Genomic DNA, 72089 nt, shown 5'->3' on the forward strand with positions numbered 1-72089 from the left:
TCCTGTTGCCTTTCACTTAGCTGATGTTGTCATTTTGGCGGATGCTCATAATTTCGCTCTTTCTGCTTGAGTTACGCATTAAAGTAGTTGCATGCATGATTAACTAGAGTGGTGGCATTAATTGAAAGTCGTCAAAAGCATGATCTGCAACAACATTTTTACATATACATATGTTTATGTATATAAGGGTGGGTAAAAAAAAGCCAATGACTCTAAGAAAGGTTGTCCCAGTAAGTGTCTTACTTGCAACGAGAAAGACCTCCGCGTTACGTTTTTCTATTTGTTTCTTATTATCAGATTTGGAATTTAATTATTTATAATACAGAAGAGATTGCATAATAAAATATGTGCACTAAAATATTGGTTAACACATTAAATTAAGAAAAATATGTGTTGCTAATTGAAAATATGTAATATTTATCCATGATTGAAATCATTTCAAAACACTTTTTTTTTATTCGTTTTATAAACTGTATTAAAATAGCTGGAAACTTAGGAATTGTTCTATCATCTTAGTACATATCAAAGATAAACTAATGAATTTGATGTCTATAGAACCTTATATTAAACTCCTAATATCCTACCCACTATTTCCATCTGTACATTACTTCAAACTCTGCTTGTTTATTGTTGCGTAATGTCCTTTATAATTAACGGCACTTTATATTTTATAGTGTCCTTAGGCTTACCTAATAATTAAAGGCTGCGTGGAAGGATTCAGTTAAACTTTATACACGGTGTTCATGTAAGTTTACCGTTACATAATAAAGTTTGTAATGTAAAAATTGACAACATTCAACAATTCGCAAGAGCAACGCAAAGCGTACGATTGGATGTAAGTTGTACTGAGCCTGAAGCAACCAGCGAAGTAAATGCAAGTTGTAAGCCTTCCACTACCGCGAAGCCCATCAAATCAGTTTTATGGCCCATCTTTGTTGCTTTGACGACCAAAGTTAGAAAACGGCACTGCTACACACCGTTTGCTGGTCTCACATAAACTTTAATAAGTGCGCATTGCACTTATTCTTCATTGTTGGCATTTTGTCAGAGAACCTTTTAAATTTTTTGGTGCTTACAATTTTTGTGACCCGTATCTTTAACCTTTCAATCTGTCATGTTACCGGCAATTCTTGGTTTGATATGGATGTCTTTGTTGGCATTTTATTTAATTTTGTTGCTTTCTCTTACCGTTGGAAATATTACCAGTTGTTGCAAGTGGTGATTTTATATTTAATTTTACGCTGCTTTTGCAGTGAGTTTTTGTGTAATAGATGGGCAACAAATTGTGACATTTTTGCATTTTTGACTTAAAAAAAAAAATATATATATTTATATTGTGTAATATCCTTAACAAGATTTTGCAAAATAATCTGAGCGTAAACGAAATGAGGAAGCTTTCTACATATGTACAGTTATATCCGCGGTGTACCTCATTAATTTGTATATTTGTAGTTTTTTGGTGTAAATTACATTAATAATAATGTACATTTTCTTCTTCATGAGTGCAACGGAGCAACAGGAAAAAGTACAAACAAGGAATTGTTTTTGACCGATCATTTTATATGGCAGCTATATCTTATAGGGGTCCGATAACGACGATTCCAAGTAATGAGCAGTTTCTTGGAAAAAAAGAAGAAAGCAATTTGTTTATATCAATGACTCCTTTGTTTACATTTTATGAGGTCAATGACCTTTTGTTTATATTTAGTCAAGTCCACAACCTTTCTTTACATATAGCCAAGTCAACAACCTTTGTTTACATTTTATGAGGTCAATGACCCTTTTGCAGGGTGCACATTTAGCTATGTAAAAAACCTTCGTTTTCATTTGAATGATCCTTTTGTAGAAAGAAAAAGTAGTAAACATTTTAGTGGAATAAATATTTTTCTAATTTTTTAAGTTGCACAATAATCTCCTCGTGACTTTAAGCTAAGCACAGCTAGAAGTGACGAAATTTTCCACTTACACATATAAGCTGTAGATCACAGGTTTTCTATCTTCACTTATTCTATTAAAAAGTAGCATAGAATATACATTTAGTTTTGAAAAAAATGCAAGCAACTAGTTTGTACTTTTAACCGTTGCTTAGTTTTCTTAAACTCGAAGACACTACTGTATCCAAACTTATCACAGAAAACAGGCCACGCCTCAGATGTTTCAAACATTACAACATGGTTGCTCTAAAATTGCTTACAACATAAACTTGCTCTAAAAATCATGACGCACAAGGTTTCTTTTAGAAAGAAAACGCAACGTTATTAACACTGTTAAAGCCTAAATGCACAAGCAAATTATTACCATTTTCACAAAAGTGCAAGCACAGCCACATAATTTAAACGAGATTCATGTTGTCGGCACAGTAAGAAAAACTCACCAAAGGATTGTTCTTTAGGACATCAAAGCATCTGGTTCTTCTATATTTGGATACTTTGTTGTACAGCGACTTAACAACTTTTGGGTCACATGAAAGGTTACACGTATTTAATCCCAAAACACAATTTGTACCAGACTCTAAATGAATCATTATTACTCATTTCCTGTCGCCTCAAGATTCCTTTTGATAAGCTTCTGCAAAAATCATTAAATCTTCAGTTGTGGCCTGCTTACTTTATTAACTTTGTTTGCTAGTTCATTTTATCGAAGCTTAATTTTTAATATCGTCGCCTTTGGCTGGCCAACTTTTGGTTCTCACTTCTTTACTTTTTTTTATTCTTTTGCTATTCACGACCGCAAAGTAAATGAATTGGAATAAGTAGTCGATGGAAAAAATTGTTGGAAATATAAGGATAGAAGCAGCACTAGTTGATAAAAAGCGTTCACGCATAAAAAAGTAGATTGAATGGCATGAGTAGGGACTACTTACCATACCTTGCCTTACTATTATAAAGCGTGCGTTTGTATTTATTCAAATTAAAGTCGGCATATTTTCATATTCTTAAAAACCATAAAAAAATATTCTAGCCCTTTTTAATACTTTAAAGCTTTTAGAACTTAACTTTGAACTTGTATTTTATTCAAAACGCTCTCTTTGGCTTATTGTGTTAAGAACCACCGTTCCCATTACATCGCCTGTTTGTAGTTTAATTGTCACCTTATTTATTATTATCTCTCACGCTTGTTTTATGGCAGTGCGTATATTAAACGCTTAGTTTTTGTTTACCTTCCATTCACGTTTTGTTCATTATGCGACCATTTTATTATACTTATCTGTTGTTCTTATATTTTATGCTTCGTTTTAATGTTGCGTATATGTCTAGTGGCCACCCCTCGTTAATGTCTTGCAGCTGAACTTATCTAAATAGTAATAGCAACGAGAACGAGGGGAGATTAGCAAGACAAATGCGCAAGTATTAAGGTTACTCAAGGAAAATTTACAAACCGTTAGCATATCGGAAGAACATTAGAGGAAATCAGTATGGCCTTCTAATTAATCAAACCAACTATTGCTTTAACTGACGCGATATTTACTGAGTCCCTCCTTTCATCGCGGTTAAAAATGAATGGAAAAAGTGCAACGTGAAATTTGAACTTATCAGATTGGATTTAACGGCTAGACATACACAAACAAGAACACACATGAAAACATATATTTTATCTTTGTAACTTAAAGTATATGTCTGTACTAAATATTTGTATGTATGTCTCAAGTACGTACAGCTCAACACTCAAATTGCTTTGAGCGACAAGACAACCACTGCCTATGAACAACACACACCATTAACTCTCTTTTATAGAAAAGATAAGTGCATACGTTTATTAGTTGTCGTCAGTACGAAGAACTCATCTGTAAACCCCCTTTTTCCTTATTTTAATATTGTTGTTTAATAATTCTTTTGTTTTATGTTTATGCTGTTTTCATCTTCTGATTTTCGCTATATTGTTTTATTATTGTTATTGTACTTCAAAGATGCTTTTCTGAGCGGCAAAGCAACATTTTTCATCCCACATATTTAAAAATTTAATTTTGGCGATTATTTACAAGTAAAATAGGGTTTTTGTTTTTTATTCTTTATTAACACCGTTTGATTTTAATTTCGTATCTGTAATGCTATGATAGCTGGCAGTGCTATTGTTTTTTCTACTTTTTCTGCTATGATTGCTGTTGTTGTTGTCACGCGACCAGCTGCACTGTTTGCCGTTTGAGTATTGGCTGTATGATGAATGATGCGGTAAATTTGCTCCCAGCTGTAAACAAAACAACAATAAAGGTAGTTCGAAAGTCGGTAAATATTCTATAGAGTATATATATATGTAAACACATTTTCAGACATACGCTTTTATGTAGTTATGTATGTGAGTAGTATTCACAAGTATAAACGTTAGATAACCCTCTAAAGTATTTATCTAATATAATATTTATTAAATATTTGCTCAATAATATTTTTTTTTTTTAATTTGGAGACGAATTAAATTAATTGCGGACGTTTTGTAGACCCAAAAATTTATAGACATATTGAAGAAAAGAAACTAAATATAAGACTTTAAAATGTTTTCAAAAGTTGATCTTTGTTCGAACAATTTTCCAGGCAGGCACAAAATCTTGTAGCCTTTCTAGTAAAAACTATAAAGAATATTAATTAGCAGCCATGACTGACATGAAGTTAAATGGGTGTCGTCGAACAATAAACGCCCTATTTTCAATAATTTTTTTTTCGTATAAAAAATGAAATATTTTATTCAAACTTTTTATTTTACATTCAAAACTCGGTCATTACGACGTCATTGCCGACAGTCCCTCGAGAAAAGGTTGATTCCATGTTGACAACAGAATCATCAAAAGTAAAAAGAAAAAAATACATTTTTAGAATTAAGACCATTAACTAGGTTTTGGAATGGGAAAAACCAAATAAAGTGAAAATTGTATTTTTTGCAGAAACTTACAAATTTTGGTGAAAATTTCTTGACTTTTTTTGTTTTTTAAATAGTTATAATTGAACAAAAAAAAGGAAATTCTCCGGTAAGACCTTGTAAATTATATCTCAAAAACCCGTGTAAAAATTCATTAAGATCTGTTGAGTAGTTCGAGAGAAATCTTGACAACAGAAAACGCTTTTAAAGTTTTAATTGAATATATAGCTGATATCGAGGCGCAGCATTTCAAAGCTGTATCTCCAAAACTATTACCGGTACCAACTTGAATTTAGGTCACAATTCTAGAGATGTTATAGAATAAAATATGACATAGAATTTTTTTTTGAAGTCGTGAAACCTATTAGGGGTTACCTTAGGAAATATAAAAAACTTTCTACCCCACCTCTTAATGTTTCATGAAATTCCAACAATTTTCCGTGTATTGAATTGAATGAAATTTTCTTCCTACATTTTAAGCAATAATATTTTCATTATGTTAATAAAATTTGAGTAATTACTAGGCTGATTCAAAAAAAAAAATTTAATTTTTTTTCGAAATCCTCACGTAAAAATTTTTGTGGAGATGTAAAAAGACGCCTGTGAAAATCAGAGAACTTAATATTAATATTAAGAGGTCGCGCAGCGCAGATTTCTATTTTCCATTTAAATAACACGGAAAACATTTTTCTTTAATTTTGAAATTTTGCAACTCTGAACCGGTTTAATGGATTGTTAAACCAAATTATATTCTTATAGGAAATTTGACGGTGTACAGAAAAGTCTTTAGATAAATTATTATTTTTATTAAATTATATTTTTTTTATTTCCCATTAAAAAAAATTGTATCGTAAATCAATTGCGATAGCAACTATGCAATAGCTTCAAAATTATTTTCACCCATTATATGGGTGTTGTATAATCACACCAAGCCTTTACCTACAATTTATTGTTTGATTTCCATTATACATGCACATTGGAGGCGGCCTTTACCTACTTACCTGCCTCTCTGACTGCTTGTAACAGTAAACACTGTACCACCAACAACAATGTTTTACACGCAGTAGGTACAGACAATGTCCGGTGAACAGAAATAATTTGGAGCTTTTCCGGGAATTGTGTTGGAATTTCAGTAATGGGAGTGTTAAGGACGCGTTTGATAAAAATGTATTATACACAAATTAGTGTGTGTGTGTTGTCTATTAACTGAGAGCTTCTGTTGGCTTTAATATTCGTGTCAGCAGCAGTTGTCAAATTAGTAGTCCTACAAGCTTTACTACAATGTTAGATACATTATAAATAATTTTCAATTAATTGCTCTAAAATATTCTAAAGAATTCTGCTTAACATTTATTGTGCATACTTGTTAGTATTGCAATACAATACAATACAAAAACTATTTATGTGACTCAACGGTATACTTTTCCGGCATTTGATATGACCATAAGTCCACGGATCTTACGAATTGTTAGCAATTTATCATTTCTATTTAAAGTTTTATTTTCTCATTCTCTAATTATTTTTAGCATTTTAATTTCAGGTTTTGTTTCTTGAACCGTTCATGAGCGGATGGTTATGTCAATTGCCTTCGACAATTTTGATTTCGGATACATATATGCATACACGTACTCTACTTTCCTTTTTAAAATATTTTGAGCTCAAAATTAGTAACTTTATTTTCATTCAGGTAATTGCTGTAATACAATATTTTTAGTGAGTTTCAGACCTTTTTATAACCTTAATTAAAATATACATAAATAGCTGAAAAAGGGAAAGTACACAATCGATTTTTCTTCGCTAGATTTAAGCAGGACAGGAAAGTACAACGCAAGCTGAACGATTCTAAGAATTCTAAATATAAATTTTCTAGAGCAGTCATGAAGGCACAGTACATATTTTTGCGGTTTCCTTATAATAATCATGGGTACAAAACTAAACACGTCCTTGCACAACTTATTGTAATGCATTGACATGTTTTAGCAAGAAGCCAGTCTATCGCTGACATTCCGAGGCAAGTAAATTAATGAAGAAAAAATGGAATGGTTGATTGAGTTAAGAATCTTCTTGAGTAATTTTAGCTTATGTGCGTATAAAATAGTGTATAAACTCATTGCATTTTTGCTTACTTTGATTCTGTCGATGCTTGGAACCGGAACACTCTTCTATAGTGGAAGGTTCAAGTTCTTATGAAGATAAGACCAAATTTAGAAGTGAAACGAGGCATATATAATATCGTATGTTAACTATAGTAAGTTCCAGGAATTTATCGGCTTGAACATTGTGAAGTTTACGAACATATATGCATTTATATATATGCATAAATAATACCACATATTTCCATGAAGAACTCTGATCACTCACAGCTTAACGATTGGGTGCAGTGGAGCTCAAATAATTTACTTTATTAAGTGTTGCAATCGTTTTCGACAAAAACTAACTGCAATGAGAACGTTTATACTTTTACTTGCCTCACTGCTGGCAGATAAGCTATAGATAAATTTTCTGTGAATTGCGCCATCAGCACAAAATTTTGCGAATAATGTGTGAATAATAAAACGATGTTATCAGTAAGCTCAATTCACAAAAGTAAATATACGTACATATGTAGCTAAATACTTATATGCTGTGCTTTCAAATGGTATTTGTCCAAATGTTCTTGAATAAGTTGAGAGTGCTCATAAAATGTTTTTGCCAGAGAACATCCAATGCTCGAAGTAGCCAATTGAGCAAATATACTTATTTCCAATGAAGAATTTAGTAAAAAGAAGAATATTTATTTTCGTATTTTTTGGTGCTGTCAGTTAAAGTGTGTAAGAATTAATAAAGCATTTCTTCCTTCTTCCTTTTTTACAAAAATCTCTTTAAGTATTTATCAATACGTTCGACTTAAGAGCACCGAGAAGTAGTATAAGCGAAGCGGGGAGTCTGTGCTCGATCATGGTTCTGCGCAACAGCAACATGTGGTTTTATATCGGTTGTCATTAGTCGGTAACTATTCTACTATAAAATATAAATTGAAAATAAAACGTTCGATATTTCTTTAGGTGAGAGTAAAATAAATGATATAGAATATACTAAATATATATATAATATAGTATTCTTATTTAATTATTAAGCTGTACCTAAAGGAAAAATGCGGAGAAACGCAATAGAAATTTAACAGCCATAACACTGATGAGGCTTAATATTTAAAATGCATAATAACGATCGTGTGGCATCCGAAACTCCTTAACCCAAAAACCTTCATATTTTATGTTCAATTATAAGAAAATAAATAAATACCTATATAATATTTCCAAAAAAAAAAAGAAAAAATAAAACAACTTAATATGGAACATACATATATATATAAGTAAAATAGCCGTAATAAATATAAAATTGAAATAAATATGCAGTACTAAATAAGAAAATTGGGTAAAAGGAGAGTATTGTTAACAACGGAGAAATGTGGAAATAAAAATCACAAACACCAAAAATTGTTTCGATTAAAATCGATTATGTTTATATTACTGGTAGGGTTTTTCATTTATAAGTATATACAATACTTGTATTAATATTAATTTTATTATAAATATTAAACTTTAAATTCTGGCCTTACAAACAATATCTCTAGAAGTTTTAAATAAAAAGAAAAGCTCAACAGCATTTTGCGAAAGTTAAGTAAAAATTTAATCTGGTCACCCCAGACGCAGTGAGGCGCTCTTTCGCTGTAGTAAAAATGAACTATTCCTACTAAGCGCAAAAAGCTGGCCACCGCGAAAAAATTAATTTTTCTGTTGGCTATCCCAAAGGCGCAAATTAAATGAAAACTGTTTTATCGACCGGCGCAGGATAACCGGAAGTATATGCAACTAACACGTTTACAGGTATTACTTTGTTAAAATATAACCGATTTCAATGTGTCAATGTCAATTACAACTGTTGATTCCCGGGCGCAAATTTTAAGGAGACCATTAGCCACGTAGTTTAGTTATATATTATCATAAGTGTAATAAAAATGCAACTTAAATATAAATTCTTTAAGCCCTCAGAATATCGTGCGCTGAGCAAAAAAATCCTGTAGGTATAAGATTATACTAATATAAATCTTGGAAGCTCTTCGTACTGTATATAACACCTACATAATCAGTTTGAAAACTAGCAAGTGTATTTGACAGGAATATTCAATGAAATATTTTCCCACCACTTTAAAGTTCACTAAATAGTCGAATATTATTTATTTTTACGCACTTCGACAACCAAATTGCATTTACACGCGTGGTATTTTATCAACGACCTTTATCCGCTGTATGATAAATATATTTTCCATTGAACTTTTTATAGCCAATTTACGTCAAAATTTATTAATTGAGATATGTACATTAACCAGAACTCCAGAACAGGAGACAATCCTATATAACGAGATAAAATGTAAAATAAATAAAATAAATTTTAATAATATATACATATGTAGATACGAGATACAAGAATAATATAAAGCATTTGATTATTAGTTACTGATATGAGCAATATCAACATAAACTGAGGCTGTAAATAAATTAAATCAACAAAATGAATAAAGTAAATTGTTTGCAAATGAACACACAAAATTTAATAAGTAATATTCGCCAATACTAAATTTATGAGAACGGGTTTGCTGGTGTTTTTTTGAATTACCTGAAATCGAGTGTCGCTCGATGGCAATATGAAATTGAACCATTCGAATTGAGGGTTAATTTTTGCTATATTCTACTACCATGTTTCTTGCCCTACTATGTGTTAACCTTGTACGAGTATTTTAATTGTCCAAATACCATCACCGTGTGGTTGCACAATTTCTGTGTATTTTTGCTTAAGCTTCTCAGTTTTGTAAGCAGTAAAACTTTATTTTTCAATTTTATGATATTAATTATGAAAGAAGAAACTTTAATTACATTTCCTTGTTTTGGAGAAATTCCAAAATGTTAAAAAAAAAAATGTTTTTACTTATGAAGTTGAAATTGAGTTTTATTGAGAAAATATTTATTTATATGAACTAAACATTTTTATACAAAAGTAAACTAAAAACTTCAAACTTAGTAAATCTCATAAGTTTATTTGAGCTTGTGGAGAAAAATACAAGCAGTATACATGTACAAAAATTCCATCTTCATATACACACACATCTAAATTTTAGAACTGCTAGAAATCAAACTAGTTAAGTTTTTTCCTTACATATACTTGTACATGTATTTACTTAGAAACAGTATTGACTTTTTTCGGAAGCATCAAAACTGCATAAAAATACGGAAAACATATAAATATATACCGACTATGCATACATACCAAACATCTTGTTTGTGAACAAAATATTCATGTTTTCGTTGCATAGTATAAATATTTGCAAGCATACATCTGTACTGACACGATATTTTTAATATGCAACCTCATAAATGAACCCTGTGCAAAAATACAGTATATATGCTAGAATAAGATTGTCTATCTAAACTTTTTTTTTAGTTTTTAAAATCATGGTATCATGTTTTGCTAATGTGTCACTTTCGTCAAGAATTTTTAGAATTTTTGAGAACAATTTCATAAAGTTAGCTAAAGTTTAACCTATTGGATCAGTATAGATTGGATTTCGTAATATTCCAATGAACGTCTTACTTTAAAAATGGTTAAATGAAACAAAAAACAAGAAAAACTGTTAACTTTGGTTGCATCAAAGCTATAATAACCTTCATAAATACAAAGGCTGCTTACAAGAACTTGATTCCGATCGTTCAATTTGTATGGCTGCTATATGCTATAGTGGTCCGATATCAGCCGTTCCGACAAATGAGCAGACTGTTAGTGAGAAAAAGACAGTTGCAAAATTTCAGATCGCTTGCTGAAAAACTGAGGGACTAGTTTGTATATATACAGACAGACGGACATGGCTAAATCAACTCAGCTCATCATGCTGATCATTTATGTATATATTTTATAGGGTATTCGAAGTTTCCTTATGTGTGTTACAAACTTCATTGCAAACTTAATATATCCTGTTTAGGGTATAATAAATCTGTAACCAAAACCTCTCTTAAATATTGGAGCACGACTTCCAATTAAATGCAGGTTTTGTTGCTTAGCTGTTCAATACAACGGGTTTTGTAGCCTATATGGCGGGTTGTGTGCTCATCGATGACATATGTCTAATAAAAATGTTTTATTGAAGCCAGGAAGCATATGCGAAGTTTCGAAAATAGTATTTTACGACATTTCCTTAACACGTACTGCCTTGAAATTCTCGGTAAAAAGATATATTATGGTATTAATATAGAATATAATATAGAACATCGACTTATATTAGAAGAACACAAATGTATCTACAGCGTTATGTAATAATATACCTGTGGTTATTGGATCTATTGATAGTTTTTGTTCAGTTCGAGCAGTTTTGGGTAGCAGATGTCAGATGGTTCGTTGATTAGGCAACACAAATATTTCAACCGTACGTATATTTATTCCTTTGTGGTCTAGATTAAGTTTTCGCAGCAGAACTTTCATTGACGACTGTGAATCAAATAAAGAATTTTTCTGTGGCAGAGAGACTTGGGCCTTCAATTTTGTTCACCTCACTTCCTTTGTCAACTTCCGGTAACATTTTGGTGACTTTCAATTGTTTTAATTAAAGAAAAATGTAATATATGGTCTCTTTTGAACCTTGAGTTTAGTAAGAAGCAGAGTTTTAGAAAATTCCCCCACACACGCAAACACCCGTACAAGGTTTTCGTACTGTTATGTTGGCATTAATATCACTCATACGCCATGTCGAGCTGCTAGCCACATGCGCTACATATGTGATTTTATTCAATTTCATTGTATGTTCCTTCTCCTGAGTTAAATCTAAGCTCGAAGTAATATTGCGTTTGAAACGAGGACAAGTCAAACGAAACTTCGGAAAATTTTCATATTTATTATGAGCACTTTTTGAGGGTTTTGCACTATGTATTTACATAAGGGCCCAAGTAGTTATACATCTTTTTGTGTCCTTGAAAGTCTTTTGCTACAACTAGCCATTGTTGAATTGTACCATATACATGTATATATGTATTCGTGCACATGGCTTTTTCTCTTTCTGTAAGTCAATATCTCGTTCCAGTTCTTTGTTGTGTTCTACACGTTTTTTAGTTAGAGTCATATTTCAATTGTATCATCATCTGGTTTATTTGATCTTATTATTAAAATTGATACAAATGTTTTATAAAAATAGCTTATGTCTATAGCAAAGATGTGCGTATTAATATAAATTGAGTATTCTAATATCCTAACATAGGTTAGTTATCGTATATACTTGTATACTGCTATACTAAATATTAAGGTGCAACTAGTACAAAATTGTATGCAAATGTAAGTAAAAATTAAATGCAAGATGATAGCTTTTATTATGATTAGGTTAACAACCCTGGCCATATTTAAAAGTACACTAGACACGATAAAAATAGTGAGGTCATGGTAGGTGAATTTACTCTGAACATTGTCTTGTAAGTATATTTTATTCTAGGGAAAAAATTTTTATCTTCCTACACCGACTCATACCATGCATGTGAACTCCTATTGGCCAAAGTTTCAGTTACTATCTAATTGTAAACTGTTTGGCAAAAAATTTTCCTCAAGGTGTTCTGTAAAAATATATTTGTGTTTTGAACTTATACGGATCTAAGATATATTGGTAGCTAACATATGTCAAACGCTAACATAACCATTCGTATCACACTCCTTCTTTAAAAGATAGAGAGAAAATAATATTTACTTAATAGGAATAGCTGAACAAGTTTTGAGATCTAGAAGACTTAGAGAAAATAAAAGGACACTAAGTAGATTTATTGTGCTGGGCTCAAGCCAATTATTGGTGTAGTCGGAAGTCATTAAAAGCTGGTCTGGAGACCGTAAAGCATTTATTAGGGGACTACTTCAAATTAAGATAAATATGGACTGGAGTTATTGTAGTTGGTTATGAGATATATTCAAGTCCTTCCAAAGTGGCGTTAACTAAAGTGAGTCAGCTAAATGCAAAATTGTAAATGGCCACGTGTTCAACAACAACTTGTTCAAGATTTAAGTACATTGCAGTCCTGCGCATAATTAGCACGGACACAAAGCATTACCAGTCCGCTGATTGCTGAATGCTGAATGATCAGCATAATTGTGTCCTCCTTTTAGCATTGCTTGCATTCCACGCTAGCGTAGGGAATGTAAATGTAAAATTGAAACATCCAAATTATCCATATATGTATGTATATATGTATCATATGGCGTAATGCTAAATGCCGTTGACCAATTCAATAAAGAAGCGACCTATTCCGTGACAGACTGGTGTAAGATCAAGATGACCCCTGTTATTTGGTGGAAATTAACACAACTTTTATACAATATTAAAAACGTTTTTTATACACATTTTAATTGTCTAAGCATTAAGTATTTATTTTGTTTTTTCCAACCCTTTTGTCGTTATTCTCATTATTTCACATTTAATATTTTTTCTACAATACTTTTTTCATTCCGTTAACTATTGTTTTTTTATCACTGCTTTCCACATTCCTTTACTGTAATCCTTTGTGTTTTATATTGCTACTTTTATTTCTTTTTACTAGATATGTCTTTGTTTCTTCATTGTTTTCATTGCAATTCTGTTATTTTTTCGTTGCTTTTTTTTTCTTCAGTTCGTTTGTGTTTTTCTTTTCGTTCAATCTGATTTCCCTTTGTATACCTTTTAAGTTTACGAACTTTGGCAATAACTTTAATGTGGACACTCAAAAATATATAAGTTTGAATACTTCTAGAAGCTTTCAGCATTTACTGTTCTATACTATTTCTGCTTTTTAATCAGCGTACTTGAGTAATAAAAACTTACCTTAAATTTATTGTAATACTTTTTCAGTTTGTAAAATAATCTCTACTGACACCGTTGTTTCGAAAGTAACCATTCGCACTTAAACTACGAATATATACAATAAATATTAAGAGCTGTGCAAATGGAAGATTGACCACACATTTTTCGTTCAGTTCAAACAGAGCAGATAAACTCAACACGAAAGGCGAATGATTCCAACAATTCTATAATTAAATTTTTCGTTGTATACATGATATCGTTGGAATGACAGAATTGAATGGAAACGTGTAATAATGAGTTTACGCACGTTTCACCTCAACGTCAGCTTATCGCTGAAATTTCGACGCAAGCAAGTAAATGAATGAAAAGCGAAACGAATGATTGAACGAGTTAAGAATCTTCTTTTGTAACTTTTGCGTCTTGTTCTCTTACTCGGCAATCCGAATTATGATTTCATAGTATCAAATAAAACTTTTATATTTTGAACTCAGAAATAAATTTAAATAACCTAGTAAATAAAAATACTAATTTGTTAAAAAAGTATGTAAAAAGCGAAACTATGCGAAATAGTCTTGACTATAAATATAGCCTTAAGTGTATAAATCTGGATACCGCAGCAAATATCTTTTCCATCTGAACGACTTATTTCATTAAAGATATGATCAAGAAGATAAGGCTAAAATCTAGCATGCATACGCGTTTTCGAGATGGTAATGTAGCCGCTCCATGTTTTAAGAATATGCCGAATGTAGGTGCACATCAATAATGATTAATGGGCTCTGAGCTCGACTAACGTAAATTCTATGTGTGAGAATGAGCAAAGCTCAACAAAGAACTGTAAGTAAATGTGATATCGAATTACAGAAGCAAAAAAATTTGTGTGTTATTCACATATCAAAGATATACATTTCTTTAATAACTGGGTGTAGCTAGTGACTTTCAAGAACACACAAACACATCTACATTTCAACCACTGCTTATAATAAATATGAATATTTTCCGAAGTTTCGTTTGTCTTTCCTCTTTGCAAGTGTAATATTACTCCGAACTAACTTTTACTTAGGAAATGAACATAAAGTACAATACGAAATCGAAATCACCCTACAAAACACCATGTGGCTAGCTTTGGTTCGTCATGGCGTATGAGTGATATTATTGTCAACATAAAAACTCGAAAGGTTTTATGGGAGGAAAGTGTGTGTCGGAGATTTTGTTAAAGCTCTGTTTTCCATTTCCTGTTACATTTGTATGTTTATGCATTGCACATTTGCATTAGCTCAAAGGAGACCATATATAAATTTTCTGTTTTTTAATTAAAACAGTTAAAAATCACCAAAAATTTACCTGAAGGAGATAAAGGAACGATGTTCAGTAAAACTGCTGGAAATAGTTTGTTATTTGATTCACATTTGCCAATGAAATTTCTGGTGGGAACGCTAAAGCATGGCAGCAAAGGAAATAAAATATAGTTGAAATATTTGAGTTGCTTTATCCACAACGCTTTTGTCATCTGCCCCTCCGAACTCTTCCCTCTGAACAGGAGCCATACATGAAAAATAGCTTCTGCTATATTGTTGCATAGCTCAGTAGATACACACATGCTTTTTTTATATAAGTCGACGTTTTATTTACTAATTAATTTCTACTAACTATTTAGACGTAAAGTTCTACAGCTTACTAAAAGCTTTTCTCTAGTGGTAAAGAATATCATTGATTTATGTATATGTTATAGTTAAGCGACAATCGGTACCGTTTATGTCAAAGCTTACTCCTTTCCTGTGAACCCCAACTTGGATGTAGGGCTCCAGTCAACTCTTAAATTCATCTGATTGTAAATCTGGTACAGCATAAACCTCAGTCTCTGTTATTTTGCCCAATTCGGAGCACTGGTGCTGTAAGCGCCAATTCGCCTGCTCGTTCGCACTTTATGAACGCTTTTATGGCTTTCGTTGACTTTCGTTTTCCAATTCATTGAATTTGATATTGTCATGGTGTTTTCGAATCCGAAATGCTGACGATTGCTGACCTTATTCAACTTATTTTTGACTTTATTCAGAATTTTATGTGTGAGTTTATTTTTTGGTTCTTAAAAGTCAGCAAAATTTAATAGTCCGACTTTTACTCCTATATTTTATATTTTATTCCTTATTTGTGCGTTCGGAGAAAGTTTACGAGGAGAGCTATAAATATTTTACAGTTATTTAGAATTAATGTTTGCTATTGTCGACTAGGCGGTAGAAAAAATCGTGAATTTGCGGTCAAATTTGATACCATGATATTTGCTTTGAAAGAAATTTGATATTTTGAGCATCTATATATATAATATATTATAAGTTAAACTAATTTTTGAACATCTAGAGCCTCCTAAATGCTTATGCTTAATGCAGGTGTGTAATTCATACTTCTTACTTTCTTGCATGAAATTGATTTCAATGCATTAAGTTAAAATATTTTGTTTCGAAATCCAATGAAATAAGACGGTAAATGAGACATTTAGAGACGCTTTGATTATAGCTCCATCTGGATATTTATTTTATGCCGCCTAATCATCTTTTGATATTTTATCTACTTCAAGAGTTGGCATATTTTAAGTGAATTAATTACCACGTTGAGTTTTTCTTAATTCTCTGACAATGTAACCCAGTTTTTTCTAAGTATGCCTCTTAAATTGTTTTTTTTCGTGTCTGGTTTTTAGTTCACCTTATATCTTCTTGAACGCTTACAACATGCGAACCCGATTGTTTGTTAAATTGGATTAAATATGGAATAAAATACAACTAAAAATAAAACAAATTAATATATATTTCACTAGATATCACATGCTCTCCGCCGCTTTACACTCGGCCAATAAAGGCATGAGTCTACCGTACCGGAATAAAGGTGATCGGTTGAGTGGATATAACGGTAATTGCGTAGCGTTATGTTAGCACTGATGAATGGTTATTCAAATAAGTGATGACAACGAAAATAGTTGCGCGTAAATCTATTACAGTTATTTGCTGTGCACTTGAAAAGTGCGTGCGAGGCAGCAATTAACACAACACTTAAAATAGGTAAAAGGTAGAAATGGAATTTTATTACTATATTTTACATGATCTCTGGAGATTAAAAATATGTGCCTTAAGTGATAAATCAGATAAGAAATTAAGTTTCATTTTAGGCTCAAAAAATAGTGATTAAATCGAAAATGGGATTTAGAATTTTTTAGCTCGGTAATATCTCAACATTAATCCCAGCTTATTTTAAAGTTATTATGTTCTTCATTTTACTGTGTTCTCAATCTACGAAGTCGTAATAATTTTTGTGTAACATATTCTGTTTGCGGTATACCTAATGCCCGCTAACTGCTAACCCCATAAAGGGTTTGTATCACTTTTTTCCTCATTCTGTAACTTCCATGATGTTTTAATAATGTACTGATATTTTTGTAGAAAGCGCGAACTACCACAACTTATTACTTTTATTTTAGTTAATATTCCGATTAATAGAATGTTGATATCCCCTTGGTCTTTCGGTAGATAACAGGACATCTCCAAGCGTACTTCTACTATCGAAAAGTTTCCTAAGGCCTTCAAAAGCTGGTTTAATATATTTTCCTTATTTATATATATATATATATATATATATTACAAGGCTATATATATATATATATATTATAAGGTATAAGGCTCATTCTTTTATCATTTTAAAATTCTTCTTACCATATTCCTTTCTAACATGCTCTCTGATTTACATTAACATCGCGTGCACTCACCTCTCTAACCAAATAATCGCGCAATAATTTTGATTTCCAAAAATTTTTAAAAGCTTTTAAATGCTTGCGGCTTCTGGGGTTAATTGAAATGGAAAGCTCATAAGTACATTCGCGAATAAATACAAATACAAATGGATTATTGAAAGTTATATGCGAATGTCAGTAAATAATAAGCAAATTGTGCCAACTTATTTCCTTTGTCAACACTTGCTAATAGCTTTCAGAGTTCACATATTGCTGCCGTTTGTATATTCAAATATATAGTTATTAAAAAGTATCTGTACTGGTGCTGTTAATATGACAACTGGTGCTGCTCCACAGTGACATTCAAATAATTATTTTTATTAGAGAAAAGTTTGAGGATAAATTTTTTGTAATCGCGAAGGCACAGCGAAAAGTTCTATAATTGAATTATGCCCGAAGTGCCTTAGAATTAAGTGATAAAAACAAAAATTAATAATAAAAAGTACACACATTTATTTTTCTTACGGTTAAACTTTTTAAGTAAATTATTTAGTTTTGTAAATCACGAAACGTTAGACCAGATACTGTTATTAGCATTAAGACAAAATCGCACGCATCAAGTAAGGTGCATGTAGAGGAGATTTGATCTCCTCATCTATGAAACATCTGACAGTTGACATTTTGTAGGTCATTAATATGTAAAAACATCAGTTGCTTCTGTGAAGACAATACTGTCTAGGCTTGCCGTACATAAATGTTGCAATTTATTGATTTCGCCTGGCGGTTATTACATCTACGTGCTCCGGTTCGTGAGGTACTCCTGTATGTTTGTATGTTTCTAACTTTTTACTGCGCAAGCGATAATTTGAGTATAAATTGAGATATCTATGAAACTTGCTATATATGCTCCTTGGCACCCAAGATATGGCGGTATTGCAGATGGGCGTAATTGGACCACTGTCGCGCCAACAAAACGCCATTAAAAGAAAACCTTTAAAGTGCCGTAACTAAGCACTAAATTAAGATACCGGGATGGTTTGTGCCATATTTTTCGATTTTTCGAATATCGAGCATAGCACACTTTTCAAACAATTTTACAAGTATTTTTCAGTCACCTTTATTGTCAGTTATATTAAGATTAATTTTTTACTTTTTATTTTGAAGTGCTTTAAAAGCACGTTTTTTAAAGTTTTTTTTTTTAAACTATATTTATTGTTATTGATACTCATCAAAGGCTCGTAATGCTGCAATGGTTGTAATGTGTGCTTTATTACCCTTGCTGTGTTTCATTTCCTAGCACCGGATGTGTGTTTGGCACGCGAACATGAAATCGATTCGGCAAGTATTGTTCCGGTGGAGTTACAAATAAATTACCAAAGAAAAACATGATCAATTGACAAGCATTGCAATTGTATTTGAACTCGTATTTTTTGATATAACTGTAGGTGCGTGCATATGTACATCTGTAACCATATGTATGAATAATATTATATAATATACAATATATACAATTACAAATTTGATTTGGGTTTTTCAGGGAATGAAATTGGGTTCGCATGTCGCAAAAGTGAGGTATTTTTGGTCTGTGTGTTTTCTTTTAAATTAAATTAACACTAGAAATTTTCTAAATTTTCAAAATCGATGAGGATACTATCTGTAAAGTTGGACAAATTAACATTGATATATAAAAACAATACTTAATAAATCTTGTTTATATGCTGTAAAAAAGTTAGACTCTTCCGCAAAAAAGAGTACATAAGTTCATTTAGTTTATTATACCTACTTACACAGGGCCACTTTATCGCCATCTTGTTTATATATGAGAATGATAGCTTCGTTCTCTAGTGAATATGTTTCTAAGTGTTCTCTCAAGCGCCTTAAATACTCTTTATGTTAATTTCATTTACTTCAAAATAATCTCCTAATGACATCCTTTAACACCTTTGTAGTTAGATAAAAAAAAATAATTAACCATACCTTCGAAAATATTCTTAAAGTGTTTTGATCACTTACAGCCGAACACTTGGGTGTTCTCAAGCGCTAATAATTGTTGCGTTTAGAGTTGTAAACGCTTTTGGTAAACACCACAAGTCAACGTGGAGCTAACACTTTTTATACTCTCGCAACCTGTTGCTACAGAGTATAATAGTTTTGTTCACCTAACGGTTGTTTGTATCACCTAAAATTAATCGAGTTAGATATAGGGTTATATATATATAAATGATCAGGATGAAGAGACGAGTTGAAATCCGGGTGACTGTCTGTCCGTCCGTCCGTCTGTCCGTCCGTCCGTGCAAGCTCTAACTTGAGTAAAAATTGAGATATCTTTATGAAACTTGGTAGGCATGTTTCATGGTACCGTGAGACGGTTGGTATTGCAGATGGGCGTAATCGGACCACTGCCACGCCCACAAAACGCCATTAATCAAAAACAAATAACTTGCCATAACTAAGCTCAGCAATAAGATACAAGACTGTTATTTGGTACACAGGATCACATTAGGGAGGGGCATCTGCAGTTAAAATTTTTTTTTAAAAAGTGGGCGTGGTCCCGCCTCTAATAGGTTTAATGTGCATATCTCCTAAACCGCTAATGCTATAATAACAAAATTCACTGGAAGCAAATGTTTTTAGCACTTCTATTGACGGTGTGAAAATAGTTGAAATCGGGTGGCAACTCCGCCCACTCCCCATATAACGGTACTGTTAAAAACTACTAAAAGCGCGATAAATCAAGCACTAAACACGCCAGAGACATTAAATTTTATCTCTGAGATGGTATAAGATGAATTTATAGGAACCGCGTTCAAAATTAGACAGTGGGCGTGGCACAGCCCACTTTTAGGTGAAAACCCATATCTTGAGATCTGCTTAACCGATTTCAACCAAATTCGGTGCATAACGGTCTTTTCATGTTTCTATGTCATAGTGCGAAAATGGGTGACATCGGATTACAACCACGCCTATTTTCCATATGACACCATTTTAAATACCACTTGATACCATTTGACTTTGCGAGAGTATAAAATGTTCGGTTACATCCGAACTTAGCCCTTCCTTACTTGTTATATATATCGACGTTCAATTATTTACTGATCTGCTGTGAAGAGCGAAATCAGCACGACAATTGTGCAAATAACGCTTTCCATAAGCTCCATTGACACAAATCCATATAAGTATATACAAGTGGCATCAGCAGCTGTGCAAATGTCCTTAAGTAAGTAGCAAGTATTCTTAGCAGTTGAGTAAATATACTTAGATGCAATACTTTGATTTGTTTAAGCAAATAATATTCTTACTTGCGCTATGCTAGATAGAATGTGTGGTAATGTATACATTGTTGATTTCCTCTTTACTCCTTATAATAATATTTTAAAATATTTAGTTATCCTTAAAGTATTGTGTGATTAGTAATGCGTGGGACCTGGCGTTGTGCTTAGTAATAGGTTGGAGTGATCCTGTTATTTGTTCTATGTTGCTTGATATCTTCGGAATGTCATTTGCTTCATCAAAATATCTTTTTAAAGTTCTTCGCCATTTGACAAGACACTGTCTTCTTTTTTCATCATCAGCAAAATTGTATTATAAACCAAAAAAAATTTAAGTTGGTTATAACTCCCTTTGACTCTTACTTCAATCTTATTGTAGGATTGCTCTCGTTATTTTTTCCCCATCAACTCTGCTTGGCCCGGAATAATATTATTCAATCTTAGAAGACTTACAGCTCTGAACGCTCATTATTATATTGTAATAAGGAATTTGATAAGTCAAAAAGGCAGGTCGCAAGAGCACCTATCCGCAACCGCTATCGATCCGAAAGCGCTCATTAGGGCCATTGCACTGCAAGAATTATAAACAAAATGAATTGGACATCCATTTTGAGGCTAACAGGAGGTAATCCCGGTAATTTGTAATTTTGGATACAGAAAAATTAAAAAAAAAAACAGCTTATTAGAATTTTTTCCTTTCGCTGCTCACCAATAAAATAAAGAATCGTAACCATGGACACTTCAAACATTCACCCTCATTATTGAATGATGGCTTGATGAATGATGATTTGAAGCTTTTATGATGTTAATAGCCCCTCTTTTCAAACTCGACTAGTCAAACTCTACTAAAACGCCTTCTTTTTAAGTAAAAACGAGCTTATTATAGAAAATGTGTAACTTACCTGAAAAGCAACGTGATTCCAGATTCCCTCATGCGATGAAAAGCCACATGCTGTGTAATTGCGTCCTTTGAAATAGTACAGTTGAACGGAGTGCGATAACGCCACGGCTATGGCTGATATCACAATGGTCACAAGCACAAATGATGAGGCTGCAAAAAAAAAATATATATATTAATGAAATTTTCTGTCTCCTAACATCAAGTGCAATGAGCAACATTTATGTTAATTTAAATATTATACTCACAGAAATTTTAATCTAAATATATTAGAGTTGGTTAGAATAATCTAAACTTTAGTGATGCATATGCCACGTCTTAGCTGTCTCTAACTTATGCCTATTGTTCTCCCAACACTCCCGACCTTTCACTCATCAGCACAAATTACTCGTAGGTCATTCTCAGCACTTTTCTCCCAAACTCTCCATTCTTAACTTCTTTGGAAATTGTTAAGGCACTCATTGAGAGCTATTGTAATTCGTAGAAAATCTACTCTTTTCCGTTCTTAATATATATTGTAGTTAAAAGATACCATAATATGTGTATGAATTTTTGGATCAATAAATTTAAAAGTTTTTTCAGAAAAACTTCTGGAAAATTCACTTTTATCCGGCCTTCTAGCTGTATATAACCCCTTAACTAACTAATTAACACTCTATTCTTCCCAGAGCTGAATATGTAGTTAAGACTAGACGTTTACTAAGCCAACTTCACTACAGCGGTAGGTTTTGTAAGTCGCCAGTTTCTGCTTGATTTCGTAAATAAATTTCACTTTCAAGCTAATGTGATTTCCTGGCACAACAATGGCATGTTAGCAATGCTACGCTTTCAGACACTTACTTAATTGGAGGAAATGACAGCACCACGAACTACTTCAATATTGCATTCAGGGGATAACAAAATTGTATACCACTGATAATTGTCTATTTTCGTCTAGTCGTACGTAGGTTTCTATATTTGCGATAATAAGGGAACATTATAAAGCTTTGTCGGGTGACTATTCTTTAATGTTAATATAGTGAATTCTATTGTGCTTATCTACATATTTAATCGTGATTGACAGAAAATATACTTGCATTTTAAGCCATCGCTACTCCCTTTGCAACCAACCAACCTACTCACCAACTAAACCATTCATTATTTTGATAGTTTTAGACATTTTGTGATAAGAAAAGAACTACATACTATTATTTCAGCAAAAATGTACATATATATAAAGTATACGGTCTAGTCAAAAGAAATCCATTATTTGTCGTATGGATAGATAGCTTAAGTAATCTATCTCGCCTTGTAGAAGTGCGTTAGGGTTATGCTGTACGGCGTTAGAAAGATGAGATGTGTTTCCCTTGGAGAGTTATTTTATTGCTGGACTCAGTATCGTTTGAGCACTGGTCAGAGACGCACACCAGCAAAAAGATAATACGCCATATGTCATAGTTTTTCTTCGCTAATGTTTGTGTTCGCATCGCAACGAGAGAGTGGTTTTAGTAGGATTGGCTTCGAATCATCTCTCTACGTCAAACTCTGCGAAATGCGAACCAGTAATGCCACCAATGAAAGGTTGAATGATTCAGCTGGTAAAACCGACTGTCCCAAATTTTTGCCAATAGAGACGAGGAAATTGTCCTCAAAATGGCCGCAAGTTATCGTACAAAGTGGATCATTCTAACTATACCATACAAAATACTCAATTTAATGTAAAAGTAATGGACTTATTTTTACCACATCTTATATTAAAAATTAGGAATTAAAAGATGTAAATATCTCTCTCCGTCGACAACTTCGAAGTATTAAATAGCTGACCGTTACATGGGAAATAGATAACAAGTGAAACTTTAAATGGAAGCTAAAACAAAAGATGCAAACTTCTATCTCAAAACAGTGATCTTCAATAATTTTTCTCAGCATCTGGTGATTAAGCTCGCGGAGAGTTTTTGAGACAAGTTTGGTATAGGATTTATCAATTTTCATAGAAAAGAGACGAATTTGTTATTAAATAAAAAGGTAAATACTAAAAATCTGCTGGTAAATTTTATATAAGTAACAGCTATGGAAACGACTTGTTTCCGAAATTGTATCTGCTGCTTGCTGTCAGCTCGTTTTTTATGGTGAATTCGATTTTCCTAGCGAACCCACAAAAAGTGACATGCCATATGCTATCTGAGTGACAAATCATCAGCACCATTGCAAACAAATTCAGCAGAGTTTGAACAATACGTAGCCTTTTTCGAGAGTGCTTAGAGAGAATAAAACGCTTACTTTAAAGCTTACTTTTCCGTTGACGGTTTGTGCTTGTGCTTATTTGTGTTCTTGAATACATACACACAAACCGACTTGTTTCAATAAAGTTTTGACATGCGTTCGAACTTTTTGCTTTGATATAAGCTGTTACACAGCTATCGCATGACACAAAAAAATATATATCGCTATATGTTTGTAAATATACAAGTATATCGCATACAAATTACAAGAGTGCAAAACAAGCTAAGCCATGTCAGAGTTGTGGCTTACAAATCCCACAGATCATCCGTTGCATGTAAACAAATTAATCCATGTCTATATACTGTATTCATATATACTTCATGTATGTAGTAGCTATATAAATATATTGATACAATTTAAATAAATTAAGGCATTCACTCACAACTCTTCGGTTTCCCTTTGTAAAAAACTCAATTTACTTAGAACCCTTTTGCAAATTTAGTTAAATACAATGAAAACAAACTTGTGAAACATTTAAGTTAAAGCAACCCCTTCAACATTCATACCAACCGACTACAGGCGCAAGTATTATATATTATATGTACGACATGTGTGTATTACTAAGCATTTCTAGGTGATTCTCTCGGCGTAATTGTCACATCAACAGAAATCGCACGAACACAAATGGACGGTTGTAAGTGTGAAAGCAAACTGAAAGGAAGTGGCGCACCAAAATGCTGTATAATTTTAACAATACAAAATACATATGAGTAGGTGAGAGCCGAATAGAAATGTGGGTGCCTACAGTCTCTGTAATATAAATGAAACGTATACGGTTCCAAACATATGCTCAAATATATTATTGGATTCTTCTCAACGAAGTATTCTGGGATTTTACTTTGCTAGAGTGTGATTCCTACAATAAAAGTTCGATTTGTGGCTTTCATCGGACTTCATTAGATCTCCAACTGACTCTATGTCGCTTTAACCGGTATTTAATGATACTGCATTCATTGTGCACCTCAGCCGTTATCACCGCTTATACAGACTAGCACCTTTTATGGTGGATAAATTCCTACTTCCTATTCCTGCATGTATTCTTTATAGCAACGAGATTAGATGTTCTGAATTTTAGAAAAACGGTGGTATAGAGCCTAGCTAAGCTTACACTCAATTACCTTCGAAATCAGCTGAGCCAAATAATTGATTTAAAAAAGTGACATGTGAAAAATTAAATAAAATTTCCCGATTTATGAAGCTGCAACTGTACAAATGTGAGAGCAAGTCTGTATTAAGTACCAGGCTAGTCGACATTTCATGGAGTACAAGCAATTGCAAGACAAAATAAATATAATAAGAAAGGATATTGCAAAGAGAAAAAAATATTACCGAATAACCTTGACTTCTCACGTGCTACCAAACTAGCGTGAGTGCTCGAAAAAACCCTGTAAGTCGGTTGCTGTATCATCCTATTTACCTACCCAATCACATATGGTACATATAGGCTCCTAAGTATGCCTCACTTGCTGATAGTCATACAGGCCGTAGTATACGTGCTCGTTTCCTTGACTACTTGTAGTGGCTACATTTCAAGAGCATTCAATGTCGGCACGCTAGCACATGCCTTAGCACTTTTGCTTTATTTTCATACCTGCGTTTTACGTAAGCGTAAGCAATTTTATTTCACATATTATACTGCAACATTCGTTTTCATTGCCGACCAACACTGATTGAGAACGAAAGAAATTTAATGTGTGGGGCAAAGGCTGATAATTCTGTTGCACTCTATGACATTTTTCCAAGTTGTTTCTTAAAAATAACCAACGGCGTTATGTTGGAGGAAAACGTTCAAAGTGAAAACCTTTGATTAAGGCTGAGACATGCTACTGCTTGAAAAGTGGCGCTAAAAACTGATTTTAAAACAATTGTCAATTGAAAGCGCGATACCGCTATTTATAAATGAATAAACGTCAATTGCCATTGAGGGTGATTTCCCGACATTAGCGGAGACCTTGCATTTTTTCGATGTAATTTTTGTAGTTCATCATCGTAATTTTTGTAGCTCATCGGTGAATTTATTTTAGCGAACATTAACATGAGTTTCGAAAACAGGAAAAGTCTCTGTGAGGCGGATAATACCAGGTATGTGGAAGTCGTTCGAAGCTTATCTAATTTTTCCATCGATTTTATTCGTCGTTGGTTACTTTCATGCTTTCGCATCCAAATATTTATGAACTATATCTTCAAATATTCCTGTGACATCTTTATACTGTCAGCCCCCCCCAAACAGTTTTAATTTATGGTAACTTCAAATGATTTTGTAGATTTTTTTGACATTTCTGACCATAACCGCCGTTTGATATTACTAGATTCATGGTCTAAAAAGTAACTTAACAAAACTGGAAAATATTACGAATTTGAAAAAAACACTTGAACATTTGGTTATACGAAATAGGTGTGCGACTTTGATAACATATATAAGAAAGCGCCTAATTATAGGCAATCTAAGTAAATATTGTCATAATGACAATTAAATAATAAAATTTATTTATTTAGTGGTTTTAAAAATTTTTTTTTTCCAATTAAATAATATGTTCTGTGTAGTATATAAATTAATGTTGTATTGACATCGGATAATTCTACAAATACAGTAGAAAAAACGCAAGGTATTTTTTGGTTTAAATATAAAAGTGACTCTCAGCGCTTCTGATAATGAAATATACGATTTTTAAACCGTCGGAGCGTGGCAACATATTTCACTGATTTTGTCATAAATGCTGGCTCTCAAATTATGTGTATGCAACCGCAAACCCATTAAGCAGTTATCTCACACACCCACTGTTTACACTCATTTGTTAAATATACAAACATACGTGTACATAAATATAAGTGTTTGCGAAGTCAGTTATCCAAATGAGCACAAACAAATATATTCAGCGCACACACACATCCGCAAATACAAAATGTGGCACATATTCGATTTTCATTATTTAACTCACCCTAAATGACGTGCGCATTCTCCAACAAACCCGCCAGTCCAATGATGCCGAAAAATAAGTTCCCAATGTTTGAGACAACGCGCTTCAATGGATCCATTTCGAAATCAAATACACCATCTCGTTGCAAATAGTAATTTCCATCATAACCCACCGCTGCGCCATCTTGTCCAGGGAATCCGGTGAAGCTTGCCCCAATGTCCACGCCATTGTCCATGGTCGCATTAAAGTAATGCATTGGAATGTGTAGTTGTTGGTTTAACTGGGCGGGAAAAGTCCCGGCAACAACGCCATTGTCGAGCGTGCACCGAACGATGCCATCAGCCCGACCATAACGGACGTCGTCTGACTTAGTGTCGCGCCCACGCTCTGATTGTGCAGCATATTTTGGTTACTCTTGTATTCCTCGTATTATTATCAAGCTTTGTTTGTTTTGTTCTAAAAAGTAATGCCAAAATCTGCCTAGGGGTATTTAGTGGGGGTGCGTTGGATCGCTGGAACTCAATGTTTAGTTTGTTGTGTGTTTCCTATCGTGCCAGCGTTATGACTAGAGCTGATAATGAGGACAAATTGCGAGAGTATCTGTGATATGTAAATTTTCTTCGGCTTTTGTTATCCAATCTTACTTTCTATGAAGAAAAGAAGTGGGAGAAAACATTAAATAAAATTAATCTTCTGTTAAGAGGCATAAAATCGTGCAATGAATAAAATATAATTTTTTTTAAACATAAATTTCTAATAAATACAATTGACTTTCGCTGTTCCGTTAAAGGTTGATTTAAGCGATAACAATAAATTTCGCTGGAGATTAACGGAACACGTTCATTTATAATTAGTTATATGAAATATAGGGAATAGGGAAATATGTCAAGGAAAAATAATAATTTTGGGCTAATACTCAGCGGGGATGAAGAAAATAATATATTGCATCTCAGTTTATTGTTTAATATTTATGTCTGTAAGAGATGAAAAATGAATCAATACAAGTGACGAGTTATTGTAATTTACATACTCATAAGCTGAAAAGTTTTGGAATCACGTTTTTCTGAATGTAAATATAGCTTTATTCTCTAATATAAGCTTCCTCTCTATCCCTCAAAATAGGTGCTTTTTTCAACTTCAGCTTTCCATTTGAGTTGAATATTTTTATAGCGAGGCACTTTTTAAGTTTAAGATAGAGGAAATAGGCGCCGGGGTCAAATCTGTCTAATGAGGTGGTAGGAGGCCAGTTAGTAGCGTGATACCAACCATAAATTCAACGGTCGCTTACAAAGCTCAGTGATCCCATTTATTAAACCAATACTTGGGTGTTGAATATATTACGCAATCTTTTCGTAACACTCAAGCCATTGCTTTGTTACAATTTTGTTTTAAATTTTATCAAAACCCAAAAAGAACAAAACTATACACTCTGTAGCAACATGTTGCGTTAATATTTTATAAATAACTGCCTTAATATACTGGGCTTCATATTAATACGAATCGTTATGTTATTACGGTTTCACAGCAAAAAGAGAGTGGGAATATGTCATTTGAAATAATTAAATTGTAAAATGAACAAGCTGCGGATTTAATTGTGATTTTGAGTGGCTCTTATTGACATACATTTCTGTGAAATGATTGACATTTTACGAGTTTTTCACATAAGCGGGTGTTAATTTAATTGCTTGCTGCCTCATTGTCTGCAACAGTTTAGCTCAGCTGTCATTCCGATGTAATAATTTCAGCGATTCCAATTAGTTAGCTTCCTTTCATTGTGCGCGTTTGCTCCGATGACAGCTGAGCTTATTGCTTTCACATTTTTTTGTGGCTCTCTTACTATATAACACAATACGTAGCATGTAACATGTACTTGTAATATCATTGTAAATGTATGGGGGTATATGCATATTACCATTAATTATTATTATTATATACATATACATTATTAAGGCGCATTTGTTGTTTGAATATCCACATTTGTGTTAGTACCGCACTGGAAATTGCTGTAGAATTACTTTTTACAGAAAATGTTTAATTCGTAATTATACAAGTATTTTGAACTGCGAGATTTAGCATTAACTTTCTGTGGTTGATCTTTATCAATATATCTTGTTTAAAATGAATATTATAGAAGCTAAGTAAAGGCATTGAATATTGCGTTAAATTCATAGCTAGGAGTCTGTTGTCTAGCATAGGTTTCAGTTTAATCAAACAGGCAGTAAAAGATGCACTTCTCTAATTTAAGCAAATCAAAATATTATAATAAAGAAAAGTTAATATCAACATTCAGCAAATTAATAAAACATTTCATCCGACTGCTTGGAATCCTTCAAATAAAGATTCACTCGAATAAATTAAAAATTCGCACAACGTAAATTATGTTGTACCCTTAGTATTTTTGCATACATTTCTTATGCTCTTTGTTGTTGTTTAAATAAATAAAGGTACACGGAAATCGCCCCAAAGCGATGTGCGGCAAACATTTAAAAATAATATCTTGTAAAATATTGCATGTGATATACTTTTTAGTTACACATCTTTGAGTTTGGCTGCTTTCCCCCTTTCGTGCTTTTTGCCTAAATTCCGCCAACAAATATTTGCACAACCGTATTACTAAAAAAATCTAGGTTCAGTGTAGATATTTTTGTAGATTTATTTTCTTTTATATGTTTGCAACTGTTTGCTGTTAGGCTGTTTTGTGTTTTTATAGAAATAATACGAAGTGTTCAAAGGAAATGCCTCACTATTTGTGGCCTTTCCCAAGTCTTTATATCTATATACAAACTTCCTCGCTTTTGTCGCACTTGTATGAAAATACACCAAATGGTTTTGGATGACCGTTAAAAGAAAATGGTCGAGGTATCTGTCACTCTAACAGTATGTAAGTAGTGGGTTAGATTAATATTGAGGGATATTGATTATACTGCGACCTGTGTTCGATTGGGCCCTAAAAAATTTGGAAAAAATATAATTTAAGAATATAGGAGTTAACTATTGCTCAGTGCCAAATGAACTTTTTAAATGACTAATTCATCATAGTTCAAATCAAGGAAATTATAGAAAAAATGCAAAAATTATGCTTCGAACGCATTCTTCAGGATCTGGTCTTTCGCGATTTTTTCGTGTTCTTAGACAACATAAGAAAACGTACAACGAAATGATATAAAAAAGCTGGAATTTCGGTAAAGTATTTATATAATTTCGATATAATATATATATATATATATATATAATATGTAGGTGCTACGTCATTCATGGCAACTATGTTGAATACATCGATAGAATTTTATTAAACTAATATGTTTCTATTTTTAGTTAGGTTTTATTATTATTAACTTTTTGTTCCGCCAATATTGTGGAAAACTGGTATCTACCTGAAAAATTATTCCACATTAATTTAATGAGGCTTTCTTGCTTATCACAGTGGCCAGTTGCATTTACTATATGACTAAATTAGCTACACTCATTGATATACGGTTCCACACTGATATACTGTGCTGAAACATAAATTAACGTGTACACGACTGCCCACATTCACTCTCATTAACATAATAGTGGCAAGCATATTGTGTGCCGAGCACTAACTTAATTATTGCAGCTAGGTGCAATATGAGTGGGAAGCATAATGAAGTATTGTAGCTGGAAATATGGAAATTTTAGTCTGAGCGTAAAATTTTCAGCTAACTCATTTAACAATTCTGTTAATTGCAATGCTAATTATAAGCGCACAATAAATTAGGCAACAGTGGTGTGTAGGAAATATTATTTTTTTTTTTATTATTTATAATAAAAGAACAGCAAATAACATTTTGATTGATATTGATGTGGAGAATTATGATCAGAGTCGAAAATTAATTAAAAATATCTTAACCCAGATTCGGATTCCATCTACATACTTTTCAAAACGTATCTATATTAGCTCGAGTATAGTCTTCCTACAACAATAGTATACCAAAATTTACATTAAGAGTGGATATCAACTATCCGCAGACAGCTGAGTTGACATTCAGCTTTTTATGTAAGAGTATATTAAACATTATCATCAACAATTTCCAAAATGTCTAAATCAGAAATCTAATCTTGAGCAGTTGCCTACAATATTTTGCGAATCTTGGTGTATGATTAAATTGAATATATTTAAGTAAAATTTGATATTTTGTTATAATCTTGTTACAAAATTAATCGAGTTAAATATAGGGTTATATACATATATATAAATATGTCAGGATGAAGAGACGAGTTGAAACACGGGTGACTGCCTATCCGTCCGGTCGTCCATCTTTGTAAGCTGCAAGCACTCTCATTAACATAATAGTGGCAAGCAAATTGTGTGCCGAGCACTAACTTAATTATTGCAGCTACGTACAAAATGAGTAGGAAGCATAATGAAGTGACCTTTGGTGCTGCTGAAATATTATTGTAGTTGGAAATATGGAAATTTGAGTCAAAGTGCATAATTTTCAACTAACTCATGTCATAATTGTAGGAACTGTAATTCAAAGTATGTGCACACCTTAAATTAAACAGCGGTTGCATATTTACACATATCATACAAGTATTCGTTATTACAAATTCTGAAAATATCAAAAAGGGTTTGGTGAATAACACTAACAATGATATTGATGTGGAAAAATAAAAATGTTTGGAAGGTAGCATGGAGAGTCATTTAACCGTTTTTCGCCTCTACGACTGCTTATACATGTTGTGCGTAAGTTGAAAATGTGCCTCATATGATCCAATATTTTCTTACTTCGATAGGTAGTTTGACAACTATCCCTATAGGACATTAGATCCTTGCAAGAAAGTTTGGTTATTATAGTCATTATATAAACGATCCGCATGACGAGCTATGTCGATTTAGCCATGTCCGTCTGTCTGCCCGCCTATTCATCAATTTTTGAGACAACGATCTGAAATTTTGCACACGTTATTTTCTGTCGAGTTGTCGTTATCGAACAACTATAGCATATAGCTGCATACAAACTGACCGAGCCAACTCAAGTCCTTGTATGGAAAACTTTTTTATTTAACAAGCTATCTTCATGCAATTTGGCACATGTTATAATCTCAGGCATCTTTATAATTTCCGAATATATTTTTCAGATCGGACCACCATAGCATATTAGCTGTCAACCAACCGATCAAAATCAAGAAAGATATATTGTTAAACCCTTTTATGCTATAAAAAAATTGTAGCTTCGGTGCAGCCGAAGTTGACGTTTTTTCTTGTTTTATTTTATAAATATATTTTAAAGTAATGTTTGATTATGCTAGATATCTGGTAATCCAAAAGCATAATCTCTCATCTCGGGTTTGAAAAAATTAGTTTAAAAAGGCTAAAAACTCTTCTAAGATACTCAAAAATCAACATCTCTGCTATGTTACATATTGATGTATTGGTCTCAACGATTTCTTTTAAAGAACTTGTAGCATGGTCTTGGTTTCAAAAAAACTTTTTTCTAAATAATTCGAATTGTCAGTGCCAACTTTGCATATAAATGCATACATACAAATGTATGTGTTCAAAAATGTGTTTGTGTGATAAATCTAATAATTCGCATGCGTGCCTGTGTCTTCAAGTGCTTCTGCTTTGTTGCGAATTCAGTTGCAACTGAAATAACAATTAATGGTAAACCAAGCTATCATAACACGCTGATAAAGTGGTGAAATACTCGGCTAGCTAGTGGCAATACTGCAACAGATGCCCGTATACTCTGGTTCAGACATGCGGTTGCTCATTGAAGGTGATAGTGTGAGAATGTTAATACAAGTATCCTGCAGTCATGCAGCTATATATAGTTGCATCTTAATGCCACAACGGCTTCACATAAAGGCGCATCTTCTTGGTGTATACCATATACATAGTTTAGTGCAAACATACATCTGTGTGTGCAGCCTGCACTCATATCTCTTAACTGATTCTGTGAAAATTTGTTTGTGGATTTTTGCGAATTAACTCCGGAAATTGCTTCTCTTATGTAAGTTTATCTCAAGCAATGTTTGAGATAAACTTTTAAATGTCACAATTGGTGGGGAGTATTTTGAAAAGTGGTATGTACATATATATTCATTATGTCGACTTCAGTAAAAATGTGTGAAATTTAAATTTATTTTCGGAAATTGGACACACAATAGTTTCTCCATTTTCTGGTCAAACTGCCACTTAAACACCTGATTGGTAACGACTTCTACTTACGACGCACCTAACAAACCAAAATCAATTCTATCGGCGAACAACATGGGACCCATATACATAAAAATATAGCTCGACAAAATTTCACGCAGAAACCATGACCTGCGGAGAGAACGGAATGAAAAGTGTTGGAAAAAGAAAATGATGAAAACAGACAACAACAGCCACAGTCTTTGAAAATTATATCTCTAGTGATTATAATATTCCATTTTATCAAGCGTTTCTATTCGGATAATAGAATTCAGCTTTGCTGAGTCGAAGTGCAATAGCACAACCCTGCTATCACTCTTTGCCAACATCACCAGTACGTAGGTATACGCAACTACAGTAAATGGAAGAGTGCCATCTCTTTTATCGCACCGATATGATAACCTGAAAATGATGGACGGAAATATCCGACAAGGACTCACATCACGAAAAGACTGACATGAGAAGTGTAATAGAAAATATGAAAAAGTCTTTGCATTTCTAAGACGGGCATTCCAGAATGTAGCCGCTTGTCTCTTTATTGGTTGGTTTGTGGCTACTCACAATCAGATTGTTGATATGATTTGAGTGTAGATAGATGTCTTAAGAGGAAATCTGATCTGCATATGTGTCAATAGAAATACAGTGAAATTTCTCAATATAGACAGCCCTTACATCCGGACATCTCCCTTAACCGGACAAATCCTTAGCACAACGTTTTCATTAATATTTTCATACAAAACCAATCCTATAAGCGGACAGCAGCACGTTCGAAGAGACAATTTTTTCATACAAATCTAAAAGCTTTCCGATTTTTAATGATTTTTTTTATTGAGGTATAAAACAAGAATAAAATGTGTCTTAAAATAATCAAATTTCAATCGCTTATATCTTTGGAATGGTTAGAGTTACAAAAAAAGCTTTTTGAACATTTTTTGAAAAGCATTCAATTTTCTACAAAACATACACAATTTTTGGATTTTTTCATTAAAAAATATTTAAACTCAAAGTGCGTTAAAAGTCCTTAAATTTTAATTTATAGTGTTTTGCTTTGTGAATATTTCTTTGGAAATAAAACTACACATGAAATATTTTATTTCATTAAAATTTCCTCCACCTCTCTATTAAATGCATAGAAAAGTTTTACAATATCGTAAAAATATTTCAACTAAATTTTTAACAACACACATACCTCTACCACAAGCCATCATTCTTTTATGTATACATATGTACAAATATATATATAATATATATATATATGTATTATAAAATTCCTATTTGAATAGTCAATGCGTTGATGTCACGTTTCGATGAGAGTTCAGCAGGAAATGGCGCGAAAAATATGTTCAAAAGTTCTAAAAAATATAGCCAACGTGTTTTTAATAGTTACTTGCGCTTGCAGTCACTATTATAAGTGTACTGTTGCTCGTGTGTTCGTAAAGTTGTGTATATGCATACATATCTATTCAAGTTAAAGCAATTCCCTTTAAGTTGATGAACTATTGAAAATGTGTACATAAAGATGATATGTTTTATTGTGCTGCTGCTGGGAGCTATTAATCTTACATAAACTTTACTTAGATTATAAAATATAAATTACTATAATTCTGATGATTTGGATACACTTTGGCTCACCGCTATTAGCAAATCGTAGTTTGTAAACTTTTACAAGCTGATCGAACAACCGAAAGCCTTATTAACTTAAAAATCAATCTAGTTTTTGAGGTTTAGGCCAGTAATAACTAAATGTTTATAGAAAAGTTCAAAGCGTTTGGTTCATGAACCTTCACAACTTTCTTAAATTTATCCACATTTTGAGCTTTTGCTTCGTAAATTTTTCTCACATAAATTTATAAATAAATGACTAATTTTAAAGACTATTATGGTACTCTGTTTTTGCCGATCACACAATTTCATGGTTGTACTCAAAAGGTAAATAAATAATTATCGCTTGAAAAGTTTATTTAAAAAATTATAACGCTAAATTGCTCATGCAACCAACTGGAAATGACAAAATTCATATATCCCGTTGCTTGCTCAGTAATTATATTATGTAATTAATCAGTTATTTAATTATTAAAGCAAATTGAACTCTTTCTCTCATATGCCAGCAGTCTTTGTTTATATTTTAAATGGATATTAATTTATGGATTAAATATATAATTAAAAAGCAGTGTACTACTTTATTCACGTTCCATTAATTAATATTTTTCAAAATATTTATACTTTATAGTAGATTTCAAAATGCTCCTCTTAATCATCAGCTTTGTTATATCGCACAAAGGAAGTTACGTATACGCACTGTACATGTTGTGTTTGGTATTTGCATATATAGTATGTATGTATACATGGGTGTGATATAAGTTCATTAAAAGCTTAAAAGTACGTGTGTTTTCTTTCATTAGTTTTTTCTTCAAATATGTATCCAAAAAGTAATCTAAGTATATTCAACAATTGTCGCTTTGAAATTTGATGGCACCTGAGGTTGAAACCACAAATTTTGTCGCTAAAAAATTCATACCCTAACAATATAACTTTGTGAGTACCAGTGGATAGGTAAATGTATATAAAAAGAAAATTTCCCGTGCAAATTTATAACTTCGCAAACTACTAACGTTCCATCTACATTCATATCAGCTGTTTACCAGTATTGAATGAACACCTAGCTTGATTAGTTGTCAAGATTACATATACGACATGCCTTATCAATATGATTATCATTATATAGGTATGCTTGCATATTTCTTATATTATTAATATATCAATATTGTTTTTCCTTTTGCAAGTAAAGTGATAGTTTTTAAAAGAAATTTTTTTGTGAAATTATATTTTGTATATATGCTCCACCATCTTAAGTGAGCGCTAAAGGCCGGCTAAAGATAGAAAATTGCAAGGCCACATACAATGTCTTTTGCAGGACAAAAGTTTTTATTTTTCTTCAAGTGAAAGACCTGCTATATAATTTGTGAGTAAGAAATGTAGTGTCGGTTTTCGGAAGCTTAAAGAAATTTTTATCTTCCAATTATTTTGTATAAATAATTTTTGCCGACAATTTAAGCATCGTGTGATTTATTAGAGAAAATGCGAAGAAGAATACAAACTAAACAAATTGAAGTTTCTTAAAAATACGGTGGTTGCTTGATATTGGAAAAAGGAAACAAGAAAATAATTTTCAGAGAATTACGAATTAATTTAAAAAAATATGTGTAAATAAATAAATTGGTTAAAGTATATCAAAAATATCTTTCAATAATAATTAGTATATTCCATTTAATTGTTTTTGCCATTTAATTATAATTATTTTTATTTTGCGTTGCTCAATTTATTTGTAATTTTCCTCCTCGTCCCACTGTACAAGCTCATGTATTGCGTAGAAGCAATTAAATTCATTAGAACTAATTTGCATGTGCTCACTGGACAGCTGATGGCCTCAATTAGCGCATTGATATTCATACAAAATACACACTGTAGTACTCGGTATGTTAATGTGTTTGTTAAGGTACTGTTATTTAAAAATAAAAACTTTCTAGAAAATTAATTTAAATACAGTTTTTATTCACACTATAATAAAACGCTCTTAAACGCAAGTTAAATGCAAACAATTAACATAAAATACGTTTTAAAACGAAAGACCAAAAATAAAGAATGTATGGAATGGCCCATATACTTTATATATTATGTGCCCGCAGTGCAATTTTGGAATGCAAAACAATTATCTAAATGGTGTATAAAAAGCTTTCAAGCTTTAAACAAATTTTTATAAAATTGCAAATGGCTTAATTCTTTTAATGAAACTGAAACTCTGGAGAAAAAGTATACATACATAGGTTTCCTGACTGTAAAAAAAAAAAAATTTGAACAAAATAATAAGTAGATTTATTGTAGTGGGTACAAGTCCTTAATAGGTGTTTCGGTTTAACTTTTAATATATTTCTGATGGCGCCGCCACCCATAATACGTTTATTATTTATAAATGTTTTTTGAATTTCCTTATTTTTACGAACTTCTTTTTGTAGCTACTTCACACTAAATCAGTTCACTTTATCCTAACGACATAAACAATTCTTAAGTAGTTGCGAAGTGTCTTAAGAGTCATTGAGCCAAGTTATTTAATTTAATGTGCTTTTTTATCAGCGTTTTTATTTAAATTTAGGCTTAGATTTATGAGTGGTATGAAAAGAAAATTTTGCATTCGTAATGAGAAGACATACTTTCGTGGGGAACAATATTTAAATGGCGACAAAAGTTTATATGTGTTTTAAAATTAATAGTTATGTTTGCAAATAGTTTCCATATAAATTGCAATATGAGATTATATAGCGGTATGTTTGCATTTGAGCGTGTATATAACAAATAAAATGTCGAATTTGGTGATAATATTTCATATGAAAACTGTATGTTATGTATGTATATAGATTTTAGTCGATCTGATAACATAAAATTATATGTGAACTAAATGGTATGTGACTAAAATTTTGATATATTTTCTTATATGACCATGTCGTTAATATGGCTAAACGACAACAAAAAATTTTGGATTTAAAAATCCGTTTCTACAATTTTTTGATTTCAATTACGACTCATCTTAGCAAACTTTTTTCTTAATACCATTGGTAATAAGTTTTCAAAGATTTTATTATCTACATAGATGTACATTCATGCACACCACATTTTACATATTGTAAAAAGTTTGGAAAATCTCTAAGTAAAAAGTTTTTCATCATCGCCACATTCCGAGTGGTATTGATTACAAAAAAAAAAAAAAAAAAATCTACTGCCAGTGGGAAGGAAGCCAAGCGGGTCAATATAAATAAAGAACAACAATGAAGCAGTTTGTTTAGTCAAAGGGCAACACCCACAAATATTAAAGAAATATTTATTATTTTCAAAAATTTCGATATTTTCATCAAAGAAAATATTTTGTAAATAAATTTTGCTCTAAAAAATGCATCTAAGAAAAGAGCACAAATTTCATTATTTGCTTTTAAGCTGAGTTTCTCAAATTAGTCACAATTTATTATTACTCTGCTTTGAAAGATCAAATCAAATATATTAATTTGGTAGTGAATTTATTTGTGGTAACTATAATTTTATTTTATAAAGAAAAAAAAACTGGTACGCACTTTAACATTTCTGTTAAATTTAATTTTATTTTTAAACTTTTTGACCGATTTGCTTTTTTTTCTTGATCCGCAGTATTATTTTAACCTGCACTAAATAAATTAAATTCAAATATAACATTTATTCACATATACACATCCAATCCAATAATTCTAAAATCCAATAATTCTAAAATTTTCATTATGTTTTTCACTATTCTGTAAAATAAAAAAAAATTTAATAAAAGTTTTCTTCATTTCATCTACAGAATTTTGAGAATCATCGCTATCATATTGTCAAGTCAACACGTGCGCCGTAAAGTGTCGTATGGCTGTATGTTTTTTTTTTTTTGCTGTGAAGTGTAGTCAAGTGAGCGAGTTTTTAATTTATAAGATATAAATTTTACCGTTAACTAGACCTTGTACATCCGCTTAGTGAGACAAACGAAAAGAAACTAAATAATGCAATGGAAAAACAGTTAAGCTAACGACTACGATTGAGTGGCAACGGCGAAGAGAAAGATTACACTTACGAGTTTGAAACGAGTCAAAGAGAATATACGGAATTTTGATTATATAAAGAGATTGGTGAGTGCATTTTGTTTTCCATATTTCTGATTTGATTTTTTTTTTAAATAAAATTTCTCACTAAGATAACTCAATCTCAAAAAATTAAAAGTGGTTCAGTTTGAGTGTGTGTTGATACTAGGGGTTCTTAGATTTATAGAGTACACTTATCATACTTATACGTTTAAGGCATTAGTTAGAATTTCTGCATATATCTTGTTAAATATAAACAAATTTCTTACTATAGGCAAAATTTTCTAGTCCCTTGTAAATATTCTTCTTACATCAATTGAATACTTTTGAAATATTGAAAACTAGTACAATATTTTCTAGAATTCATTTCATAAGCTGACATCTTTGTGAATTGGTTATTTATTTATTACTATACACTCTTTTTAAAAAGCAATATAGATTGGGGATAATGTCTAATTTTTCAAATATTAGCAATCACTACGATGACAATAAAATCTATATACACAATAAAATGACACAATAACGATAAAAATAATTTTTTTATTGCTGTAATGCTGCTCAGAAATAATTAAAAATCTCTAAAATTTCTGCTGCTTGGTACGAATTTGTTACACTGAACAGGGTATATTAAGTTTGCTACGAAGTTTATAGAAGTGGAAGATCCTGCAAAATATATAGTATATATAATTAATCAGTGTGACGAACTGAGTTGACTTAGCCATGTTTGTCTGTTCGTTTTGGTTTTTCTAGTTTATGTAGTATATAAACGTGTAAACATTATTTATAAATATTACTCACTTCTAAAGTAAATTTCTAGTTAAAATTTTTTTGTGGAGAAAAAATTTATTTTAACACTTAAGCCAAGCGTGTTGTTATTTAGGGCTTTTTTTTAAACTCCAATAATGACCACAAAAAATTTATTTAAGTTGATAACTTTTAATTAACCAGGGCCGCCTCTAGATGTTAACAAAAATTTTTTTTTTCCAAAAATTTTCTTTTTGATAATCTACCAATTTTACCCTCAGGCTAAGCAAAAAAAAAAATTTTTTTCGCTCCACCCTAATAAACATATTGCTGACCATTCCTCATGGTGTAATAACCACCGGTTGCTTGACGATTTTCGCTTGTATTTATTGTGGGTTAGGTTTGTATGTATAATATAATTCTTATGCATGTACTAGTAATACTTGTGTCCTTTTGCTGCACATGCGCATTTCCCCATCCAATATACTTTCAAAATTTTCATGAATGAAATAACAAGTGCGTATCTGTACAGAAGTTTTTTTTCTCACCCAGCACAAGCTGACTGGAGTCAGCTGATAGTCAACTTTTGCTGATTGCTGATTTTTATGTGTGCATATACTACAGGGTGCTAATATAGAATAGTTAGAAATTTCATTAAAAAATATATATTTGCTTTGCTTGAAATATATTCCATTATACATAGATTGAATAGCTTGTTATCTAGAGAATTTTAAGTATAACTTTTAATTTATTTTATAATATTATTTATTTATTTTAAAGTTAACTTTTTCAGAAATTCAAGTTATTTCCTAGTTTTGACATGAAGATACAAGAAAAAACCTAACAAATACAAAAAATTCGCATACAAAAATTTGATTTTGATCATTTAGTTTGTATGTCAGCTATATGTATATAAAAATTTGTCCGAGGATTGTGCCATTGGCTTGAGCGATAATCCAATCCAAATTTCGTGAAGTTATCTTGTCAGATAAAAAAATTTTCGACTTTGATCGCTCAGTTTGTATGGCATCTATATGTTATAGTGGCTCGATAGCAACGCTTACGTTAAAGTAGCAGCTTCTCCTCAAGAAGAGGAGAAAAGGTCAGGTGCTAAGTTTCAGATCGATATCTCGAAAACTGTGGGACTAATTCGCGTATATACAGACATATGAACTGACGGACGTTTGAATATTGCTAAATTTACTTAGCTCGCCATACTGATCATTTATAAATATATTGTATTGAGTGTTACAAACTTAATGACAAACTTAATATACCCTGGTCATTTGTACAGAAATTACTTTATTATATTAGTACACAATATGAAACAATTTATTTAAAATGAAATTTTGCAATCCAAGGTAAATGAAATCTTTCGATGCTTGCTTTTTACTATAGTAAAATGCATGGTTAAAGCTGCAAACTAAGTTATTTTTATTATACCACTTAATATTTCATAGCGATTATGGGAGAATCAATTTAGATATTAATTTTAAACCTAAGCAAAATGTTCATAAAACTTGAACACGTTGGCGCTCGTGCCTTAGCGTGGTTACGTAGGTATTAAATATTCATTAAAAACCCATTTCTCTCGAATTTGCCAAACAGCCATCTAAGTATCGTTTGCTTAAGACTTATTTTTGATCACTTGCGCACAAAACTTTTAACAGATAAAGCTTAAGCTTAGTTGTTAAGCGAAAGTTGTTGTTGTTTTTTGAGAAATTGTGTAACAATGTGGTCCATTGATCATTAATCATAACAAATATTTCTTTATCTGCGACAGAGTTGGTTTTGAAGCTCGTAGCCAAGATTACGGTAGTAAGAATCTCAGTACTAACATATAATTATAGGTACTTCGTGGTTTAGTAGTTTCAAATTACTAGTTGGTCGCCTTATTAAGCTAAATTTTGTGACAGCTGTATGCCTAATTATTGAAAACTAATTAGTCTCTAATAAGACTTAATTATATGTACTATTTATAAATTATACGTTTTATATATCTCATGCACTACAACATGGCGTATACGCAACGAGGGTATAGTCGGTATATAAAAGTATATTAGGTGATGCTTATTCATTAAAGTCGTTTATCTAACGAGAGCAATAAAAAAAATTAAGCCTTCGGACATACTTCTATGTTCTACTGCCATAAATATTCATGCACTCTTTTACGAATAACTAGGCAAGGATTTGCTTGTCATAATTTTTCGGTTATCAAATTACTAAGTTAAACTATCCATTTGCCAAGAAATGAGAAAAGCTAACAGAAACTTGGAGTAGCAGTAAAATAATGAACTTGCACAATAGTTCTCCTTTGTATTAAATTTAGTTGTGTGCTGGTGCGGTTGGAAAGCTAACAGCTAACTTGATAGCTGATTTATATAAATACAGATGGCCTAAGTGAATGTGATATAAATAATAATGATGATAATTTGTGTGAACTGTAATTTTATTGCACAATTTGCATTTCTTATAACATCACCCATGAAGCCATCTTACTGATTACAAACATTCCACACTTTACTAAAGTGAATTGGTATGACATTGTAGTTTTGAAGATTAATCTTGATTTCTGGAACTTATAACAATTACTAAACATTATGCAAAATAAAATTCATAAACATTTCACCGGACTGAATAAGAATTTAAGTACTGTTAAACAATGTACCGTTGAAAGCTTGAGAGACATACAAAGCAGTATAATAACTGTACTATATTACCATTTGTAGAAACATAAATGTGACAGTTAGCACAACTGGCGGCCAAGTTGACCGTAGTTGTTGACTGTTTGTTTGACTTTGAAATATAGTGAACGCAAGTTTACTCTACCGTCTGCTGTTGCAATGTTATTTTATATATTTAAGTACATATGTATATATATATATATACGTACCTTGAATATAAAAACATACGGATATATACAAGCCATGTCCACTTTGGACGTCACTCAACTATATGTTGCTTCATTTATGCGAGTTCATTTCCCCAGTTGAATAATGTGATGGACATAAATGCCTTTTTTCAAAGCTCCTGAGCAGCTTTTCATGTCAAATTAAACTCTTCACTACCTACCATTGCACAAGGCAAATACTTTTATAGCTGGATATTTCTCGCACTTTTAAGCTTAAACAAAATACCTACAGACATTTTAAAAAATGGTGGCATAAAAAAAAATAAGTTAAAAGGAAATTATTTGCATTTCATGACATTAACTGGTATATGCATGGGAGACTAGTGTGTGAATTATGTTAATGGTGGGCAAAAAATTACTTCCAAAAAAACCGATTCAAAGTACTATGAAAATATAAGTAAAATATAAAAGTACAAAACACAATTAAATATCTGCAAAGTATGTGCCTGCTCGAATAGAAATATAAAAAAAAGATATTTTTAGCTGAGTTTTGAATTCAACTTTTTTCATGGCTTTGCATCTCTACAAAATACTAAGTATGGTTAAATTCGTATATAATACACGATTTTGTGCTTTTAAAATTTAACAAATTCTTTATTTACATAAAATTAATGCTTTATTTGCCTACGTTAAGGTCATCTATTCAACACGACTGATGAATTTTAGTATAAAAATTAAATTTTTTATTAAATAAATTTCCAGACTGCCATATTTTCTTAACTAATTGCCTTGCAACTATTCCAGATTTATTGCTGTTGACTGCCTTTTTGCCTTTTCGCAGATTAACATTCATTCTTTGAGTTTTTGGTAATTATTTTCTGCGTTACTTTTTTTTTATCTTCCTTCCTTTTATTAATTTTCCTTGCATGTGGGTTGCTAATTAACCATAATTAGTAACAAGGCTTTAGTAAAAGCAGGGTCCCAGAAAGCAAAGTGGAAAGCATTTTGTTAATTACTTACAATTAAAAGCACAAAGTCAGAACCGTGCTTTTAAACTTGTATAGTAGCATATATATATTCTAATATTGGTGTGCAGATCTCTCCACGCGTCTATTCTTTTAAAAAATTTATTATAATTTTGCGTTTTATTTTAAGATTATAATATTTTTTTTTTAAATATACTTCTTTTATTATCACAAGTGCATTTGGCTAGTCAAACGTAATGATTATTTTTGAATATTTATTGATGTAATATGCTCTCGCAATAGGTTTTACCTTCATTTTACTTCCAGTAAAGTTTTTTGTCAGAAAATATGCAAATAATAATAAGTTGTTCTTTTATTTGCTTAAGCATGAGCTCCAACTTTTTTGAAAGATGATCCTTACTCTTTATGATCATTTATGCAGAATGGAGCTTAGCGCCAGTTGCCTAGCTTGCTTATTTTTCAGTTATATAGTAGGTATTTGAGTGATTGAGTTAACTTCTTTTTATTATTAATATAATCCAGTCAGCAATATGTATAAGTTATTATTTGCACAATTATTGTGTGTTACGATTGATTGGTTTATTGATTGATTGATTTCAGGCATCAAATAGTCGGTTATCATGGCGCGATAACGGTCGCCATTGACGCTCACGTTCTCACCACATCATTTTTGAAGAAATATGAACCGATAATTCCACCGGCTCACAATGCACACCAAACCGTTTTTTTACTCTCAAAACTTCATGTTATTAAATATTGGGTTGGCAACAAAGTAATTGACTCTAGTGCACTCATAGATGGCTTCAGTTGAATTTTTAGGTTTGCTGGCGTAGTCCAAATGTAAAACACATTTTGTTATTTGATAGTTGGCAATTCAGCTGCCAATCAGTAAAAAAAAGTTTTTTGATCGGTTGCGTAGTTTTCGTTTGGCGTTTGTTGAAAAATGGAAGATCAAAAAGAACATTTTCGCCATATTTTGCTTTTTATTTTCGCAAAGGGAAAAACGCATCGCAAGCTCACAAAAAGTTATGTGCTGTTTATGGCGACGAAGCCATAAAAGAACGGCAGTGTCAAAATTGGTTTGCCAAATTTCGTTCTGGTGATTTTGCACTCAAAGATGAAAACGCTCTGGTCATCCAGTTGAAGTTGATGACGACCTAATCAAAGCAAAAATCGATTCGGATCGTCACAGTACAACACGTGAGATTGCAGAGAAGCTTCAGGTATCAGATACATGCATTGAAAATCACCTAAAACAACTTGGCTATGTTCATAAACTCGATACATGGGTTCCTTACGAACTGAAAGAAACGCATTTAAAGCAACGCGTTAACAGCCGCAATTTGCTAAAGAAACGTAATGAAAATTATTCATTTTTAGAACGAAATTAACTGGCGATGAAAAATGGGTGGTTTACAAAAATAGCGAAAAAGATCGTGGAGCAGGCCAGGTGAACCAGCTCAAACAACATCAAAAGCTGGTATTCATCAAAAGAAGGGTTTTGTTATCAGTTTTGGAGCAGGCCAGGAGAACCAGCAATACATTAAAGAATAAAATTATTTTGTTCCATGAAAAAATTACTTAGTTGCCAACCCAATATACATATAGACGTTTGGCGCCAGCTGAAAAAATGGAAACCAACTTTTCACTTACAGACATTCTATGGTACAAAATTCAAGGTACCAGGTACTTGAGGAAAATTGACTAAATTAAAAATATTTCATAAAAAATTTTGGTTTACATTGTACTGACTTTTAGAAGCGTTGATCTTTTCTTATTAGCAGGGTTTTTTTCAGTCAAATTGTCTCCAATAATTTGTCTTAAGTTTGTGCAATTTATCTTCCGTTATTCGCAATTTCGATTGTCAGATTTGTTTATACATATTTACTAAAGCAATGTAACTCTGAGGTCGAAAGAATGAAAATTACATAAATTAAGAACTCTTGGATAAATTAATAGTAATTGAAAGGGAAAACACTTCAAAACACTGCAAACTTCTGCGTTGAGAGAGCAATGAATATATATATGAAATAATATTATAACAAAAAAAGTTAGGGTAATTGTTAGTTTCGGCATTCAGATTGGTCTAATATGACTTCTGAGAAAACTTCTATCCACAAAACTTAAGTATATATTTTCCAAAAGTTACTTAGATTATTATTATATTAGATATTATTATTTATTCATTTATTTTATGCAAAGCTGTTATTACCGCAACTTTTCATTGCCATAACTAGTCTTTCCCTTGTACGTAGAGTACGCTTTTATTGGAATTATTATAAAATTAAGATTCTTTTATCGAGGCCTGTAATTTTATGTCCTGAGTTTTCAATAACATTGTTAATTTGGTATACATTTGGCATGGATTTCAAGTATCAAACTTGTTTTAATTTATGGTTTCAACAAGCCTTTCTTTAATTAATTTTAAAGGTTTATTTCGGCTTTAAATGTATAAAAACTAGATCGGCCGCTTCTCCGCATTTTGATGAAAATTTTTTATTTTATTGTATACAAAAACGTTCCACATATATGTAGAAAATTTGCTGGTAATCCTAGTTATCATGCATGTGTGTATGCTTTTACCAGCTATGCAAAGCATAAAAAGCGTTCCTCTTTGCATCGCATTTCAAACCTCTGTGTCTTTAACGTTTATAGTATTATAATTTCACTTTACATTGTCAAGTAACGCATGACTGTGACATGTGGATGCACGATTTCAGACTTGCAGCTTCTACAGCTTTTCTCCATTTTATCCTCTTATGCGAGTACAACCTGAATTGACGCAAGCCTTTGTCAAGTCTATTTCCTTAGACTCATTATGAAGTGAGCGTGATATTGCACATTTTCCGAAGAAATTTAAATAGTTAAGAACACTTTAGGAAATGTGCGAAATGAGAAGAGATGTATATTACATTGTTTCTTATTTTATTTTAATCATTCTTACAAGTGTTTTATTCATAAGTAGTTTATTGATAAATTCATAGCTTATATAATTTATGAATAAAAAACTTTGGGACACCATTAACGACAATTAAAATCCCAAAAATTTTTTTTTTTAAAAGATACGTGAAATAAATGAGGGGATTAATAAAATTATAAAATTTTGTTGTTCCGAAACAAACCATTAACTTGGCAAGTTATCGACGTAACTAATTAAAAATCGTTACAATATTAAATGACCACTAACAGAAGCTAAATTCGAAAGTAATAAATTTTCAAGTATTACTAAGCATTAAAAAAATAGATTTATTAAAAAAGATTTTTAGTGTGCAACTCCTTTCTAAAACAAAAACTGTAAGCAACATCACTTCCTTTAGAGACTATGAAGTACTATGAAGGCTATCTCAACCCGTCATCTACTCGAATAATTAAATTTCAACGATGTTGCCTAATTAGTAACAGGCAAGCTTAATTAATTTTTACCGCGAGGCATCAAAAATATCAAACTCAACTAAACAAAATGAAAAAATTACGGCTCCATGACTGTAGCGTGCACAAGCGATACTAACTCAAAGGCATTATATGCTTACATCTAACAGCAACAAGAATAGGTTGAAAAATATGTTTGGCTTAATAAACTACATAAATGTACGAGCTCGTATATTTAACTGAAAAATTATCATGAGAAACCACACCAACACTTTAATTAATAACTAAGCTTTATTAATGTTACGTTAAAATTACAAACAAAGCTCATTCAATATTTCATCAATTGTTCTTGTCACTTTCAATTTTCTGCCTTTAAGTATACATTTGAATAAATTTCATTGCTATAACTAAAAAGTAGAAGCCATGTAAAAGATAAACAATAGGCATACCTTCACTGATGTTGTTTAAGGTTACCTGACTGCACATAATTTATATCCATTTATTTTCGCAAATAGAATTAAGTGGTACTTTAACTTGAGATTTCTTAAAACAGGCTGCTTACATAAGCCTTTGGATGCACGTGCATGAAATTCTTTACACTTTCTTTACACAAAATTTGATTAGCATTATTTTGTACTCAAGTCGCTTGTTTACAATATTAAATTTTGAATTATTTATTATTGCCCCCAAATCTTTAAATATAATTTGTTTCGCTGATTTTATTAAAAGAAGTGCAATGGAAATATATTAGCAATATTTTTTCAACTTAATATTATTTAGATAATATATTGGATATAGATATCGAATTTTTAGAATTTCGGCAATTTTTGGAGTTTAAAATTTTGTAATTAAAATATGTTATTGTTAGGTACAATGTTAAATACATTTTTTTTCCCAGATAATATTTTAACACTTTCATTTTCATTAACTTCACTCTTCATTTTTAAATACATATAACAGTTCAGCAACAGTTTTTCTTTTCGGAGGTATAATTGCTTTTTCTTCGCCGAAAACTCATTTCCTGTGCTTGGCATATATTTTCGCTTTAACACATATTTCTTATTTTCCCTAAAAAGTGCTTCTTGTTCTGCAACCCTCACAAGGAAGTTGTATTTTCGTTGACGATATTATATGTGAATTTTAATTAAAACACAATGACTTTTCCCTTAACCACTTCTTGAATCAAGTATGTAATAAAATTTGGCACAAGCGAACGATGATATTCACATTATGTATGAATTTAAGTAGAAGTTATAGTAAGTTTAATTTTTTTCGCAATCTTGCAAAATATATGTATATTAACTTAAGTATATTATTGAAGTACACATAAAAGTAACAAATTTAAATACATAGCTTGACAAGTCGGAACTTTATAAAGGAAGTCGAAAAGACTTACGTCCGGGCTGCGCAGCACGAAATTCCATTTTTGCTTGCATTTTTCTGTCACATTCTCAAAAGCTTTAGCTGTTTTCTGGCGAAAATTTTTCTTAAATCCTCAATACTTAAATATACATATATCCTTTCTACCCTCTTTCCCTCACACGCATAATCTATAGATTATATGATGTGAAGAATTTCAGCTATCTGATATAACAAAAAAAAAGGGTTTTCCCGCACATAAAACTAACATACATGCGTGAAGAAAAGATATGTGTGTTAAAATACTTGTGGCATGCAACCGCAGTCAATTTGCATAACTGTAACATTCGCCACATTATTTTCACCTTTATCTATTTCACAGCTGTGGCGTTTAGCGAAACATTCTGCGCTGGTGAAATACCGTAAATTAGAAATTATTAACATAACATATTTGAGGTTAGAATTTGAAAAATTTGCCCTTATTGGGGGTATAATTCTAAAAAAGTGAGTTAAGCTATGCCATAGCTTCTATCGCGTGCATTGAGCCTGGGGATTGAGTCAGGAAATTCCGTAACGGAAATACACCTTACACGATCACAAAGTATGCGCAAAATGTGTGCATACCTTTAGACGTAATTTTATTCTTTGCATATTCTCAAGCGGAACAAATCAGTTGAAGTGACAGCAGGGTGATTCAAAAATAATAATATTTAAGATACAATTTTATTAATGGCAAATAGAAATATATAATTTAATAAAAATTTAATTAAAAATAAATAAATTATTTAATATTCGGAGTCATAATATTAGTAAAATTATTATTATATTGGTAAATAGCTACCAACCTTTTTGGAACAGTATATCGTTCTAATTGAACAATACAATTGAAATTAGGTATTGCAATCGAATTATAAATGGTAATAAATTTCCACTTATCTTGGCTGGCGATTTCAACATCAACCTAGCTGATAAAATCCGAGCGATTGACAACTTTTCTTTCGGAAAAAGTGAATTTGAAAGTGAATAATGATCCACAAGAATCCACAACAAAATATGGGACCACCATTGTCGCGGTATTTACCAGATATTTAGAGAATATCAAGTCTCAAACTTATGTTTCTTATTTCAGTTACCATAAGCCTATAGTTTCAGTGATAAAAGTTCCTGAATAACCTATATGTATTGTAAGATAATACAAATATTTTAAACAAAACAAAAACTCTCAAAAAGTGTAACTTGAATTAATATCAAAGAAAAAAATACTGCATAAAAAATAAATAAATAATTATAATTGCATAAACTGATAAAAACTGCTATGCAATAGCTTTACCGCGGCAGTCTCCGAGTGCCACACGTACTTTTTTTTATATGTTTTATGCTCTTTGTGAGTTAGCAGTGTATTTCTTTGCCAATTATTATTTTTTGGTTTGTGTATCAAAGTACCTTATTTATATTTCATTTGAACATAATTAAGCTTAATTAAAGTCTCCATTTAATAAAAAACTAACACACAGCTAATTTCTTTTACCTTGTTTGCTTATTTATTTGGTTTGTTTTGTTTTTTAATAACTGAATGTAATAATTTTCTGACTTCTAAAGCATAATTGCAGTTTCTGGTTGTAGTAATTTTACTGTGTTGGTTTAATAATTGAATAATTTGTATATCAAAAGGAATAATATATTGTAGAGTAGAGCATTTTAATTGCATTTTCACTTTGTTTTAACATTAAAATGTGGTGAAATTATAATAACGGGATTACATAAGTTGTTTAAATATGTTGTTAGATTAATTAGTTTTCGTTATAATAACATATATTTATTTATTAAAAAATTTTACCATTGCAGTAAATATATATAAATTTTATTTCACCGCTTATTTTAAAACTTTTAAGTGTTTAGTAGTAATTATGCATCGAAATTGTTTGAAAATGTGCAAGCAAAGTTCTAAGATGCAGAAATTATGATTATTCTTAAGTGATAAGAATCTTGTCAGGGAATCAAATAGGTTTCTTCCGCTTCTAAATAATTCCTATACCAGGGTAAAAAATATTATACAACCAGTGTGTTCCAAGTGTGCCCAACTGTAATTAAAAGGAGAAAAGTAAGTAGAATATATTATTATTGCGGTTATAAACATTTTTACTGCCAATTTTCACATTTCGGCTGCTCAAGAAACGTAAGTTGCGTGCACTTTTAGTTATAGGTTTCTATATTTTTAAAGGCAAGTTGTGTTATAAATTATATAAAGCTTTGAGTTATTCTTTATGAATTAAAACTCTAAAAATAATTGAATCCATCCAATTTCGTTATTACATTTCGCATATTTCGTCGAAGAGTCTAAATTTGCTCAAAATGGGGCCAAGTATGGCGCTTACTTTGTATAACCGCTCATCAAAATTGGTAAAACCGTTTTTTTTTGTCGTCACAAAAGTTTAAATTAATATTAAATATAAATATATAAAAAATTATATTAACAATAAACTTCCTTCATTTTGGAAAATCTCTTTTGATCTTCAATGGTATTTCCAATATTATTTCCGAGGCATTTCATATTTTCATATTAGATCAAGGGACTCTCGAAGTCATTAGAAAGCAATATGTTTGGCTGGTATTTAGCTAATTGCTTGGAATCTTAGATATGTAAATTATATCACTAAGTGCTTTGCAAAGTTTTGATGAAACAATTTCAAGTATGTCTATTAATAATCTTTTTGAAATTACTATTATGTAATGACAGTTTAATTATTAATGCATTTATTAATTTCAACATAGAACGCCTGTGTGTATGTCGGCGAGTGGGTTTGATACATATATTATATCCATTTCTATTTGTAACTTGTGTGGGAAACTCAAATTTCACTTATATTTGGTTACGTATACGCAGTGGGGGTGGTCATAACTGTTATTAATGGATTTTTGGAAGTAGATTTTTTCTTAATCGCTTTCAGTTTCAGCGTATGTTTTGAAACCTGCACTTACACCAGAATAGATTGTTATAAAATATTTAGATAATTTTAATTTTTCCAAAAGTTATCACTTAATAATTTTAAATGAAAGTTTTAGAGCCACAAATTAGTCTTATTTTGCCATTTATTTTGTTAAGCCACTTAAGTGCACATACATATCTTTACATATGCACACCAGCACGCAAAATTTGTGATAATACTTTGGCTTAAATAAAAGCCCTCGCTCTACTTTGCGTACTACTTATTTACACTCTTGCTTTTTGCTAAACTGTCATCTGCACTCTTACTAGATACTAAGAGGTCACGGTAAATGGTAAAACGGAAACCGCTTTTGTATAGTTGTAGCTTCTCACTTTGTCCTCATTTTGCTTTCGCTGTCGAAGCAAGTACGCATCTAAGTACTCGTAGCAGAAAAGTTTTCAACAACTCACACTTACGAGTATATACATGGTACATGTGGGCTTATCTCACACTTCGTAGTTCCGCTAAGAAATTAGTTAGCTGAAAAATAATTGGCCTGCATTTGTTGTAGAGCTACGTACCCACTGAAAATACATGTAAATACCCGTGTATACCATATACGTCATTTTGGATGTGGTTTTGCAAAAGAACATTTTCATACAAAATTGTACTCATAATCATATTATTGTGGTCTTTCATGCTTAGTTGTTACACTTGCAAAGTTTGCTCTATACCATGCGACTAAACATAAATAGCTTATTTACTTGGCATAATTATTGTGTTTTACTTTGCGTGTTTCAATTAGCTATATAAGCAAACAACAAGCTAAACAAACGATTTATTTTCAAATATTCGTACTTTTTATTTTGGCATATTGGCCTTTTATACTTGGCAACTAAGTAATTGTGGACATTCTCATAGATGGCTTAAGTTGAATTTTTAGGTTTGCTGGCGTAGTCCAAATGTAAAACACATTTTGTTATTTGATAGTTGGCAATTCAGCTGTCAATCAGTAAAAAAAAGTTTTTTGATCGGTTGCGTAGTTTTCGTTTGGCGTTCGTTGAAAAATGGAAGATCAAAAAGAACATTTTCGCCATATTTTGCTTTTTATTTTCGCAAAAGGAAAAACGCATCGCAAGCTCACAAAAAGTTATGTGCTGCTTATGGCGACGAAGTCATAAAAGAACGGCAGTGTCAAAATTGGTTTGCCAAATTTCGTTCTGGTGATTTTTCACTCAAAGATGAAAAACGCTCTGGACGTCCAGTTAAAGTTGATGACGACCTAATCAAAGCAATAATCGATTCGGATCGTCACAGTACAACACGTGAGATTGCAGAGAAGCTTCAGGTATCAGATACATGCATTGAAAATCACTTAAAACAATTTGGCAATGTTCAAACACTCGATACATGGGTTCCTTACGAACTGAAAGAAACGCATTTAAAGCAACGCGTTAACAGCTGCGATTTGCTAAAGAAACGTAATGAAAATTATCCATTTTTAAAGCGAAATTAACTGGCGATGAAAAATGGGTTGTTTACAAAAATATCGAGCGGAAAAGATCGTGGAGCAGGCCAGGTGAACCAGCTCAAACAACATCAAAAGCTGGTATTCATCAAAAGAAGGGTTTTCTTATCAGTTTGGTGGGATTATAAAGGAATTGTCTACTTTGAACTCTTACCACCCAACCGAACGATCAATTCTGTTGTCTACATTGAACAACTAAGGAAATTAAATAATGCAGTTAAAGAAAAGCGGCCCGAATTGATAAATCGAAAAGATGTTGTATTCCATCATGACAATGCAAGACCACACACATCTTTGGTCACTTGGAAAAAATTATTGGAGCTTGGTTGGGATGTTTTGCCACATCCACCAAATAGTCCTGACCTTGCACCATCGGATTACTTTTTGTTTCGATCTTTACAAAACTCCTTGAATGGTAAAAATTTTAATAATGATGATGATGTAAAATCGTACCTGATTCAGTTTTATGCTAATAAAAACCAAAAGTTTTATGAACGTGGGATTATGATGCTGTCTGAAAGATAGCAAAAGGTCATTGATAAAAATGGGCAATACGTTACAGAATAAAGTTATTTAGTATGATGAAAAAATTTCTTTTGATTTTAAAAAAAAAATTTTTTTTTCTGAAAAACACATTTTTTTATTTGCTGAAATACATACACAGAAAATCGTGTGCACAGAAAATTCTCAAAATTCCAGGTCTATCTTTGTAAAAGTGGCAACCGAATTACAAGATTTCTTAATCTTTGTTTTCTTATTATAATAACACACTTTAATGTTGTGACATGCTCTGATTTTGATTTCTCAATTTTATTAGTTGTTCATTTTCATACGTTTCGTAAATATATTCTTTTTTTTAATTCCAGTTTTAAGTTGCTGATTTTGATTTATGGCTGAAAACATTTAGGGAAAAATTAAAGTAGCCTATGCTCACAACAATTTGTAGTGTCGTACTTGTTTTCAATATTTCGATGCCTTGCTGTGATTTCATTTTGTGTGCATAAAAATCCGTGTTGTTGTGACGAATAGCAAATTAAGGCTCATTTTATAGACATGAGTTTTGTGCTATATTAAAATTCACTTAAATTTATGCTGTGCCTGTATGTTAATGGCACAGCATTTTCAATTTCCTGCACATTGATGAGATTCGGGAAAAATACCAAGTTAATAGAATATAAGCCACATGTATGCTCTTTTATATCCTATTATAACTTATAACTATGGGTTTAGGTGTTATAAACGTACTTTGGTAGTCTAAAATGTCAAAATTTCTATAACTATGCACAACAACATCTAACTTTTTAGCTTCCTTTCGATTAACACACAACACTTCGGAACAAAAACTGTTAAAATATAAATTCTGCAAAATGTATTTTTTTAAATATTTTAAATTATAAACTCAAACAAAGAAATATATTCCAACAGTTCTTACAGATTTACGACCGCACTGTACATACACCATTTGATTATCACTTCTACGTCATTTAGAATGAGAACTTTTGCTTCTTAACAGGATGTGCTTATAGCTCGTAAGCTTATGAATAATCAATATATATTTATATACTTGTGTTGAGCACTTATTGCCTTTATTATTGCATGCAAATTTTTTTTTGAATACATTACTAACTGATGAATATTCAATGACACATAATGTATTTTCGTTGATCATGAAGACATGAATATTTTCGTTGGTTTAACTTCTATTATCTTTAATAGCTGCTACAAATACTTTTTACATCATAGGACACTCATTCGCATTAAAATTGTAAAACTGTTTGTTAATTAACTCATTACATTACTGAATAACTCATATCCATTTGCTACGCAGCGATCAAACATGGTCTCTTGCAAATTCTCTCACAGAATAACTTCAATCAGCGTTAACCGATTTTATGTTCATATATGAACTACTACTACTATAGAGTAGCTACATATTTAATACTACCTTCCCACTTGTGCTGTATCACTTATAATAACAAGCGCTGTAAACCTTTATTATAAACTCCTTCAATGCCAAGTCTATGAAAGTAACGGTACTATTGTGTGCACATGTTATATATTATATAAAACATAAATATAAGTACATATGAGTACTAGTTTTGAACTGAGTCGGACAAGTGACCACGTTGTATGCCTTTAGTGCAGAAGTTTGGAAATATCAGGCTTTCCGAAGGGAAGAAGCGTATGAGTGTGTATTTTATGTGCTTGTGTGAGTTAATGGCTCGTACATTATGATATCGATTTGTTAAACTTGCTAAACACTCAAAACCCTGTTTATTTCACGAAGTAATTTAATATGTTTAAAAATGCTGGTAGACCACACAATCGGCCAGAGGAACTGTAATCTGTGTGTTCACTTTTATAGTGACTCACCAAACTGATAGGTGTAAGTGGCTTTCAGCATTCTTAATACCATTGAATTTTTGCTTTTTCCCTCAATTGTATATTAAAATCGTTTCTGCAATTTGATTTAGCTTAAGTGGCATATCCATTACTTGCAACCAATAATTTTGCTTGCACGAACAAGACATTCACCGCAGTGCGAACTGTTATTGAAGGATTTCACCGTACGTAGTAGAAGATTGTCTGATTTAAATTTTGCAAAAGCTGAATGACTACCTTATGATTCAATGTTGATGTAGTATACTATAGCGTATACTAAAATACATATTTTTTATTAGCCTGGAGTAGTATGTTAAGTAAATTTATAAAGTCTAAAATATGTGTAAGAATTGACAGATAGTCTTTGCCATGATCTCTTAAATCTTATAAACGTAGGTTGAAGTACAAACAGAGAAAAACCAAGATAGCTGGTGTTATGTTTTGCTCAAGATTTTTTCTCAACATAGAAGATGTGAACGAACGATTTATGGAACTTTATGTGAAACCTTTGATCTAGTCCATAATATACGAGATTATATTTATACTCTCGCAACCTGTTGCTACAGCGTATAATAGTTTTGTTCACCTAACGGTTGTTTGTATCTCCTAAACCTAATCGAGTTAGATATAGGGTTATGTATATATAAATGATCGGGATGAAGAGATGAGTTGAAATCCGGGTGACTATTTGTCCGTCCATCCGTCTGTCCGTCCGTCCGTGCAAGCTCTAACTTGAATAGAAATTGAGATACCACTCCCACAAAACGCCATTATTCAAAAACAAATAAATTTAGGTGAAAACCCATATCTTGAGATCTGCTTAACCGATTTCATCCAAATTCGGTGCATAACGTACTTTTCATATTTCTATGTCAGTGCGAAAATGGGCGAAATCGGACTACAACCACGCCTACTTCCCATATAACACCATTTTAAATTCCATCTGATTCTTTCACCTTGTGGCCAAAAATTGTCTAAATCGAACCAAAACTGTTAAAGCCCCTAATTACTAAATATGTGGACCCCAGTGCCTATAGTTGACCGTCTACCGAAAATATCAGTCAATCCACAAAGAAATCTCAAACGAGTATACTATTTGACTTTGCGAGAGTATAAAATGTTCGGTTATATCCGAACTTAGCCCTTCCTTACTTGTTTATTTTATTTTTCCTGTAGTGATATGTAAAGTCTAAGGTCTATGCGGATAATCCCGGTTCCATTCAGGCCTTGGAGCAAAACATCACTCATGTCATTCGCCAGTTACCAGTCTATGTTTTTTTCTTTACAAAAGTAGTGAGTGTCAAATTTTGATGAATTTTCGTACTTTCTGAAAATTTTCAAAACATCAATATAGATTTTTTATTTAAAACTTAGTCATTTTTAGCCAGCACAAGTATATGAAATGGCAGTTAAAAATATTCGAATCAAATAATTGTACTTGTATATTATATAATAAAATATTTTTCACAATGCTTCACTAACCAAATATGCATATTTTTTAACATAATACGGTTCTTGTTTCTATAACGTATTTGAATGTATTATCCAAACTCTCACCTGACAATGCAATTTTGTTTTTAGTCTTTATTTAATATTTCTTTGTTTCTACACCTATGTACATGGTAGTACATGTTCACAATCCTTAAGTATAAGAAATCCATGTGCTCATGTGAAATCCTAAGGGGCTGCTTAATAAGTGTATGTATATGGTGTTATATGTATTATATATGTAATATTTGCCTTCTGCAAAGAAATATTGGACAGCTATAGCTTCGACTTTTGCCATTTTGTGATGACATAAGTTGACTAGAGGAAGAAGTTTCCATACGAGATACTCATATAAATGTCGTTGAGATAAATTAGGTAAATATCAGTCTAAATGAAAATTCTCTAACACATGTTTCTGGTAATTTAATATACGATTTAAAATCTTTATCTAATGTTGGCGCACAAAGTATCTATTACTGGAGTGTCTATTATTGTGTGTGTGAAACTAGCATTTAACAGGCTTTTAGTTCTCATGCCAACTATTGAATCCTATTGTTAACCAAGCCATGAGACCTGAGAGATATAAGTGTATATTACTATTATTTTTCATATTTTTATACTGACAGGCGAACAAAAGCGGGTTCTCAAATTGTTCTACATCATTGTTTACATACGATGGTAATAGCATGGACAATATTACCAGAAAGATTATAGTGCCTTGAAAGTTTTCGTGTGGACAGTGTAGTCCACTAAAGAAATCCGTAAAATAGTTTGTTTTTTAATATTCCGATGTATTATCTAAGTTGTGTACATTGCGTAAAATCTCAAATTTACCTAATATATGAAAATAATTAATCGAATAACCACAAAAGCATACATCTATCCATATACTTTCAATTAACCTCTCCTTTAATAATTTAATAGTAATTCGACATAGTACCCTTTTATTATTTTTTTTTTGCTCTGACTTATTTTGAATCTATATGTGTATTTAGTAACTACTTGTATATTAAAATCTTGCTAATATTTGTACCATTGTCTTTTCTCAAATCTACATTGTAGTCACGACTGTGTCCCATTATTATTCGCCGCCCTTTACACTTCAATTACCTACAGTGGAATTACAAAGATTTGGGTTTTATTATTATTTGCAAAATTCCAATTTGCGGACCGCCTACTGTTTAAAAACAAAAGAATTTGCTATGTGATCTGCACATACTTTGCTGTACCATAAGTACTCATACGCCTTCATGATTTCGATTGCTACAGAGTGACATTCTTTTCTTTGCTTTGTTGTATCCATAGTAAAAATACTTAATGCTCGAACTAGGCATGGATTTGTGTTCAATATGTAAGCAGTGTTAGTAACGGATCTGGCTTTATTAGTTACTGTATGGTACGAGTATCACTGTAACGAAAAATTGATAGAAAATATAAATGTGAGATTCCTGTAACTGGAAAGTGGAAAGTGGTCACAAGTAGAACGATAATTGTCTTTAAGCCTGTCATATACAAAAACTGATGGTGAGTAGATTTAAAAGCTTTGGCTGATATTTGTATGGTCACATCGCTTCAAGTATCTACATATGTGCATTATATCCAATTTATAATCTTACAGCAACAAATAGAAAAAGGATGAAATTGTTTGTACAAATGAGAGATTTTAATAAAAATATTTTCTAACGGATTTACTGTGAAGAGTCACAACTAGCCTCAAATATATAGTTAGAAAATAAATAAACTCATTTGTCGATTTTCTCTGATTGGAAAAAGGTACAAAGCTATTTTTATTTGATAAGCTTTAATATATACACTTTCTCAACATTATATCATAAGTTGATATTAAAGTTAATTTTTCTTATCTCGAACGTTAAACCTTACATATACATACCTATCATAAATGTTTGGTTTGTCAAAAATATGAAGAGCAGCTGCTTTGCTACAGCACACCTAACAGCAACCATCGGCTATTGTGTCTAAGTAGTTAAGCCGTTGCTCAGTTTAGTGCCCATAAGTTTGGACCAAACTCTATCACTTTATTGATACGCTGTTCTCCTTTAAGTAAACAAATGCTGAGAACCTCATAATTTTATGTGTGTTTGTACTAAATTCAATTGTACATAAATAAACATCCGCCAACAAGATTACTTACACCCTGTAAATTTGCTAAAGCGTGCAAAATATTATATTCTGCTTACTGTATTTTTATTGTAGTAATGTGGCAACATAACAGCTGTCGAAAATTTGTGGTAAATTCCATTATAAATCGTTTTAATACTTTTCATGTTCACACTAAACAGACAGCTTGAAGGAAAAACTTACTTGTGTAAACATTAACCCCTCTGTTTTATATTCCTACATATACTCCTACATATGTATTTTTTATTCAATATCTTGTCGAGTTTATAGCCTCCACCCATTCATTTAAATCAATTTAAAAACCATCTGTCACTTAACTTAAAAATGCAATAAATTGTCTGCTTAACAGGGGTCGCTCGAAACACATATATATATACACACATACAGCTTAAACAATGTATTGTTATATTCATTAACAATAGGTAATTGCAATATTTATATATTTATTTAAAGAATTTTTCTTTCTTCAGTTTTAACGAATAAAATCAGTTAAATTTTGATTATATAAGGAAAATGTCTATTAGAAAATAATTAAGCGTGATTAAAACTTGATGCAAAAAATTTTATTTTTAATAAATTTTTTTAACTAAAATTGTAGTTATTTGACAACAGAAAAAAAATAAAAAGGATGTTTGTTCCTCATGTAGTGTGTGTGTTAAAAATGTTTTCCCTAATGCCGAGTATAATAATTTTCTTTGAATGTCTTAAAGATTTTCTCTTACGAAGCTGTTATGGCAATTAGGCTATGCACGAATTATATTTAAATATAATTTTTGGTAAAAATATTAAAATTTTTAGTTTTATTTTCACCTAAATAAATTCAAAACTTTAATATATTCTTTTTTGCCAGATCCTCGGTTCCCTTCCCACATATTTTCATTATGGTTGTAACATAAAAATGTCTGAACTTAAAAATACAAGTAGTTTTCAAACACAATTACGTATAAGAAAGAAACTAACGAAAAGAAAAAAGCTTATATTGACCCGCAATAATCAATGATTCAAGAGGAACTCTAAAATAACAAAAGCTTTGAATTGGAAATGGAAACAAAAGATGGGCATAAATCAAACAAACGTGTCAAAGGCTAAAAGTATGCAATTAGTGAAATAAAAAGACAGAGACTACAATTATGAATGGCGGTTGCAAATGAATGTGAAACAACCGACGAAAGAATGAAAGTTAAATGACAATAAATAAGTTAAAAGGGAAGCAGAATCTTGTTTTTGCTTTTGTGCTCTTAATCTTCAACCATCGTTCTTCAACCGAAATTAAAATGGTTTGATTGTTTACGGTAGCTTACAACATACCATTTCGTTATCCATTTTTAGCGATTTCACTAAGCGATTAAAGTTCGTTTTTAAGCCATATGGAATGTTGCACAAAATGAAGAAAAGTTTAATATAATTTGAAATGGTCTTAAGTAATGGTATTTGGTTTAAAATCTCTTTAAGTTGATCAAAAAATTCTCAATTGCATCTTAAGTTTAGCTGATATACTTGTAGTTTAAAAAATAAAATTTTCCTTCCATAGAAAACATATTTTTGCTTCAAAATACGAAGACTACAGCAAATGATCTATCTTTGTAATTTAATCTAACTTATTAAGGTCATTGTTTCTATTGCGGCTAATTTGCTCTAGTGTTTTACTTTATTTTTGCTTTTGTTTTGCTTGCGGACACCCACACAATCTTCGCCCGCCAATTGCTTAATTACATTTCCTGTTTTGCTTTTATTTCGAAAACATTTTATGCAAGTAGTATCACGAACATTTTAAGAGCACATCTCGCTTTTGCTTTTATATATGCAACTATGTATATATATATATATATATTCCTGTGTATAATTATTTCTTCGCATTTATCTTGGCCTTGAAATGCTGTATATCTTTGCCAGCTCCTTCACTACTGTGTATGAAATCGTGTTACGTATACGCCCAGTGTCCACGGCGTTTGTTTTTTGTTGTTAGTTATTGTACGAGGCGAAAGGTAGACAGCAGGATATTGTCAACGAATGAGAATGAAAACAAAAGTCAATGAAATTGTACATAAACTAAGAAGGGATGTGAAACGTAAACAGAACACCAGGTGGTGAAACCAAATAAGACCCATAAAATATGTTCGCGAAGTACTGAAGAGTTTGGAAATAAGTCATAACTTTAATTTTGCTGATAACAAGTGCTACAAAAAAGTTCTACAATTTCTTCATATAGTAGTTGTTTTAAAGTTGCACTATAAAATGTGATTTTTTTCATCAATAAAACAAAATCATGTTGGAATTAGCACCAGCTAATTTAAATTGTTTTAAAACAACGTGTGAGATAGTCGGAGGTCTCTAATCAGACCATGATCCACTATGTGGCCTGCCAGAGCAATATTTTAGGCTCTCGTCATTAGGCTAGTCCTCATTAGGTAACATAAAAGGGAAATATTAAATTTTATTGTAAACTTTGGTAGCAATAAAAAAAACGTTTTCTGCTAAAATTTTATTTGAAATTATTTACTCATTATTTACCCATTTTACTCATACGCCTTGGCTCAGTTAATAGAAATTACTTGCAAAAAAATTTTAGCTGAGTCAAACAGTATGAAAACCGATTCATATAGAATTAAGTAATATCCTATGAATACATATCCGCTATATAATTTTGAATCGAGTTTATATAAGTTAAAATTAAAATCCATTGGGGACTTGGCTTTGTATTATTCACACCCATTTTTTCTTTAAGCATATGATGTTTCGGAACATGATATGCAAATATGTGATATAATATAAACCGGTAGTTTAGCATCGCTCTCGTGTTAAGTAACTCTTTAAGGAATCTATTATGGAATTAATCGTTGATTGGCTTTTATATTTATTTTATTTTAGCTAGACACCTTACTGAGGTATTATAAGTTATGGAAGAAACATTATTTTTTCGAACATTCGGCTTGCATAAAGTTTCGAAAAATATGTTCAGTTATTTGAAAACTAAACACTGGTTTAATCTCATCTTATTGAAAGCTTTCTATTTTTCTTTTCATATTCGCTCCGATAACAAAACCCGAGATGCTTCCAGCATAAACCTTCATTCACACTTAGAAGTTACAATATCACTTTCAACGCTTTTCACTCTTCCATTTTACAGAATTTATAAGCATTTAATCGTTTTCTAAATTTGTTAGACGTACATATTATACATATGTACGCTTATTCGTCAATGACGCTACAAGCATTAAGTTTTCTTCATTGCATTACATTTCAAACCTCGGTTTCGTTAATGTTTTCCAATTAAAATGGTATTAAAATTTATTTTAGACAGGCAAGTAGCTACGAGCATGCATATGTATGTAGTGTGCCCACTTTATCAACATTTGGCTTTCTTACATGGGCACAGCTGCTCCTTTTCGCACGTTTTTCCATTTAATCCCCTCACACAATCTCAACTGACGTTTACCAGATTACTCTTTAAATTTTACTTTACTAGACTAATTACCAGGTTGTAATAATTTCAGCTACGTGATATTGCACATTTGCAGCAAAAAACTAAAATAGTTTAGAATTCCTTTGCGGAATATGAAAATTGTGAAAGGAAGTAAATTGAATTTGGGTGCTTTTGCATGTTATTATCTTTGGTGGAATTTTTCCTCATAGAATGAATCTTTGATACATTTTAAATTTTCTTAATATATTTCAATTTGCGAATTTGGTTTGCGGTATTTGCCAACTTCCCAGCTTAGAAAATTTGACTTTATAGAATAATAACATAGGTTTAGTTTATTTTTTTTTGCTGCTAGTCGAATCGCTAAGTCAACGAGTGGTTCGAAGCACACATGTAAGAAAACAGAAAGTAAGAAGTTAACGTTCTAACCAAAATATCAAATATACGAGCTGTAGCGTTTACATGGGTTTCCTCAAGCGAAAAACGGCCCATTTCCAACGAAGAAGAACTAAGAGTTGACAATAAGCACTAGATATAAAATTTAATGATCAGTAATGCTGCAATAACTGGTTACATAAATTTTATAAGAAACGTGTATTTTATTAGTAATTAATTATGATTTTGCACACTTTCTCCCATACATTCTCTAACCACTAAATAACATCAATTTGATTTTAGGTTAAGAATTTTTATACTCAACTATTAATCACTCATTCAGTTTTGTGCTAAATCAATTTTCTGCCTTCACATATATATAAGCCTTAAGTAGAACTGAATGCCTCACATACCTATAATCAGAGTACTTTATTCGTTGAAGAATAATAAAAAAATCTTTCGTTGAAGTCGCTTGGTAAGTTAATTAACCTAACTACTCCAGTGTGCTGGTTTAACTTCTGTTATCTTCTTCAGCTCATTATTTGCTACCCCAAAAAGCTCTGAAACACACATATTTTTCAAATTTTCTTAAAATGATAGCGAAGAAAATAATAAAAAATAATGGTGCTTTGAGTACTTGCCTTGCTTTAAAGTATTAACATATCCTACTGAGTATTTATATCTTGCGTTTGCTATTTGCTTTACTAAATAAATGGTATCTACTATAAATGTGGACAAATCTCGTCTACACAAATATCTAAAACACACATGTGTGCAACAAAAAATGTGTGCGGCATGTAACCAAAGTCAATTTGCATAATTGCTGAATTTGCCACTTTGTTTTCTTTTTTTATAAAGTTCACAGCTTCGCCTTTCAGTGGCACATTCCGCTTCGGCGAACTTAATGGAAATTATTTACATACTTGTGGTTCGACATGGAAGTTATTTGCTAAGCGCATTCCCTTTATCATTTGTGGGTGTGTGATATAAAATATGAACTGCTTTTTTATGCTTCATATAGCTTATAATTGTGTTGAGTTAACATGGTAGTACCTATATTTGTTTGCATATCAAACTTTTTTATGGTTTAATTTAATTTATTTTTTATAAAAGTAACTTTCCTTTGTTTATATTTTAATTAACTATATATTAATACATGGCAGTACAATTAATTCCAATTACATTGGCCACAAAAAAAAAAATTGTTAGGTTGTGGTATTTTTATTAAATTCTTTTTTCGTTCATACAATTATTTCAAATGAAACGTGTAGCTTTATGACTTGGAAATTCTCATGGTAGTTTTTTTTTTATAATGTATTAAAATGTTTATTTCAAAATACCATAACTCTGCTTATTTAATCAAGCCGAATACAAACGCGAGTTTACTTACAGCTTAAAAATGTTAAATTAATTATACAAATCCGTTTTTTTAATATTCATGCGTTAAATAATCTAGGTTATACTATTTCAAACTTGAATTCTGACTGGTTGGTTGCAATATACGGATATAATTTTGGTATTGTGCATAATTTTACTCTCAATTTGTGAATATGTAATCCTAAAGTTTTGTTCAGTACATTTATTAGAACTCTCTTTTCACTTTTGAAGTCAAATTCTTCTTGCAAATTTTCTGAGCAATTCCTTAAATATAGAACATATTTGTTTTATTAGTAAATTGATATCATTATACCCTGAACAGGATAAATTCAGTTTTGTCACGATGTTTGTAACACCCAAAAGGAAACATCAGACACCCTATAAATAATATAAATAAATGATCAGCATGACGCGCAAAGTCGATTTAGCCATATCCTTCTGTCTTTCCATCTGTTCTTCCGTCTGTGCATACGAAATAGTCACTCACATTTTGAGATATCGATCTAAATTTTGCACCCGCCCTCTTCTCACCAAGAAGCTGCTCATTTATCCGAACGGCAGATATCGGACTACCATAACATATAACTGTCTTAAAAACTGAACGATCGGAAACAAGTGCTTGTATAAAAATTGTTTTTAGTTGAAAAGATATTTTCATCACATTTGGTATGGGTGATTGTCCGAAGCAACGATGAAATCTTCGAAGAAATTGTTCAGATCGAGTCACTATAGTATATAGCTGCCATACAAACTGACCGATCGGAGACAACTCTTGTAAGGAATAGTTTGTATTTGTGTAGGGTATTAAAGCTTTCAATGCAACCGAAGTTAACATTTTTTCTTGTTTTATTTTTCAATTAACGGAACTGGTTTTTACCAAGACGTTTCTTTAAAAATTAATATATACATACTTGTATGCTGTCCATCGATCATATGGCAGTAAATAGTCAAAGCGAAAAAAAGCAACTTGTGAACAAAAAAATATTAAAAAGCACAGTTTTGCAATAAAAGGTTCTTGTTTGGCGATATGGTCGCCGCTTTCGGTCGTTGATACAAGCAGAAAATGCATTATATTGTCAGTAAATAGATTTTTTTTTCGACTTTTTTATGGAAGATGCAGCGTAGTGCAAGTGGTGCATTACAATACTGTTAATAGCCATAACCTCTTAGTGGTGAGATTCTTCAATCGTATTGTAAATTTGAATGAACTTGAATTGAAGAAAAGAGATACAAAAATTGAATATGCTTTCTTTGCGTACGCTATCAAATGTTACTTATACGCTAAGGAGTGGACAAGATTGTTAAAATATATATCTATTTGTTTAAAAATTCGAAAATGTATTAAACAATTGGAAAAAGTATTATTAACAATTAAAAATGCTAATTTTAATGCACAATGTATGCATACATATATTTAAAAACAAGTATCTATATACTACCTGAAATATTTTACATTAAAATACAAAATATTTTAGATATGTCCAGGACTTATTGTTTCTAATTTATTGAATAAAGTCTACGTTGCAGTTATGCAAGTGAATAACTGTTGTCGGCACTTGGCTAAGTGCAATTCTGCAAATATATGGTACATATATTTGTTGGCAACTGTCATCCTGTCACACTTGTTAGCGCAATAAAGTTGTGTGACGTTGTTAGCAAAGAATAATATAAAAGCTGAAAAATGCTCTCTTGCTGCGGCGAATGAAAATGTTTAACTGAGTATGTATATAGATATGTCAAGTTATATGTAACATTGTCACATGTTGCCACGTTCAGCATGTCGTTAGTTAAGGGGGTAGTTTTAAATGTTTCATACATTTAAATTTTAATGGCAACTCCTCTAAATTGTTGTAATATTGCCATTTTTTTAGAAGAATTGTGTTACGAATAACTTTAGCGGTATGTGAAGAAAAGTAAAGTCAAAATATTAGTGTTAGATTATATAGGTAAGGTGTGACAGCTTTTTTAGTTAATTTTGTATTCCGTGGATAATATTCAAGGTCAAAGTAGTTTATCGCAATATGAATCATTAGTTAGAATGTAAACGTGCAAACAATAAATAAAGATGATAGCATAATTTCTTCAGCACAACAACGGAAACTTTAGGGGGCAAAAAACAGTAAACTTGGGTAACAGCGGACAGCCTAATAAATGTACGTGTGTATAATACATATTATAGTAAATAACTGGTTATATAAACAATAAGTATACAAAAAACAAATTGGCATTTGTTCAGCACAATATAAAACAAATGTTGTGTTGTGCCATTTTGTTTAGTTTGGTATTGTTATGTACGAGGTGTGCTCAGCGGAAAAGTTGTATTTTGAATTTTTTTTTTAATACTATTTATTCATCAATATCTATTTTGTCCCCTCAAAGTAGTCCCCCTCGGATATAAGACACTTGTGCCAACGCCTTTTCCAATCCTCGAACCACTTTCAAAATGCCTTTTTCGGTATGTTCATCAGTCCTTTCTGTGGCAAATCGCTTTCCTTTCATTGACTTCTTCAGTTTCGGGAATAGGAAAATGTCACAGGGAGCCAAATCTGGTGAATACTGTGGTAGAAGAATGATCACGAATAAGCATTGATGTGTGAGCTGGTGCATTAGGAATTTTGGAACAAACTCCGCTGTTTCATGTCCAAAAAATTCGATAAAATTGAGTGGCAGGAGCCGATTGATATGCCAACATCCTTAGCAACTTCCTTAATAGTGATTTGATGATTTGCAAGCTTCTTCGCTTGTTGACGTGATCGCACTTCAAAGATGCTCAGTGTCATCAACATCTTCTCGGTAAAGCGCTTGTACCACTTATAAATACTTTTTTTTCAAGGGCCTTGGTGCACTTTATTAAATTTTTTAACGCAATATTTAATACATATTCCTTGATCCATTTCTTTCAAATGTCAAAAATCGAAGGGCACACAAAAACGGACTAACCTTTTCTGTTGACAAAAAACTACTAATCGAAATTTGCTCCTAATGCAAGCACATGATAAGTATATGTGTCCGATTAAAAAAAAAAAAAACTATCGTTAATCGAATGTACACAGCCAGCGAAAAGTCAAAATTCACCTTTTCCTTTGAACACACCTCGTATATAATGTAACGCGTATTCTACAACTACTTTGGAAATATAAATATGTACACATATTCTAGGCATTCTTATATTTTTGTTCTTTTTCTTTTTGTTTTGTCTTTTTCTGGCACTCTTACCAACAAAATATGCTTTAATTTTAGCACTTTATATTACTTCTTCTTCGTGGTAGCGGGGTGACCTCGGTTAAAGGAAATGTGACAAAATTAATTAAAATTTCAACCCGCGCACATTATACTTATAATATACATACTTATCTAGAAACATGTTAAGCTAACGAGACCTTCAACTGTCGTTCACATATGTCTACGCGTGTTGGAAATTCATCAAATTAAAACAGTTTGGGTGGTCGTCAAATGCGTCGTTGCTAGCAAATTAATGGCGAAGCCCTTAAAATGTGTGCTGTACTTATATTATATACATATGTTTAAGTACATATGTATGTGCATAAAACCATTTGAATATTCAATGCGCTCGCCTTTGTACACCTTTCCTATTAAAAATATCAAAAAAAGTTGGCCGGCTTTAACTAGCTTTACCTGCGAAGTAAAATTATAAAAGTATATACTATATGCGTACACAATACCATATATGGAACTATTGTGGGACAGTCATGGAATTACTTTTTAGTCTAACAACAGACACTAATCTTCGCTGCCGCAGCTTTTTGGCATAAAACTGTAAACTCAACCTGATAATCTTATGATAATGATGTTGATTATACTTTGTTTGTGCTTACTGGTTATGCAGAATAAATTGTTGTTGTTGCCTTTTTCCAACAAAAATCCTCAATCAAAAAAAAATTTAGTTAAAAAAAATTTGTGTCGCTTAATTTTTTTTAAATCATTAAAATTTACACATTAAAATTTGTAAAAGGTATATTCCTGAAAACCTTTAAACTCATATTTAGTTGCACTAAAGCACGCTAATGCATTTAGTTTATGAGTATTTTCGCCAACGGCGTTTCCTAGTCTGTAAAAAGTTTGGTAGTTAAATATTCAAACGTTGGTTGATTAGTTAAAGTTTGAGTGCTAAAAACACAAAAATGCCCCGGGTCTCGGCTTATAGATTTTTTCGTTACACTTTTATAGCCAGCATGCGTATAGGTATGTGTGTACATACCGTTGAAAATCAAAATATGCTTTTTCAAGTTTCTAATGAAACGCTTTGATTGCGGGAAATTGCTGATTGTGTGCGCTAAAGCAATGTTATGCAATTTGGTTTTGGATTTGGTTTCTGAGTAAAACGTATGCTGTATCTCAATAAATTCTTTTCCTGGTATAGATGTTATGTTATACTTTTTTAGTGATTTATATATAATAACTAAACGTATAAATATAAGTACAGTTAACATAAGTAAAATTTCGTGGAATTTCCTCTTTAGTAAATATAAAAATTATTGGAATATGTATATACAGGGTTTTCCAATAAGAGTGATATGATTTAAAAAAAAAAAGTAACACACCAATTGTTAAGGAAATTCAAATGCTTTTTATTTAATGTAAAGTACAATCAATACAATAACATTATGAATTTAACATCATTCAAGTGAACTCCACGACTTCTTTTGCAGGAACGAATTCGATGAACCCAATTTTCGAGTACTTTTTCCACAAAATCAAGTCGAGAACGTTCAATATTGACTTCTAAAGTTCCACGAGAGACTGGTATATTGCTTAAGACCAATGACTTCAAATATCCCTACAAGAAGTAGTCTAATGGTGTTAAATCACAACTTCTTGCAGGCCATTTCTGTCACAATTTCTTCAAATTATCAAATCGCCAAACTTTTTTCGCAATAATTCGGTATTTTCACATGCTGTGTGGCACGTAGCTCCGTCTTGTTAGAATCAGATGCTGTCAAGATCAACTTCTTTCAATTTCGGCCATAAAAAGTTGGTTATCATCGATCTATACTGCGCTCCATTGATAGTAACGGTGTCACCCGTTTCATTTCGAAAGAAGTACGGACCGATGATTCCACCAGACCAAACACCGTACAAAACTGTCAATTAAGGTGAATGTAATGGTTGTGCATAAATAATTTGTGGATCTTCTTTGCACCAGAATCGACAGTTTTGTTCATTGGATAAGATAATTTTATTTAAAAAATTGCAATTGGCGAACGATTATTTTGATAATAAAATTAAATAATATGTAAACGTTGTTTGTGCGTATATCTTTCCATGATAAAATTGTAAACATTACTGAATTACAATGAAGAAAAATTACATATCATGACATATTAATAATGACAAAATTTTTTTTAGAGGCGCCCACACAGTTTTAAAGTAAATTTTCGAGTTAAAATTTTTATTTCCTAAACAATTTTTGATAAGTGTTCTAGAAACTGTGGAAAGTCCTCTTTATAGCCAATTAAAAGTTATCAACTTAAAAGAAATTTTTGTGGTCATTATTGGAGTTTTAAAAAAAAGTCTTAAACGACAACATGTCCTTAATCGTTAAAATAAATTTTGAGTCGAAAACCGTCATATTCGGTAATTTTTATATAAATGTAAGGAGTTTAAACAAAAATTATTTTTTCTTGTCCAAAAAAAAAATTTTAATTCGAAATTTGCTTTTGAACTGAGTGGGCCTCTAGATGTTAAAAAAATGTTTTTTCGCTCCACCCTAATGTAGATTAATATAGATATGCATTACAAATATGTGTAAGTATCACCAAGTAATCATCCTATAGCGGCAAGGTTGTCCTCAGTTCCGGTGTTTTCCGGTGACCGAAATCTCTCTTATTTCCCTTAGACTCACTATCAGTAAACATTTAGATAGTTTTTATTTTGCTCAAAGGGAAAAACACACACCGTATACATAAAAAGTGGGTTTTGGTTACAGAATTTCATATTCTGTTTGCAATTTTATTAGTCCATTTTGGACTTATGTTTACTTAAGCCTTATACCTAAGTGCATTTACATATGTTCACTTTAACGCACCTGCGCGCATAATTTGTGATAATCCATTGGCTTAAATAGTTGCTAGAATTTCATAGCATTGTTGGTATAAGCTCTCGCGGCACTTTATGCACTGCTTATTCACACTCATGTTTATTGCTGAACTTTCAGCTACACTATTACTACACCACAAAACTGCAACTATATGCTAACTAGCAAAGTATACGGTCATGTCAGGCCAAATGGAGGACTGGAAAGCGCTTTGGTAATGTTTTTACTACTCACATGGTCCTCATTGGACCCTCGCTGCCGGAATATGTCCGCATCTACTACCGGATCTACTCGTGTTTTATGGCAAACCATTGAAAAGTTTTCAACATCATACATATGTGTGTGTTTGAGCGTGTGTATGTGAGGCTTATCTACGCACTTTGTAGAGTGCAGTTCCGTTTAGAGCTTGCTTGGCAAAAAAGTAATTGGCCGCAACATGATGCACTTACCTAAGTACATGAGTATATAGGTATATGTGTTATATGCATACGAGGTACTGCTACATTTGTATAGAAATGTTTAACCATAATCATGTTGTGACCTCAATGCTTAGTTAGTTCACTTTTCAAGTATGCTGTATCAACTTCGAATAAACGCAGTTTGCTTACTAAATTGGAATCACTGTTGTTCGTTACTTTTTCTGTTACTACTGCCTATATAAGTTTAGAAAATTCTAGTGTAATGCGGCCGAGATTTTGGAAAGATATATTACTTATCGTTACAATAAATTTGAGAAGACGAAGAAGACGCCATTTTAATAAACATTTATATTTAAACATTTAACTTTCAGCCGGTCTTCTTATTATCATTTAACGAGCTCGTCATCTGGAGAACTAAATTTAAATAAATGCTCGTATATATCCGGCATTTGCATTGTTATTTGTTCAAAGCAAATTAGCGCCAATTTTATTGGCGTGAGCTGCATGCTATGTTGCAATTCAATAAAACTCAAGCTGTGCAATTATTTTAATTTAACAGCGCGTTATTAGTGGAAAACTTTTGAAAAATCTAATAGCTGTTACAAATATATTGAATATACACAAATTATAGCAGATTTGGGAACTCATGATAATATTATTTAGTAATATTTTTTAATCTATTTTTAATACCAAAATAATATGTTTATTACTAGGGCAGTACACACTAGCTACACACATGAATTTACTAACAATTACATTCATTCAAATATCATTTTCTGTTCTGAGTTGACAATCTTCATAAATTTTCATTGGACTGTGTAGTAAATGATTCTTGAATATATTATATATAAAGACTCAATATTAACCACAATGTATATTAAATACTTCAACTTTATGATAAATGGTGGTTCTAATGCGTTGATAATAATGTAAGTTTTACAAAAATCCGCAGTTTAATACAAAATTTTAGTTGTTTTTTTTTAATTGCAACAAAACTAATTTTGATTTACTACATATTTCATATCTTATAAATATGACAAACAGTTGCAATATTTTGCCTTTAATAGGTTTTTAAACTTTTTTCTCGAATATTTCAATATTTGATTTATATAGCTTTAAAGAGGAGACAACTCTCCTCTTATAAACTTTGAAATACACCCAACTCCAAAGACTCACCTTACCAGCCTATAAGATAATAATTTTTGATAGGTTGTGTTGAGTTTTAAACAATATTTTGTATTCGTTCTTAACTTTGTTAAAGAAGTACTAAAGGATAATATCTTTTAAAGCACTTTCACTTGTATTTTCCACTCTCCATCGTTACTTGCAAAATAAATGTTTATAAAACTTTTACAAAAGTTTCTCACATTAAATTATCTGTCTTGCATTACTTTCTTTACACTTTCGCCCACCACATGTGGCGGTCCAGTTAAAAGCCTGAACAAAGAAATAATTTTAACAAATTTTAGAGCAAAAAAAATTTGAGACTTTTCTGTGATCTCTACTTGTCCTGTATTTTTCTTAATACAAAGCGGTGTAAAATTTCCAGTGAACTCTTTTAATGTCAAGTTTCGAGAAGTAACTGCACATGACATGTACATTGAAATACTTCAAAGTATGCATTTATAAGTGGTTGTGTGTTTATAAAAGTTGATGTGTTGAACAAGTGACCACATTGTTTGACCTTTCCACATTTTGTGCAGTGCTGAATTACAAAGACTGCAGACATATAAACCAAAGTATTTGAGTGTATGTGTTTTTTCTTATCAATCTAATCACAATTATTAGCGCCAAAACGCTAGACGGTCAAGTGCCGGTAAATTTTTCCAAGTAATTTAATCTGATTGAATCTTGTGGTAGACCATGACCACAAGAAATGCAATCGTTGTTTGCACTGTTATGTCGACTTACAAAACTGCTGAGTATAAGTGGTTGTCAGTATTCTTCACACTCTTGAATTTACACTCAACTCAACTCTAAAATAATTTCTGTAATTTTGCCAAGCTTGAGTGGCATGTCCGTCACTTGCAAGCAGTGATTTCATTTTCACGCACAAAGGCTTGGCTGCAGAGAAAACTCTTATAACAATTCTATTTACACACTATGTAATCGCAGTTGGTC

The 72089-nt window shown here is 31.6% G+C and overlaps 1 long non-coding RNA gene across 1 annotated transcript; it reads right to left on the bottom strand.

The window, feature by feature from the left end:
* Nucleotides 1-20972: 20972 nt before the first annotated feature.
* LOC118683460 (uncharacterized) lies at nucleotides 20973-38474 on the bottom strand. The gene is made up of 3 exons (XR_011396528.1): nucleotides 38416-38474; nucleotides 26771-27396; nucleotides 20973-21722 (listed from the first exon to the last, which is right to left on the bottom strand). It is a non-coding gene; the product is annotated as an uncharacterized lncRNA (long non-coding RNA).
* Between the last annotated feature and the right edge of the window lie 33615 nt (nucleotides 38475-72089).

This window comes from Bactrocera oleae, chromosome 5 (genome assembly GCF_042242935.1).
Source record: "Bactrocera oleae isolate idBacOlea1 chromosome 5, idBacOlea1, whole genome shotgun sequence".
Taxonomy (NCBI): Eukaryota; Metazoa; Arthropoda; class Insecta; order Diptera; family Tephritidae; genus Bactrocera; species Bactrocera oleae.